This window comes from Chanodichthys erythropterus, chromosome 3 (genome assembly GCF_024489055.1).
Source record: "Chanodichthys erythropterus isolate Z2021 chromosome 3, ASM2448905v1, whole genome shotgun sequence".
Classification (NCBI taxonomy): domain Eukaryota; kingdom Metazoa; phylum Chordata; class Actinopteri; order Cypriniformes; family Xenocyprididae; genus Chanodichthys; species Chanodichthys erythropterus.
The window spans coordinates 16,354,571-16,422,598 of record NC_090223.1 but is presented as its reverse complement, the minus strand read 5'-3'; the positions used below and the strand labels follow the sequence as shown (position 1 = coordinate 16,422,598).

General features: G+C 38.7%; 3 protein-coding genes and 1 pseudogene across 4 annotated transcripts; all 4 read right to left on the bottom strand.

Annotated features, from left to right (window-relative positions):
* Window positions 1-9,495: 9,495 nt before the first annotated feature.
* LOC137008882 (alpha-2-macroglobulin-like protein 1) lies at window positions 9,496-24,676 on the bottom strand. Of its 2 annotated transcripts, none has more exons than XM_067370651.1 (34): window positions 24,636-24,676; window positions 17,932-18,115; window positions 17,708-17,864; window positions 16,874-16,926; window positions 16,732-16,752; window positions 16,468-16,633; window positions 16,307-16,391; window positions 16,120-16,234; window positions 15,923-16,043; window positions 15,725-15,834; window positions 15,493-15,657; window positions 15,191-15,418; window positions 14,891-15,103; window positions 14,667-14,816; window positions 14,094-14,219; window positions 13,933-14,026; window positions 13,662-13,788; window positions 13,353-13,578; window positions 13,149-13,272; window positions 12,960-13,081; window positions 12,831-12,882; window positions 12,662-12,745; window positions 12,397-12,573; window positions 11,873-11,948; window positions 11,639-11,792; window positions 11,481-11,555; window positions 11,240-11,402; window positions 10,678-10,862; window positions 10,383-10,604; window positions 10,182-10,303; window positions 9,999-10,080; window positions 9,833-9,916; window positions 9,643-9,748; window positions 9,496-9,558 (listed from the first exon to the last, which is right to left on the bottom strand). In XM_067370651.1, the coding sequence occupies exons 2-34, from the start codon at window positions 18,106-18,108 to the stop codon at window positions 9,518-9,520; spliced, it is 4,203 nt and encodes a 1,400-aa protein (XP_067226752.1). In that variant the 5' UTR covers window positions 18,109-18,115; window positions 24,636-24,676; the 3' UTR covers window positions 9,496-9,517. The 2 variants fall into 2 exon arrangements, with proteins under 2 accessions (XP_067226752.1, XP_067226743.1); XM_067370642.1 differs by lacking the exon at window positions 24,636-24,676 and adding an exon at window positions 19,379-19,535.
* Window positions 20,229-24,683, bottom strand: LOC137003757 (NAD(P)(+)--arginine ADP-ribosyltransferase 2-like). The gene is made up of 3 exons (XM_067364044.1): window positions 24,636-24,683; window positions 22,724-23,450; window positions 20,229-20,269 (listed from the first exon to the last, which is right to left on the bottom strand). Exons 1-3 carry the CDS (start codon window positions 24,681-24,683, stop codon window positions 20,229-20,231), a joined length of 816 nt encoding a protein of 271 aa, XP_067220145.1.
* An 11,568-nt stretch (window positions 24,684-36,251) lies between these two features.
* Window positions 36,252-50,159, bottom strand: LOC137017187 (alpha-2-macroglobulin-like protein 1). The gene is made up of 34 exons (XM_067381176.1): window positions 50,018-50,159; window positions 48,618-48,801; window positions 48,394-48,550; window positions 43,616-43,668; window positions 43,474-43,494; window positions 43,210-43,375; window positions 43,049-43,133; window positions 42,862-42,976; window positions 42,665-42,785; window positions 42,467-42,576; window positions 42,235-42,399; window positions 41,933-42,160; window positions 41,634-41,846; window positions 41,410-41,559; window positions 40,832-40,957; window positions 40,671-40,764; window positions 40,417-40,543; window positions 40,108-40,333; window positions 39,904-40,027; window positions 39,715-39,836; window positions 39,586-39,637; window positions 39,417-39,500; window positions 39,152-39,328; window positions 38,628-38,703; window positions 38,391-38,547; window positions 38,234-38,308; window positions 37,993-38,155; window positions 37,417-37,601; window positions 37,122-37,343; window positions 36,928-37,049; window positions 36,745-36,826; window positions 36,579-36,662; window positions 36,391-36,496; window positions 36,252-36,306 (listed from the first exon to the last, which is right to left on the bottom strand). Exons 1-34 carry the CDS (start codon window positions 50,098-50,100, stop codon window positions 36,266-36,268), a joined length of 4,296 nt encoding a protein of 1,431 aa, XP_067237277.1. The 5' UTR covers window positions 50,101-50,159; the 3' UTR covers window positions 36,252-36,265.
* A 621-nt stretch (window positions 50,160-50,780) lies between these two features.
* LOC137003746 (NAD(P)(+)--arginine ADP-ribosyltransferase 2-like) lies at window positions 50,781-58,489 on the bottom strand (annotated as a pseudogene).
* Window positions 58,490-68,028: the final 9,539 nt, after the last annotated feature.

Below are 68,028 nucleotides of genomic sequence, written 5' to 3'. Positions count from 1 at the left end.
TGCTTGGGTGAGGGACAGGTTGAAAATGTCTGTAAAGACCCCTGCCAGCTGCTCTGCACAAGCCCTAAGCACACAACCAGGAATACCATCTGGGCCAGCATTATGGACATCTGTGGAGGTGAGTTTAAGAATTTGGTGGTCTGCTGAGAGTGCGATTTTGTTGGCTGTCTCCTTGCTGTTGCTGTTGAAACGAGCATAAAAGTCATTAAGCTCATTAAGAAAGGAGACATCTGTGACCGTTGGAGTACAGTTACCTGTAAAATAATAAATAATAAAATAAAATAATTTATCCTAATTTAAATAAATAACAAAAAATGTTTTACAGAAAACACTGTTATTTTACAGGTATTTCCTGAATTAATTAAAAAAAAAACTGGCAGCAGCACAACATAAAACAGTAACAGATCTTTCAAGATCTCAGCATCTTTACTTATTGCAATCCAGTTTGACATTATTTCTTTCATACAAAAGATGTCTGGAACAATAATAATGGTTGCCTTAGAAAAACTCACTCTGGGGGTTCAGATAGAATATTTCACAAGTGAAAGGGTTAAGATTCATACATTGCTTCTTGATTTCCTTGTGAGTCTATGATTCTGGCTAAATATTTTCTCCATAATGACTTCATAAAATCTTTCAAAGTATCACAGCACTGCAGGAAATTCTGCAGTAGTATTTGCAGGAAAAATTAACAACTAATATTAAACAATTTAATCAGAAATTAGACTCTGGTATCAATGAATCAGTCCACTACATGACAACTATAACATCACTAAAAAGTGACCAACAATATCTGATCAGAGGTTTCCTTGCAGTTTTTGCAATAACAAACAGGTATTGGAGACACATAGTAAAACAGAAAAACTTAAATAAAAAAGAATAAATAAATAAAAAAAAATCTTTAGTAGTTTCAATAAAACATCAACATCTAAACATCTGTTAATTCTCAATAAGAACTTAAGTATGAAAGAAATAAAGTCTGACTTGTAAGTGAAGATTCTGAAAAAAAGAAATTGAAAATTATATAAGTTTTAACCTTAAATGCTCATCTTAAACTAGCTCTCTTCTTCTCCCCTATTACAGGTCAAAGTTTGAACTAAATAGTCATATTCAATATGCTAGTGCAAGTATATAACAATTAGTTCAAACTTTGACCTGTGGAGGGCAGTATTATGCTAAGCAGTGTCTACACTGCTGAAAATCTAATAGAGAAGAAGAAGAAGAAGAGAGCTTGTTTAAGATGAGCATTTAAGGTTAAAACATATAATTTTCAAAAAAAAAAATTTCAGAAAATGAGCGATGGTTTCTCTAGATAAGACCCTTATTTCTCATCTGGGATCGTGTTGAACAATTTGAAGCTGCAGTGAAACTGTAATTTTGACCTTCAAACGTTTGGGCTCCACTGAAGTCCACTAAAGGAGAAAAATCCTGGAATGTTTTCATCAAAAACCTTAATTTCTTTTCAAAGAAAGAAAGACATGAACATCTTGGATGACATGGGGGTGAGTAAATTATCAGGAAAAGTTTATTTAAAAGTGGACTAATCCTTTAATTTAACTTGAAATAATAAAATTGATTAAAACTACTCAAAATTGAAAGAAAGGAGACATTTAAAACTTAATCAAAAACATTGTTTCTATTAGTATTTCTTTCAAATGAGTAAAATTCATCCATGTAAAAATGTTGCTACCCATTTCAACCAGTGTTGAACACAACATCATTACAAGTTCAAAATTGATAATTAAAGTAATCATAGTAATATATATATATATATATATATATATATATATATATATATATATATATATATATATATATATATATATATATATATATATATATATATATATATATTACTTACTTGAATCTTGATTTATCCAGTCCAGTAAAACATGAAGGTGTGCTTCAAGGCAGGTTCGCAGGTTGAGTTCATGACAGACCTATTCACAAAATATTCCATCCAATAGCATTATGAGGCTTAATTGATAGTGAAGTGTGTGTGTGTGTGTGTGTGTGTGTGTGTGTGTGTGTGTCGCTCATTCTCAATTACCATAAATCCCGCCCATTAAATCCGACTGACAACTATATATGGGCATCATATTATGACACCAAACTAAGGATTTTGGACATTTTAACAATTTCCATAACAAATAAGGGGCAATTAGTTTGCCCAGCCGTATTGAAATCTATCCATTATTTGATTAAAGTGCTCCGTTTGCAGATTATTCATCTTATACCTCATCTTAAAAAAAAACAAAAAAAAACTTATTCCTATCCTTTCACTTCCCCTAATCCCTCTCTATTGTATCTTAGGATAATCTGAGCACTGCCTATAACTTGTATTATGAGCACTTGTCTATTTGCCTCGTCATGACGACTCGCTTGTTGTTTTCCTCACTTGTAATGAATAAATGAATAAATGTAAATGTATTACTGGCTCTCACAATAAAAGTAAAAAGAAAAAACGTATGTAATTACTATATATAATATTTTTTCAAAATGCTGTGTAAATATGTACCTTATAAGGTGAATTAAAATGCAGCCTTATTACAGTTTTTCTCAGTCGCTTTGGTAAATTTCTCAGATCAGAATTGAAATTCTCAAAACTACCTGTTCAATTCTCACATCATTGTGTCAATTGTGCACATCAAAAAAGCAGTTTCTCATTTCTTTGAACAAGTTGCAAATGCTTTGGTACATCCATGCAAATGATTATGTACAATTCTCTGTTGTTTCCTACATTATCAGTTGCTTATGTCATGTTGATCAAAATGTATTATATTGGGTCTCTGTTGAATAGTCTCACCCCCCACAACATTTAGGCACAAGCTCATAGCATAAGTCTTTACATGCAAATTGGTTGAACAAGTTATCATAATATGTCAAGCATATTTCTATACTTTCTATATTTCCATTAGACTTTTTTTCTAAATCTGTCCTGAATTGGTAAATTGCTCCCAGGTGAATCTTGATGACATGACATGACTCAATAACGACATGACTCAATGACTCAATGACATGTTCTGTCAATAAAATACAGTACAAACAGTAAGAGAGTAAATTTGAATCTTTTCCATTCTCTTGCAATTACACTCACACATACACTAAGATGTAACTTATAATTGACAATAATTGTCATCAAAACTTTAGCCATAGTTTCCATCAGAACGTCCCTCCAGAGTAAATGGTTATATTGAGAACATGACTAAACAATTTGACTGTCTTATCCGTACACAATGACACAAGGACTTGTCATTCTGATGGCACTAACATGTTCATTGACACAGATATTTACTTTTGAGAGATGAACTAAGGATTTTGAGTAAGAGAGTGGCTTTTGCAGGCTATCCATGGTGTTTTGCTATTTGTACAAATTGTTTTGAGAAATGCACTTACTGTTTTGCAAATTGTGAGTTTGATTCGAGAAATGTACCAAAGCGACTGAGAAAAACTGTAATGAGCAAAACGTTCGGATGTTAAACGCACTATTTACGCGTGGCTGGGAGCAGGTGTAGATTTCTTTCGTACCAACTAACATTTGGAAAATACGAACATTTTAATGAATCCGAAAATTTACGCCAGAACCACTTTACACACGATTTACACAAAAATTAGTTCTGCTCGTGTTTCATGAATGAGACCCACTGAGAGAAAAAAACATCTGCAGATTTATTTTAGAAGACCTAAAATTGATGTTATAATATTACAACAGTGGGCCTTATTGTAAATTTACAACATTTGACAGCGATTCAGCCCAAAATATTGCCCCTCAAAAACAGTTGCAGTGCTTTACAACTATAGGACAAGAAGAGCTAAATAAACTTATCATTGCGTCAAAACCAACAACATGTTTATCCAATACACACTAAACTACTGAAAGAGTCGCTATAGGTCATCATGTCCTAAGACCGTTCAAGCTAGCAGTTAAGACTCTCATTAAGAAACCACAATTAGATCCAAATGTCTAAAATACAAGAAAAATTGTGTCTGCTTAATTGTGCCTTTTCTTGCAAAAAAAAAAAAAAGATATCTATGTAAAATTTCAGTAAGGATTCAGAAATATGTAAAGCCTTTTACATGATGATTGAAGAATGCATGAGTTCAAAAACAGAAACCACATAAATTACATGGATCATGATGAGGAACAATAGTGATGAAATAGACTGAACTGATTCAAGTCCATAAGAAGGAAAGAAATCTTTTAGCTAAATATCCAGTTGCTGATTGTAAAGCTATAAACACAGGTGTAGATTGTAATGCCAGAGATCTGGATGCTTTGAAGCTTGACAGAAATGACATGAGAAAACACAATGTAAACTAATGACATATTCAGGCCACCAGATATCGCCATTAGGTCAGCAATGCCCTTCTTGAATATCAAGTCATAGAGGTATATCTTAGAGATAATTACAAGGACACCACCACAGACTTTCTGAGTAAATTTGAAGATTTATGAAATAATATAGTCAAAAAAACATGCACAGGCAAACTGTTCGGTTTCTCGCACAAACCAGTTGTTTCGTGTCTTAGGACATCAATGTGTCTTCTCGAGCCGCAGGGTTTATCTCTTATAGATAGAGTTCCCGTTGACATGCATTATACGACTGACAGACCGCAACGGTTGGAGTTAAAAATCATCATTTGTGTTCTACTGAAGAAACAAAGTCACCTACATCTTGGATGAGCTGGGGGTAAGCAGATAAACATCATCAGTCACAGACCCTGCATATTATCACCCTAAATAGTATTGGATATTACTAATGTCACAAACTATTTAGGGTGGATAGAATGCACATTGAGACGCAGACACAGAGTCTTAATAGTGTTGCTGTAGTGCTGGATATCAGTCATGTGATCAGCCAAGAGTCATGTGATCAGATGCAGCCCAGTCACAGCTGTACTGATATTCAGATCAACAGCACTCTTACTCATGTGCTGTGGATTAAATACATGAGTGTAAAAGATGAAAGCAGCTCGATCCAGATCTATTGGTGTAACAATTACTGACTATTGACCGGTAAGATCCTCAGAGAGGAAAAACACTCAATCACTAAATCATCATGTTACATTTAACAGTGTGTAGTGTGCACACTGTGCAGTGTTCATTTCATCTGGGCTAACCTATGTGGGGCCTACATGGAAACTGAGGGCAAAACTGGCGGGGACCCAGTTAGGCAGCCCAGGTGACACCGTTCTGGGCCCCACATGGCTATGCTGGCTGGGTCATTCACTGAAACATAAGTTTAGCTGCAGTGAATTTACTTCATGTGACAAACCTTTTCCCAATCTGTGACCCACAAATGGGTCGTGACCCACAATTTGAAAACTCCTGTGTCTACCAATATTAGTCAATGGAAACTCTGAAAAACAAAAAACCTCTGTTTTAAATAAGCTGAAAAACACTGTTATTGTACAGGTATTTCCTGAATTATTATGACAACTATTATGATCAAGCACAAGGTGCCAAACAAAAACCTTGAAATGAAAGTAAAATCTCTAAAAATTAATTTAAAATGACTGGCAACAACAGAACATTAATCACTCTCTTAAGATCTCAGCATCTTCACTTATTACAGTCCCATTTCTTTCTTTCGAATCTTAATGAGAATTAATTGAGGTTTAGATGTTGATTTTTTATTGAAAAGAATAAAGTTTGACATTACCATTATTGTAATCAGTGTTTGCTTTAGTTGGGCTCTTGACCCTTGACTTCATATTATTAGTTTTTATCATTTTACTGTAACAGGCTCCTGAAGCACATTTGTTATTGGAAAAATTGCAAGAGAAGCTCTGGTCAGATGAAATTGGTTACTTATTGATGATGATTCAGTCATTATATGGCTTGATTTTCTGATCTAATCCAGAGTCTATTACAGTAGTTGTGCATTAGATAAAAATCACATATTCAGATTGTTTTTTACTCATTATATAGAAAGTGTTCAGCTGTGTATTTTAGACTCACACAAACATCAAGAATCAGCAAGAATTTGAAGACGTGTCAGTACAAGTTGCTTTCAGTTAAAACAGCTCAAACAAGCATTTTAGTCTAGGACTAGCTATACTAGAAACTGGGGGAAATTCTCTCACGCGTAGAAGGTACAATTAAAAGCCAGAATCAGAAGGAGGAAGACTGCATCTGTATGCAGTTAAAAGTTCAGACAGATATTGTGGCACTAAACCATTCAAGGCCTTGTCGGTGAGCATGAGAATTTTAAAATCGATGCGAAACCTGACCGGGAGCCAGTGCAATGACTCCAAGATGGGAGTGATATGCTCACTTGTCCTGGACCTTGTCAGGATTCTGGCCGCTGAGTTTTGGACATACTGTAATTTGTTTATGGTAGATTTAGAAACCCCAGCAAGCAGCGCGTTACAATAGTCGATGTGAGAAAAGACAAATGAATTGATCAGTTTATCAGCCACCGAGAAAGATAACATGGGGTGCAATTGTGCAATATTTCTAAGATGAAAAAATGAAGTTTTGACCATATTTTGGACATGAGGATCAAATGTTAGATTTGCATCAAATATCACCCCCAAATTTTTTAATTTAGTTTGAAACTCCAAAGCAGAGCCATTCACCAGGTTACAGCATCAGCTTTGCGAATTTGTTGGGTGAACCGATGAGCATAACCGCAGTCTTGTCGCTGTTGAGACAGAGAAAATTATGAGACATCCAAATTTTTATCTCAGAGATACAATGTTCTAGAAAGCCAACATTCGCCAGGTTTTGAATGAATATAAATGTGGGTGTCGTCTGCATAAAAAAAAATGGAACTTAAGACCCAAGAATTTGAGAAGTTGGCCCAGGGGGAAAAAAATGTACATACTAAAAAGCAAGGGACTCAAAACAGATCCCTGGGGAACTCCAAATTGCACTGCCCCAACTTTGGATCTGCATCCACCCAGGGACACAAACTGCCTTTCATCTGAGAGGAAAGACTTGAACTAATTTAATACTTTGTCAGTAACACCACAATTTACGGAAACCAGATTGGAGAGGCTCAAAAAGATTATTGACAGAGAGGTTAGCGTATAATTGAGAACTCACAGTTCTCTCAAGCAATTTAGCGAGAAAGGGGAGATTTGAGATGGGACGAAAATGATTGAGGTTGTCCCAGTCTGTTTTGGTCTTTTTTGGTATAGGTGTTACAGCAGCAATTTTAAGTGCAGCAGGTACAACACCCATGCGCAGTGAGTCATTTACTATACTCAGGACAACAGGGCATAAAGAGGCAAAACATGATTTGAACAATTCACAAGGTATGGGATCAACTATGGAAGTGGTAGATTTCAATTTTGAAACCTTTCCAAGGGAAACAAAATCATGTGAAGAAAAAAATTGAGAAATAGGAGCCATAAAAATGTGTGATCATAAAAGCCGAATCAAACGATGCAGGATTAATAATGCATTTGCGAGCATTGGCAATCTTTGAACTGAAATGATCAAGACATCTATTACAAAGATACACTAGAGGAGCTGTTTCCTTTGAGAAGTTTGTTAATGGTATGAAACCAAGCTTTGTGATGCACATTCAGGCCAGAAAGACGCCACCCTCGCTCCATCTTACAAGCTGCCTTCATAAAGCACAGTTCATTATACCAGAGAGCAGAATGCACAAAAGCCACAGACCAGGATTTCATAGGTGCAAATGAGTCCAGACCAGATGTAAGAACTGTGGGATTTTGATCCACTCTTTACAGATCCTCTCTAAATCTTTAAGGTTTCTTGGCTGTCTTTTGGCAACTCGAAGTTTCAGCTCCCTCCACAGATTTTCTATAGGATTAAGGTCCGGAGACTGGCTTGGCCACTCCATGACCTTAATTTGTTTCTTGAACCACTCCTTTGTTGCCTTGGCAGTATGTTTCAGGTCGTTGTCATCATGCTGGAAGACCCATCATCAGTGTTCTGGCTGAGGGAAGGAGGTTCTCGTCCAAGATTTTATGGTACATGGCCCTGTCCATTTGCTCAATGCAGTGAAGCAGTCCTGTACCCTTAGCAGAAAAACAGGCCCAAAGCATAATGTGTCCTCCAGGCTTGACTGTAGGGATGGTATTCTGGTCTCGACACAGTTGTCCACGTTTCCACCGCCACACCTGACACAGGCATTACATAACATTTCTAAATGGCTTGAGTTGTCTCATTTAACTCTTAAATGTTAAATAAAAAAATAAAATTTCCATATGCTTCTCCATAAGAAATAGACCTGCAAGGGATGCATTTGAGCTGCAAATCAAGAATGAAGTAATTGAAGCAGTGAATGAAGCCCAGTATCTTGGGATCATTCTAGAGAATTTAAAAATTTGATAAACGTTAGTTTTTGTTTGTCCTTCTTACAGATGTACTCAACATGACTTATTAGAAGGGATTTCTCATGTGATTAATACCATTGGAAACTATAGGCTGCTGAATTTAACCCACTAGTGTCATTCGGTCTTTTGTTGTTAAAAAAAATAAAAACAATAAAATATTGCAAAGTTAACTTTTGCAGCAGTCACCAAGTAAACTCAAATGAATGGAATAGGCTAAAACTACTTAAGTCATATCAGTAAAGATTTGACCATCATTTGGACTAATGGATAAAAGAGGTTATAACCTAAACTATTAAACCATACCCATTCTAGAGCATCCTAAAAAAAAAAAAAAAAAAAAATACAAGTGGTAGCTGCAGCTTATCTGCATTTAAAAGGGATACGCACCAAAACTATTTTTTATTTTAAGTCTTGTAAAAACAGGTATAATTGGCGCCCTTTAAAAGTAACAAAATGGACATAAAATAGGCCTGTATTAATGTTAAATATCAGTATGAATTTCAATTATATGCAACAGAACCAGATTTAAGGTTTTTTTTTTTTTTTTTTTTTTTTTAAATCAACACTATATTAGTCAGCTCTACATTAGCTATTGCACGAGAAATTTCATGTCAGTATGTTATTGAGCAGACTTTTCCAGTGAGTCAGAGGTACATTGAGCATTTGGGCCATGGTGCAGTTGTAGCCAGGACTGAGCAAAAAGCACAGACCAGAACATTGAGCAGATGTCTAATGCCAACCAGTGTTTAACAAGCATATTCATTAAAATTCAGTACTACAATGTTTATATAGACATGCTTGATCTCAGGCATCACCAATATATAGTTAATCTACGTAATCTAGACCCAAATGCCCACAAGTTACCAAAAAAAAAAAAAAAAAAACCCCACTAAATTAGCACCATTGATGGAAAAGTTTGGCTTAATTTATATAATGCCTATAAAATTCACCTGCATTTAATGCACAAGTATTTTTAAAATGCTAGTGGAAGTTAAAAGGCTCCTACAACTTAGTCCATTAAGTTAAATGGACTTCATCCCCCTAAAGTCAATAGCATAGGATCCAGTAAAGTAAGCCTTTTTGGAAGTGTATACTTACTGGTGTTAAGACCTGCAACACTTTGCAAATGTCCAACAAAAAAGGCAAACTACTGATTGCATAAAAGGGACTTTATTACCATTTAAATTTTTGTCCTATAGCATAATCATTGACAGGGGGATGTGTAGGTAGTCTCAAACGCATCACCTGAAAGAGCAACATGAAATGAGCTTGATCATGTTCAACAAGGAAATCAGCAAGAGCAAAGCATGATTAGGATGAAAATTGTACTTGTCTGATAGTAGTCATAAACATTGATGACCGCTGGCTTGAGATTTTTCACTGCAAGAACCTGTTTTAGCTGCAGAGTGTAAGTCATGGGGACGCCTTTGGGAACCTGAAAGACAGAGGATGAACAGCAGCACATACACTAGCACTCAAGATAGCAGCTCCTGAATACATCCAGTATACACAGTCTCACCTCTTTCAGATACACTAGGACACGATCATCTTCAGAATCGACCCGCTCCACCAGCGGGGCGAATGACTGGGGTGGAGATCCAAGCTGAGTGAAAGACCATCATTTAAATGAACAATTACAACTGAAGTAGCTTCAAGCATCTTAGGACTTTCCAAATCTTACGAACCAGTGACGTATCAGCTGTGAAGCCTGACAGGAGTTTAACATCCACTAGAACCATGTTAGTAGTTGCTTTGGCTCCATTGTATCTGAAGATAAATAGGAAGTTCAGTCAAGAGGATCAAGAAAGCAGTTGCCCTTTGTAAGAATCATAAGAGTTGGTTTCAGGACACAAGTCAAATCTTCTTACGTCACTGTGAAGTTCAACATGAGATTGGCTCCAAGCGGTCGGCAGTCTGCCTTCACCTTTGCGTCGACGCTCAGCGTCCTGGCAACTTTAACGGGTGTCGGAATGTTGTAGAAACACGCAACCTATAGTACGAGAAGCACAGTAAGATTTTGATGTGCACAAACAGAAATAGAGGGGGGGGGGGGGGGTGAAGATACAGACCTGCACAGACACACAAGTGGAACCTGATGCTTTAACAGTGTAATTGCCGGTAAGGTTCTTCAACGGCTTCTCCTGATACAGCAGCCTGTTGTCCCGATTCACTTTGAAGCTATAAGACTCTCCTCCTGCCACTGAGGACTGTACAGTAACAGTGCTGGAGCCCTCCACGCTGAACACTTTAGCAGCATACACAGACAAGGCATGAAGAGCCACCACAGTGTCCTAAAAACCAGCATCACATTAAAGATTTGACCCGTATAAAGAGTGACTGAACTGGTTTGGTGGTCAGAGGTACCTGGGTGGAGGAGAAGCCTCCAAAGGGATTCTGCTGGGTCACGAGCCAGTTGACAATGCGGTTAGCATAGCCCAGGGTTGCCGTCGTGAGAGGCTGTTCAGTGAGAACCGCTAGCAGCACGTAAGAGCTGATCTCCACCGCCAGAGTATCACCAGATGAAGTCTGAGACCAATGCAGCTTAGTGCCTAAAGACGAGAAGGTGGGGGAAAAATTGACGACAAACAGCCTCAAGTATAAGCCCACTCAGGTGCACCAATCTTTTCACATTGGAGCTTGGGCCAAGGTGCAAACATACAAAATACAAGAGTTTGGGCCAACGAGAATTAAAATCAACTCAATGTTTTTGAAAGATTCTAGTGCAGTCACAGTATTACCGTTTTAACCATTTAAATCATTTTCAAACGTAACGGATACAAAGCTCATTTTCATTGGCCATTATTCCAGTCTTCAAGTGTGGAAACTGCCATAGTGTTTTGCATTTTTGAAAATGCACGTCTAAAAATGAACAAGTCAAGACTTCATTAGAAAAGCCTCAGCTCAAGATGAGGATTGTTATTCTCACTTTCAGAAATGGCAAGGTTGTTTAAGGAGGTTAGAAGTTGTGATCGAGTGCTCATCTCTCCAGCAAGGCTGAAGGTGTAGGCCAGCAGAGCAGTGGCGTAAGTGTTTCTCAGGTTCCCAACGACAGGCCTCAAGCATGACAGAGCATTGGTGATGACAGGATCCTGAAAGCAAAGCAGATTAGACAAAAGCCACAACAGGAAGGTCATCTGCAAGCAACTCAACTACTGGAGATATTTTACCGTGACAGGGACACCTAGTTCGAGCAGAGATGCAACAATGTAGGCGGTCATGGTCACATTATCCCCAACTCCACCCTTTAAAAAAAATTAAAATAAAAAAGCACCTGGATTAGAGACAGTCTGAGTCTATGGGTTACAGTCCATTTGATAACACGTACCTTCATTTCATTGTGGTACAGAGTTCCCTGTTGTATGAAACAGCCATTTGAACCCTGCTGGCTTATCCAGTCCTTCGCACTCTGAAGGACATTCGGGTCAATGAAGACAAAGCGCTTCGCTAGACCAAAAGACCTCAGGACAAAGGCAGTCAACCTGGTCATGGAGGAAGTTTCATTAAACTAAAATCACTGGTGATAAAGGATAAACACTAGAATGTGCAGCATTAAATTCACCATGTATTGGATGCATCATAACCAAATGTGCTGAATGATCCATCACTGTGCCTGTAGTTCAGTTGTCCTTGGTATCCTGTTCAGGGCAAACAAACATGGAAATTCATCAGGATGTACAAGCAATGATGGATAATTTGGTAAGCAAGGTCCCTTGAATCACTAAGGTTTTGGAAAACCTGGATAAGAGAATATAGGTGTGATTTCTACACCTATAGAGTTGTGCAGTTTAATTAGGAACAACAAATTATCAGGTTTCTATGCCCTTGACTCAAAGCACCAAAACATTTTAGTCAGTTAGAAATGGGAGTGGGAGAGACTTGATATTTCATACACTTTAAAGAGCAAGCAATCTCACTACAGCAGAAGTACCAGAAAGGGTCTTGTCCAAATCATTATTTGAAGGCCCTCAGTGTAAACCAATAGTCCATATGATTTAATGTAGTGAAACCTGAATTATGGCTAAGTCCTGTGCCTTCACTGTAGTTTGTCAGACTGTTTAGTCTCGCCAACACTCAAATCCATACCGCTCTGAAGGTAGCCTATGGCGGTCTCTCGGATGGCTGCGGTGAGTTGCCCCGTGACTTCCAGGTATAGCAAGATGTAAATATTGGGAGCAAGAATAATCATATTCTGCTCTCCACAGCCAGATGGCATCTTTAATAACCCATCCAGATTCTTCAGCGCACGACCCATTATGTCTCCTATGAGAGGTCAAACATAAAAACACATGAGAAACAAGTTATTCTGGCAAACATCACATGTCAGTTTCTACTAAATTAAATGCTTTACCAAGGACTGAAACAGAGCATCTGGCTGATCCCTGAACCACATTTGTTGGAAACGTCACAGTCACGTTTTCTGAAAGAACGCTTCCTGCAGACCGAACAGAAGCGAGCGTTAGGCTAATGTTTAGCTGTACAGGGAGAACTTATTTGGGAATCATTGATTGCAAACAAACCCTTTGGACACAGTAACCAACTCTGGGTGTTGGTCCTCTCAACTCCTTCAGGCTAAAAAGCAGTAAAACACCCCATCAGTAAAGCAGCATGAGCTCCATGATCAAGCTCCAGAAGGCTGGTTAACTCACCAGGACAAGTAGACTTCGAGTGACTACATCAACGCGTCCTCTTGTCGGCACGGTCACGGCTTCAGTGCCACATAGAGTCTGGGACGGTTCAGCTGAAGCATTGACCGTCACATTGACAGCTCCTGCAGAGACAGACCGTGAGTAACACCTAATACACTCAATTTAAGAGGGAGACAGCACAAGACTAACCAAGAATAGAAGCAGTAAAAACCCATTTAAAGGTCTTTCTCCCATTAGCACAGAGACAGGATGAATACGGCTCATTAAATGCTCCAAGAGTGAAGGCTGCAGATGAAGCTGGAGTTACTTTAACCTGCCAATGAGAGCACATGGAGCAAAGACACATGACCTTCTATACAGATTTGTATAAGAGGAAAATAAACCATGACAGACCATGATGCACTTGGACAGATAGTTGAAGACAGTGGCCTTCAGCTCAAAAGACTCTCCACGGACGATGGAGTATGGCAGGGAGAGCTCCAAGAAGAAGGGCTGGAAGACTGTCAGCAGAGCAGGAGGAGCCAGACCAAGACCTTTGGAAGACAGACAGAACGCCTCCGTCTCCCATGTGGTGATTGTGTCAGGAACCGTGAGAGGAACTTGTGTGGATCCAGTAGCTCTGAAGGACAGAAGAGAGAAAGAGGGAATAAGTAAACACTGTGTGCAAGTAGCTTTAAAAATGGAACAAAGTGTATTACTAACCCCACTTCAGAAAGCTGCCAGATCCATGTTTCTGGAAAGTAAGTCCTGATGGTCACATCAAAAGAGGAAGAGTCACCCTCTGGACCAGCCGCCATTGCCATGGCTCCAGGATGACGGAAAAACATCACTGAAAGAGAGTTTGCAACTCTAGTCTTGTCTCTGAGGTCTGTCAGTTCTCATCGGTCTATCAATCAGGTCTGTGCAAGTCAAATACTCCTGCATAAACCATACAAAATTCATCTGCCAATTTGTAGAGCAAGAACAGACATACCATCACGGAAGTTGCGGTAATAATTCTGGCCTCTGTACATCAGACACTGAGGTACTCTGATAGGCAAATTTGATGAGACCTTCAACCCCATGCTCTGTCAGAACAAGACAAGACATTTGAAAATGAAGTTGTGTTTAACAGGATAATGAACCGTTTTCTACCTTGAAGGTGTCGTAGGCATAGTCTACAGAAACAGCTCGACGGGGTCGAACATTCAGACACTCCTGTTCATCATCAACTTCATATGGATAATTTGATAGTGATAGAACTGGGAGCAAGTTGAACACCTAAAAACATGGGGAGTGAGGGAAAAAAGAGCCACATTAATCTAGTACATAAGTCCAGCTGAACACAGTAAACTGAAGTGGCATGCTAGTCGAAATGCAACAGATTTGACATGCCGCAGAAAGTCAAAAGTAATATGAAGTCTAAGTAAAAGCTCAAGACATGGTAACAGCCAGTGAATACCTCATTTTCAGGTCAACCTGAGCTAAAAATGGCTCACACAGTGTATTCTGGGTATAACATTTATGAATTTGGCAGATGCTTTGATCCTAAGTGACTCAATGCATTTAACATCTGATCACTTCATTAAATTAGTCTAGTTCATTTAAAAAAAAAAAGTAACTGTCACCACTCATTTAAAATGGTCCGTTTGTCTTCATTGATGCCTTCAAGGATACTAAGGAAAAACGGCACATGAAGGCACCCTTTTTAAAAAGGCACATGAATACCATTTCAGCACTCAGACGTCTTCCTGACTCCAAGATCCGGACACTCTGATCTACAGCGCTGAGGCCACACAGAGATCCTGCTTGAGCAGAGACAGTCAGAACATTTCCCTCAGCAGGAACAGCTGTAGCTGGAGAGAACTGCAAAGACACCTGGAACAAGGACAAATAATGCTGTAGGACACGTCACCATTCCCCACTTGTAGCCAAAAGAGTGCACATCATACCTTGTTTTGGAAACATGCTTCTGTGTCAAATGATGCACTACCAACAACTACATTCTCACTGGGCAGAACACAATAGACCAGAATCTGCACTGCTGGAGCCATGTCAACACTGACAGACAGCTGGAACGACACTGAGCCGCTTGTGACTTTATTAGAAACACTTGCTGTGACCGTCTGAAATCCATGGAGGACGATCACTCCTCTGGACAAGACCTGACCGAAGACAGTTGAATAAGGTGCTGAAAAAAAAAAAAAAAAAAAAAAACCCAAACACGCCACCACCACACAGTGTTTTCTCACCATATAGACAATGTCAGCACTGTAGCCACCAGACTCTCCAACAAAAGAATATTTCACAGTCACTGGAAATGTAGCACCACATTTGAGCGGCTGCTCGAGCTTCACTATAGTCAGTTCACTAAATGATGGGTTATCAGGAGAAGCAGGTTGGAGAAGCTGAACAACCCTCATATCTGTAGTGAAGTATGGCGATTTGTAACTATAAACCACCTCTGGAGTCACACTTGCCTGGGGAGCAATGAATGAAATCAGTGAGAGCACAAGAAGTCTTCATGTCACAATATATAAAGAGCAAATCGTACCACCAGATTCAGATCCGCTTTAGGAAGATTAACGGTGTTGAGAGAGAACGTGACCAGTCCGTTCTGGTTTGTGGTCAGATTTAGCAGCAGCTTGTTATTGTTACCATCAAGGAGATACACAGCTTTGTTCAAAATTGGAGTCCCATTGAAACGAGACACTGTTATCTGTTGGGAAAGATCAGTTAGGAAACAGCCAATAAGGCTTCTGAGAAAGGGATGAGCTTTTACTTGCCTTTCCATTAATCGCTGACCCAGGTTCAAAATAATCCAGGAGGTCCAAAAATGTGACCTTGCCAACTTCAAATGTAATGGACACAGTTGCAGACTTTGACATAACTACATCTGAGGTAAAAGAAACAAAAGTGCACAGAATGAGCAAGTCAACTTCCTCCAGACACATGCTGTTGATTCAGATCAGCCAATTGCTCACCTGTTCCCTCCTCCGTGACGTTCACATTTACAAGAAATGAGTCTTGCATATTATTTTCAAATTTGGTGTTGAAAAACACTGCCGTATCGATAATAAGGGAGGCACAGCCTGTGGCATTCATCTGGTAGCAGGACAGAGTCACATTTAAGTCAAGCACAAACAGAAGGAAAACCCTCCACAAGGCAACGGTCACAGACCTTCATGGTTTTACGCAGGCACTGGCGGGTCACGTCTGGAACCTCAATATATGGAAATGGATCACGGCACACCTCCACCAATGCTTGACCAGGTACAGGTTGGCCATAAGTGTATCTAAGAAACATCACAAGGAACAAGATCAGGAACAGACCAACCACAAGACAAGAAAATAAGAGCCTCACTCACTTGGCACAAGCCTCAACTTTCAGTCCCACATCTGCAACACTGTATGTCTGTGGTGCGTTTATGGTCACTTCAAACTTGGGCAAAACTAAACCAGAAACACCACACACCAGATTAAGACCTTGGTTCCGTTATTGTATGTGCACATTTTATGCACTACTTACCATATTTTTTCACCTCAAAAACCTGGGAGATCATTCGGTCACCAATAAAAGCACTTAGTGTGTACATCCCTATCTGAGCCTCTGGGTTTAACTCATGAGAAAGCTGCAAAATCCACCTTGTTGAAGAAACGTTTGTCCACTGACCAATCCGGTTATTATTATTGTCCTATTAAAACAGTTAACAGCTCAGAAACTGCAAACAAAGCAAAACTACAAAAAGCTGTGTCGGCTCAATTTAAAAGACTTGCACCAGAGCAAACTCACCTCCACCACGACCAGATTGTACTGCAAGACACAAAGACAGGCAATTAGAAGCACAAAAGTCACTTTCTTCAAGAGTGAGAAACTCAAGTTTGGAAAGTGAAACCACATTTAAATTTCTAATGTGTTCATGGTGAGACCTTACCATCTGATCAAGAGGCACAAATTTGGCATCCATGGTGACAACTCTGAAATTCACTGCAAAGGCAATTAACACATTCATTGCATAATGCACTTTTCAAGACATCAGAACTTGTAGAGCAGGAGTGTCCAACCCTGTTCCTAGAGAGCCAAGCTGCACCCAGACACCTAGGTAGCGGACTTGCTGCCTTATCAAGCAATGACTTGTAAGGCAGCGTTTGTGCATGAAGGCACCTCAGACTTCTGAGGCAGCATAAGAGTTTAATGATCTACAGCAATATTGCGTGAGCATTGGTGAAAACTAAACAATTACTACAGTTGTCATTTATCGCTAGAAATGACATCAAGTGGAAAATGTTGGTCAAAAATGTACATGTACTCAAACTGGCCAGTAAACGCAACCTTTAATTTTCTAGCTCAACTGACAGAATGGAAAGCACAGGATTGTGGGACATCAAAGGCAGTGAAGGATACATCTATGCTGCCTTCTAAAGTCGGTCAGATGAAGGCATCTCGGGAAACCGGAAGAGAAGCCAACAATGAATTTGGACGTACCTTTATGCCTTCTTACCTTGAAATGTGTCCTCCGAAGACCGTATTTTCCAGTTTTCGGACACAGCCTTACTGTCCTGCAGACTTCAGTTCCAACCCTGCTCCAACACCTGTCTGTAATCAAGCAACCCTGAACACCTCGATTAGCTGCTTCATGAGAGTTTGAATGGGGTTGGAGCTGAAGTCTGCAGGATGGTAGCTCTCCCGGAGCAGGGTTGGACACCCCTGTTGTAGAGTAATGGACTTGAGACACCCAATATTCAACCTAGGGTCATTCACAGCTCACCCATTTGTCCTGGATTGTAGATGGGTTTGTCTGTTTGGATGAAGGTCAAAGGTAGGTAACGTCTGAGCATGACTTTCCTCTCTTCGGTCACTCTGAAGACCCTCCCTTGAACTTCAACCTTCATCTTCTGCACAGACTCAACATCTACTCGAGGAGCCTGTGGAGAAACTTATTTAACAGACCAGACAAAGAATAAAACAGCCACATGAATCTAAACGACAGACCTGGAAACTAAAGCTGCGGTGAAATGGCGTTGAAGAAACCTGCTGCACAAGTTTAGTTGTCCTGTTTTTGTCATCAAGCAGAGAAACCGTCAGTGTGAGACTCTCTTGGGGCTTCAGAAGAGAAATACATAATTTGGCTTCAGATCCAGACTCAATCACTGCAGGGAACGTCACCATGAAGAACCTGAAGAAATATGATTAAAGAAACCAATGTCTGCTTAACATGCAAGAGTCACTAAATTTTGAAATTACATAATTGTGCACTTTGCCAACAAAATGTTTAATATACCCTGCACAGATTCATAGTAACATGAACTTGCACATGGTTTAGTGCAGGGGCTCCAAACCACACTGATTCAGTTCAGACTCCAAGAAGAAATGGTTGGGAACCCCTGGTTTAGTGGTAAACTGCTGCCATCTACTGGAAAACAAATTACCTGAATTTTCAGATACCTGCAGAGGATTACATTGGCTCATAATTATATACATTTTACTCACACACACACACCTCCCAAGTTTATTCATTTAGAGGTTTAAACATTCAAGTACAAAAAAAAGTGAATTCTATAAATACGTTGTTTTTGGGGGGCAGTTATGTAAAGATTAAACCGGAGCATGGTGGATAACCTTGTTTCACAAAGTTCTTTTTGGAAATCATAAAAGCAATTTCATCAGCCTATGAGTAGAAAGCATGAGGGTCCGTGTACGTTTTGATATTTCATTTCAAATTGGATAACTACGCATAAACGAGTAAACGGTCGTTTCCCGTTTTTTCGTTTGTTAAAAAAAAAAAAAAAAAAAAAAAAAAAACGATTTTGACTCGATTTTCGTTTTTTCGTGTCACTGATAGAAAACTGAAACACGACTTGTGGGCGATCATTACACGCCCCTTTCAGCCGAATGGTCAATCAAATCTGAGCCAGTGATGTCATCTTCAATTCATTCAACAAAATAACAGTCCTCTACCGCTATATCAGTAGAGATCATAAATCGGCTCTCTTCTGTGCAACCTAACGCTTATTTCACAGAAATATGTATGCACAGATAAAAACAATGGTTAAAAAACCTACAGTAAATTTAATTAAATCTGTTTTTAAGCTGTCATTGTAAATGACTCTACATCTGTTATCAAGTGTGACATACTAACGATCAATAATGACTATTCTCTATTATAGATCAGTGGCTACTCCACTCATTTTTTTTCTTATTATTCAGGTTGTTTATTCATTTTCAACCCCTGAACGAAAATGAGAAAAAAAAAAAAAAAAAAAAAGCTGAATTCTTGTTTTTCGTTTTGTTTGAAAAAAAAATGAAACGAAAAAGGTGCCGTTTTTCATTTTCCGATTTCATTAAATAAAAAAAAAAAAAAAAACGAATGACCAAAAGATACACGGACCCATGAACAATCTGTTCACTTCAAATCCTATTTAACATTAATGCTACTTACGGTCCTGATGGCTGTCCGCCAACGGCAAAGAGAAAAAGAGCTAAAATGAGCCCTTTCCAAACACAAATCTCCCCCACAGCCATGAATAGCGATCATCCAACACTAAACGCGAATCAATTGTCTCTTTCAGAAACCCCACAGATACTACCGTGTACTGCTCTACAGTTTCTCTCAATCATCTGCCCCAATGGCAGCGATATATAAAAACGATCTTAATCATCGGAACAGATTGATTTAGCACTTTATCCTCAGGCAATGAGGGCGGACAAAATTAATTCCAGGTGGTGGCCAATCAATTAAATGAATGAGATTCATTCCTCGACACTTAAGAGTGTTAAGACCTCTGTGGTGAAAACCAAGTTTGTAATGTTTTTAGTAACCGTGTGTAAATTCAGTTTTCTCCTTAAAACTCCATTGTATCCAAAAAACCTTAGTAAAAAAGACTGCCCCAACGCAGTTTGAAACCACTTTTACGAGATTTTCAGTGTCTGACATTTTGTTTCAGTGGTCGGAGCATGAATTATTTGAATTATTTCATGAGTTTCTCTGACTGCTCGTGCAACTGCTCACGCTATTGTATCTCAGAATATCTCTGATTATTTCATTGTTTCAGCGCCGCGTGAACTTGTGCCTAAACTTAAAAAAAAAAAAAAAATAAAATAAATATATATATATATATATATATATATATATATATATATATATATATATATATATATATATATATATATATATATATATATATTAAATATTAGGAGGAGCTCAATACAGGACTGAAGTACTTATAAGAGTAACTTCAACACAAAGAAAACATTAAAGGAGAAAATGAGGGTAGGGTACCATTTGGGATTCAGACTTTGAGTTTCTCTCTGTGTAAACTGCAGATCTCCTCTGATGAGAAAACAAAGTTCTTCTACAGATACATTTAGTGAATCCATTTTTACTTTTTGAGTTCCAGCAATCTAAACTTTACTTTATGAATGGCAGACAGAAATGAGAAAGTCAGTCTCTTTCTGGTAAGAACTGCTTTCTGCTTCAAGTCCACCACTGTTTTCACTTTATTAAGAAACATCCTGAGCACCAAACCAGAGTCATTTGACCTACTACAATTTGTGTACAGGACAAACAGATCCACAAAAGATGATATTTTTAATTTATCGTTCACAAAATTCAAACCCACTTGGAAAGTAAGGATAGTTGTACATTATTACTTTTTGTTGACTTGACAGTATATTCAGAATACTTGAGTTGTTATACTTTAAAGCCTTTTCTCCCATAATATTATGTGTTGCACTCAAAAAAAAATACAATGTTGGATTTACCTAAAGAAATGGCTCCACAAAAGTTATATAGATTATGCTTGTTAACAGCAAGTGTTCATCATTAATGCTCAATCATCACTTACATATTCACTTAATTATCTTACTGCAACATGTCAATGTTACTTGTAGTGTGGACATTACATGACTTACCTGTGTTGTTGAAAGGGTTAAAGGTGGAAGATAAAAAATAAAAAAACACACTCACGAAATGTATTTTAATAGTAATAAACTGTGAGAAAAAAAACAATGATATACTGGACACATTTGCTGGTAGTTTAATGTAAAATTTAATTTTTTGGGTCACCCTTGTGCTTCAGTTCAGGAGAAGAGAAGACCCAAAAACATTGATGATGCTGCATGTTGCTTTATTTAACAGGTGGTGACTGCAGTTGCTGATGCAGTGAAAATCTCTTTATTTAAAATATTTTTAGTGGAATCAAATGAAATAAGTTCACAGTAATAATATGGTCTCATTATTAGCATATTATATTAGTTTTTACATTTAAATGCCAGTCTGACAATTTAGGGCAGTCTATCTGTGTGGTACCTTTACAGTACTGCAGATTACAGTTAATAATTAAAAGCCTGGTAAGGTTAACAGTGTCCAAACCATAGCACTTCTTAATTAAAATATACATTACATAGCAAATAATAATAATAGTTATAATAACAGAAAACCCAATGTGGCGACCAGGGCGGGCGAGAGCCGTGAGGGAACGGCGCGAGGCCGGTGACGCAAGTGATAACAAGCATCACCTGGGAGGCGCACCAGCCTTGAGTCTCTCACGGAGGAGCTCCAGGAGCATAAAAGGAGGAGTGACGACCGTGGAGGATGAGAGAGGACCAGGCCTGGACTTTATGTTATGGTTTTGTTATGTTTGTGTGGCCGGCAGACGTCCACGAGGGTCTGCCGGCATTACTTTCGTTTTGTTCTTTGTTTATTTTACAATAAAGTTTGGTTGAATGTTCGCCGGTTCCCGCCTCCTTCTTCCCATTTACGAACTGTGTTACATTGGTGCCGAAACCCGGGAGGAAGGAGGGACATGCTGTCGGAGAGCCCTCGCTGCTGAGGGGGATCGCGGTGCTGCGGAGTTCGGGCAGCGCGGAAGTGAAGACCGCGAGAGGCTGCCCGAGGCGGTGGTGCTGGAGCCTTGTGAAAGGTGGGACGGAGACCCGGATGCCGTGCTCCTGGGACGAGGTGGGGTGGCTGCCGCCCTGGACCTGGAGGGAGCGGAGGAGTTGCCGCCGTCTGCCATGGGCCGGAACCTGCTGCCGTCCGCCATGAAGGGGAGGAGCAGGGGACGGGGGACTCGCTGCCGGCTGCCCTCAGTCGGAGGAGCCATCGCCGGCCGCCAGTAGGCGGTCGAGGATCGGGCCGTCCACCGAGCGTCCAGTGCCACCGCATGGCACCGCGAGAAAGAGCCTCTTGGCAGGCTGAGGACCGAGCGGCAGTGTGTCGGGGAACCGGACCAAGAATTTTTTTTTTTCTCTTTTTCCTCTCTCCCCTCTCTCATCCTGTCGCTCCCCTTGCTTCCGTCTCCTTTCTCTCGTCTCATCTGTCCTTACCCCCAGGTGCTGCGGCCGCCGAGACAGGCCCCGGGGGGGAGTAGAGCACAGTCTCGGAGGTACCCCCCAGCCTGCGAGGGGCGATGGGGGTATGTGGCGACCAGGGCGGGCGAGAGCCGTGAGGGAACGGCGCGAGGCCGGTGACGCAAGTGATAACAAGCATCACCTGGGAGGCACACCGGCCTTGAGTCTCTCACGGAGGAGCTCCGGGAGCATAAAAGGAGGAGCGACGACCGTGGAGGACGAGAGAGGACCAGGCCTGGACTTTATGTTATGGTTTTGTTATGTTTGTGTGGCCGGCAGACGTCCGCGAGGGTCTGCCGGCATTACTTTCGTTTTGTTCTTTGTTTATTTTACATTAAAGTTTGGTTGAATGTTCGCCGGTTCCCGCCTCCTTCTTCCCATTTACGAACTGTGTTACACCCAATAATACAATTAATTGAAGGAGCATTGGTACTGATATCCATGGATGCCACTGCACAGTTCAGGTCACTTCTTGTTCCAGACCTTTGCAATATGAACACAGTGTCACACCAGAGATCCTTCTGACCTTTTCTTGTGTTGACAGCAACAACTTTGAACTTCTCATATGGAGGAATCAGCACCTCTTTCTCAGAAGGAAATATAGAGTAATGTGACACATCAGCACCTTCACAAGTGTAGATTTGAAAACAAGATTTAGTTCCAAAACCTTGTGCTACACTTTGATATAAAGAGGAGGATGTAAATGATCCAAAACGAACCTCTTTGTTCAGAACATTCTTATCAAATTCATCTGTAGTACCACGATACGTGAAATAGCATCTATTTTGTGTTTTCTTCAGAATCTGTATCGCATCTGTTAACAGAAAATTAAATGAATACCATTTAATTGTCTTGTCTTTGTATTTTTGTTTCTGACTACGAACATCATTATTGAAAAATTCATACAGTGGACTTGAATGTGTGTAAACATAAACAGCAACTGAATGATTTTTTGACAAGTTATCTTCTGGTGTTTTGGCTTCACGGACACCCTCTTCCCAAAGTTTTGCAAATTCATGTTCAGACTGAGATTTTTCTTTCTCTAGAAGTTTTGTCTCCACCAGGTGTTTCATGTTCTCTATACAACCCTTATACTGATCATCAACAGAATTTGGTGCCATATCCAATGGAAATATCTGTTCTGCAGATCCTCTGTGATCCTTCAGCAACAGAAATCATAATGATCACATAATCAGTAGTCATGTCTGTACTAATTATAGACCCTTTTACAGCCCACGTGATCAAATAGTTGCGCGCGCATTTTGGCAACGGAAGTGGTGTTGTTGCCTATTGGTTTTAACGTGTTAGCAACTCTGAAAGGTTTTCAGGCCTCTCAAGTGTAACGCACTGAGCGTGACAGTCACTCATTTCGGTCTTTTGTCACGCACTCCCGCCACACGTTGTATTTCTCACGCAGAAAAACTATTTTTCATATATTTAATATTCCGCTGCGCCGGGCAGGAATCAAGCACGTCTCCCCTGGGGTAGCCTGCCACTTATCAGCCAATCAAAAAAAGAAAGAGGCTACACAGTAGCCAATCCGAAAATAGCACTATTGTATCTGGGTAAGATTTAAACCAACAACCAATGAAAAAAAAAAGCATATCCTGGAATTGTTCACCATCATCCTCGTTCACTCACAGAGGAAAACACTGGAGCTCTGAGTATCACTTTGAGCACAGAATAAGTCATGATCTCCTATTTTAATGTTACAACAAATTCAGAGCTTGTTTGACACAAACAATGACAACTTGACTGCTGTTAGAGAATGTTTCCCAGATAATCAGCATCAGTTTTTCATGAGTGTCTGAACTTAATCAACAATTTTACAGCCTGTTCACTGAAAACACCTGCTCAGTAGTCTATACCTAGTTATATTTTCGTTATCACACGATGACTGACATTTTGTCACATTAAACGTCTCTCTCTCCAAAAAGGTTTAATAATTTTATTAGCACTAAATAAATTCAATGGTCACTTTAAAAATCATGTCATGTTGGATATTTGTCATTCTTGCCTGTCTTTAAAACTTGAGAGAACTGGTTTATGTATATATATCTGGCCACTGTATTTGGCCATCTGCTAACATCTTCTATCCATTCGACTACACGGATCTGATAGCCGGATACCATTTGATAAAGTCATCTTTTTAAAATAACTTTATCTGTCTGTGTTGCTTAATCCGCTCGCGAAGCTGTAGATATATATATCACTTTCGGAGTTGCTAACATGTTAGAACCTATGGGGAACAACACCACTTCCGTTGCCAAAATGCGTGCGCATACGTTGCTACGTCATCATTGTGTACAAACAGTTAAAGGGTCTATACTAGAACACAAGCTTACCTGTCCTAAAGCAGCAAAAATGAGAAGAGCTTCAGTAATCAGCAGCATCTTGATTTAGCAAAATTCCCAAATGAAATAGTTGATATAGAAGAACGGATGCTGAAAGAAAACCAGAAGTACAACAGCATTTCATAAAGACTAAATCTATTACTCCAATATGTTGCACAATTAAACTGTTTCCAACATAAAACAGTTTTAAAATGATAGAAGTGGCAGAACTTTTTGAATAATAATCATATTAGTGTAACATTTACTGATATGTTGACTAGGGCTGCACGATTAATCGCATGCTATTCTCACGCGCATTTCGTCAGTAAAGCCGGTTCCCTGATCACCGCTAAATCGCCATCACCTGCTTTCAAATGAAGCGGCATTTAATAGACAGAGCCGTAGATCACTGAAAAGCCACACAATATCGCGTTCATATCGCAGATGAATCGCCTTCGATAATGAACGCGATATTGCGTGGCTTGTCTGTGAACTACGGCTCTGTCTATTAAAAGGCGCTCCGTTTAAAAACAGGTGATGGCGATTTAGCGGTAATCAGGGAACCGGCTTTACTGACGAAATGCGCGTGAGAATAGCATGCGATTAATCGTGCAGCCCTAATGTTGACCTTTGACTTTAACCTCTAACCTTTTACTTTAAGATTATTATTCATGTCGGCACCAATGATGTCCAACTTCACCAGTCAGATATCACTAAAATTAACATTAATGACATGTGGGAACTCGCAAGTACGATGTCAGACCCTGTAATTTGCTCTGGCCCTCTTCCTGTTCGTTGGAGTGATGAAATACTTAGCAGACTGTCATCACTCAATGGTGTCCACAAAATAATATAGGGTTCATAGACTTTTCAATTGGAAAAGTTTTTGGGGCAGACCTGACCTGTTGAAAAGAAATGGTATCCATAGTGCCGCTCTTCTCTCTACACTCTAAAAAATGCTGGGTTAAAAACAACACAATTGTGTTTATATGACAACCAAGCTCTGATGTAAATATTGGACAGAACATATGCTGTGTTTTATAAACTAAACAATTTGCCATTTTTTTATTTTTATTTATTTTTTAAATCAGTGCTGGGTCAGTCAATTTGATATTTTTTTCATTTAAAATAATACAAATTTGTTTGATGGAAACTTCCATGATGGTGCCGGCATGTCTTTCACTCTGAGTGTAGTGGGTGTGTCTATTTTTCCCCCACAGTATGTTTAAAAATGAAATCTCAAAACATCTTATCTGTGGCATAAAGGTACTGTTGGTTATAATAACAATAATGAACAACCACTCTTGGTCAGGGATGAGACTAGACAATTGGTTTTCTTCTTGATGGTGTAAACCATATCACCAAATTGCTCTTGTTTGTGGCCTCTTTTATAACAAATGATGTGCTTCTGTAAACATTGTTACAAAGACCACAAACTTAACATAAAAACCAAGCTACAGTGCCCAACTAAATGAAACACTGATCACCATAATGGTCAGTGTCAATAAAACATCAACATCTAAACCTGTTAATTCTCAAAAAGAACTGTAGACAAATGACAGAAATAAAGTCAGTCTGCTTTGTCTTTTCAGTTGGTTTCATCTAAGGCTGTGGCTAGATATCAGATGTAGTTATTGTTTTTTTCTCTTTTCTTCAGCGATTGTGATCGTTATCATCAGGGGCCCATTTCAGGAGGTTCAACCAACTCTGAGTTAAAACTTGAACTCTGAGTTGACTTACACTGAGATGGGAAACTTTGACCTTTCTGTTTCAGAACAGCTGAATTGAGTTAGTTCAATCAACTCTGATGACTCTGTGTTAAGCTTGTGCACCACGACTATGAAAAGCCACGATCAATGGAGCTCCAATATTATGATTCACCATGGCAACAGCACCCAACAAAAACTGGCAGAATGTCAAGTTCTATTCATGTTAAGTACTATTCATTTTCATTCACTGATTATATTTATTCAAATTATAAATACTTTTATTTTTTATTAAACCTTTGTTAGGCACTTTACTTTCTGAAAAAAAATGCCTATCTGATGTGATATGTGATGGGAAGAGGGAGAAGAGTGAACTCAGCAAAAGGTGGATTCAAACCCAGTCAATCGCGGCACAAGTTAGTTTTCCACACCCAACACGCTACTGCTTACTCCACTGAAGTCATTAATCACGTGTTGTTTTTAACCTTGTGTGACATTGGTGGGCGGAGCTGCTGTAAATTTGCAGTTAGTAATAGACACTCAAAATAATCTTGTTTTCCGTTTACATTAAGATTGTTTTTATTACCACACTGACAGATAATTTTACTTAAGTAAAATACACTTAATTTAGACCACCAGGGAATTTACTGTGTTGCATCCCAGACAGCAACATAGTGTGGCCCAGATCCAGCAAACATGTGGTACATGTGGATTACATGCAGACCAGATGTGGGCTGACACAATGTTGCTCTCAGATATATATTTAAAAAATCTTAAACAATATTCCATGAGAAACTGTTAACCCATTTTAATAAATTACATGTGGATTAAGATTACCATAATTTTTTAAAATGTCAACAGAACTGAACAGTGTCCTTACCTTGTCTATTCTCTAGAAACAGAAAATCATGCAAACGTCAGTATTGCAAAACGTCAGTCCAATGAAATCTGCTGAATTTTCATACTCTTAAAAAAAATATCACTGGATTCTCTGTTGTCACTGTTCAATAAAGAGGATTTCCCAATCTGCTGTCTAGTCAATGATGATGATTGAGGAGTGTTTCAGTTGTGAAACTTTAAAACATAGTAAAGTTTAGGGCGTCAGCATCAGATTCAGCTCCTCCTCCAGCTATTAAAACTAAACTGAGATGTCAGTTTAATTTAGATCTATGTAGTTTTTGTGGGAATGTGTTCATAGGTTTCGCAGATTATTTATTTAAAAAAAAAAGATGTTGAACTAATTATTTTATTATTGTAGAATACAATATTTAATATCATCTTATTGTAATTATGTTCAGAAACATCTTATGTGTTTCATGTTCACAACCATGACTTGCACCATAACCACGTTTTAGGCATAATCATTGCACAGTAAGTCTTTTACAAGTCATTCTGGAAAGTTGAATAACGTTCATTATAACCTATTTATAATTCAGTCTTGCTCTTTATTCTCACAGTTTTGTGTAGGAAAAAGAAGCAATTGAGAAGCTGCGGTTGCAAATGCTGATCTGAATTTGAAACATTTAGGAAACTGTGGTCAGAAATTTCACTTGTACATTTTATGGTGACTTCCGCTACCATTTAACTCGTCCTGTTTTGAAGATGTGTTAATATTTAATGGGTCGTTTAAAACTGACATTAAAGATAATAATTGTTGGAGTGTTTATATCTTCTGCACATTGAGTTTTATATATATATATATATATATATACACACACACATATACAGTACAGTCCAAAAGTTTGGAACCAATAAGATTTTTTGTGTTTTTAAAAGAAGTTTCGTCTGCTCACCAAGGCTACATTTATTTAATTAAAAATACAGTAAAAAACAGTAATATTGTGAAATATTATTACAATTTAAAATAACTGTGAACTATTTAAATATATTTGACAAAGTAATTTATTCCTGTGATGCAAAGCTGAATTTTCAGCATCGTTACTCCAGTCTTCAGTGTCACATGATCCTTCAGAAATCATTGTAATATGCTGATCTGCTGCTCAATAAACATTTATGATTATTCAGTGTTGAAAACAGTTGTGTACTTTTTTTTTCAGGATTCCTTGATGAATAGAAAGTTCAAAAGAACAACATTTATCTGAAATACAAAGCTTCTGTAGCATTATACACTACCGTTCAAAAGTTTGGGATCAGTAAGAATTTTTATTTTTATTTTTTTTGAAAAGAAATTAAAGAAATGAATACTTTTATTCAGCAAGGATGCATTAAATCAATCAAAAGTGGCAGTAAAGACATTTATAATGTTACAAAAGATTAGATTTCAGATAAACACTGTTCTTTTGAACTTTCTATTCCTCAAAAAATCATGAAAAAAAATATTGTACACAAATATTTTGTACAATTGTACACATTAAATGTTTCTTGAGCAGCAGATCAGCATATTAGAATGATTTCTGAAGGATCATGTCACACTGAAGACTGGGGGCTTGGGGGTGTCAGAGGGCAGAGTTCAGTAGGGAAAAAGCTGTTCCTGAATCTGCTGGTCCTTGTCCGGAAGCTTCTGAATCACCTTTGAGAGGGCAGGAGGATAAACAGCCCATGGTCAGGATGAGAGGAGTCCTCAAGAATGCTGCGAGCTCGACGAAGACAGCGTTTTCACTGTATGTCCTCAATAGCTGATAGTGGTGTCCCTGTGATGCGTTGGGCAGTTTTCACCACCCTCTGCAGTGCCTTGAGGTCAGCAACTGAGCAGTTCCCATACCAGACTGTAATACAACTGGTCAGGATGCTTTCGATCGCACACCGGTAAAAGTTCATCAGGATGGCTGGAGACAGCTTATTCTTCTTCAGTGTCCTGAGGAAGAAGAGGCATTGGTGGGCTTTCTTGACCAGGCTAGAGGTGTTTGTGGTCCACGACAGGTCCTCCGAGATGGTGGTTCCCAGGAACATGAAGCTGGAAACACGTTCAACAACCCTCCCGTTAATGTGGATGGGGTCATGCATGCTTTCTTTCTTCTTCCTGAAGTCCACAATGAGCTCCTTTGTCTTGTTGGTGTTAAGGAGCAGGTTATTGTCAGTGCACCATGTGGCCAGGTACTGTACCTCCTCCTGTAGGCAGTCTCATCGTTGTCTCTGATGAGGCCAATCACTGTGGTGTCATCAGCAGACTTAATGATGGAGTTGGATCCATGCACAGGCTTGCAGTCGTGGGTGTAAAGGGAGTAAAGGAATGGGCTCAGCACACAGCCCTGTGGTACGCCAGTGTTGAGTGTGATGGTGGTGAAGCAGGTGTGGCCTGACCTAACATGCTGAGGTCTATTGGTCAGAAAGTCCATAATCCAGTTGCAGAGAGAGGTGTTAATGTCCAGGTCTCTAAGTTTTGTGGACAACTTGGAGGGAATGACAGTGTTGAACGCTGAGCTACATACTAAGTCAACAAACAACATTCATACATATGTGTTGTTATTGTCCAAGTGAGTACAGAGTGCAGCACTGTGCATACTGCATCCTCTGTGCTCCTGTTTTTACGGTAAGCAAATTGGTGTGGGTCCAGTGTGGGTGGGAGACAGTCTTTGAGGTGTGCTAGAACCAAACGCTCAAAGCACTTCATGATAATAGGTGAGAGTGCTACAGGACGGTAGTCATTCAGGCACATTGGGGAGGAGTGTTTTGGCACTGGCACAATGGATGTGGACTTAAAGCATGTTGGCACAGTTGCTTGGGTGAGGGACAGGTTGAAAATGTCTGTAAAGACCCCTGCAAGCTGCTCTGCACAAGCCCTAAGCACACGACCAGGAATACCATCCGGGCCAGCAGCCTTATGTGCGTTGATCCGGCTCAGTGCGTTATGGACATCTGTGGAGGTGAGTTTAAGAGTTTGGTGGTCTGCTGAGAGTGCGATTTTGTTGGATGTCTCCTTGCTGTTGCTGTTGAAACGAGCATAAAAGTCATTAAGCTCGTTAAGAAAGGAGACATCTGTGACCGTTGGAGTACAGTTACCTGTAAAATAATAAATAATAAAATAATAAAATAAAATAATTAATCCTAATTTAAATAAATAACAAAAAAAGTTTTACAGAAAACACTGTTATTTTACAGGTATTTCCTGAATTAATTCAAATGACTGGCAGCAGCACAACATAAAACAGTAACAGATCTTTCAAGATCTCAGCATCTTTACTTATTACAATCCAGTTTGACATTATTTTTTTCATATAAAGATGTCTGGAACAATAATAACGGTTGCCTTAAAAAAACTCACTCTGGGGGTTCAGATAGAATATTTCACACGTGAAAGGGTTAAGATTCTTACACAACTTCTTGATTTCCTTGTGAGTCTATGATTCTGGCTAAATATTTTCTCCATAATGACTTCATAAAATCTTTCAGAGTATCACAACACTTCCGGAAATTCTGCAGTAGTATTTGCAGGAAAAATTAACAACTAATATTAAATAATTTAAGCAGAAATTAGACTCTGGTATCAATGAATCAGGCCACATGGCAACTATAACATCACTAAAAAGTGACCAACAATATCTGATCAGAGTTTTCCTTGCAGTTTTTTATTTTCAATAAAACATCAACATCTAAACATCTGTTAATTCTCAATAAGAACTTAAGTATGAAAGAAATAAAGTCTGGCTTGTAAGTGAAGATGCTGAAAAAAAGAAATTGAAAATTATATAAGTTTTAACCTTAAATGCTCATCTTGAACTAGCTCTCTTCTTCTCCTCTATTACAATTCCAGGTCAAAGTTTGAACTAAATTGTCATATTCAATATGCTAGTGCAAGTATATAACAATTAGTTCAAACTTTGACCTGTGGAGGGCAGTATTATGCTAAGCAGTGTCTACACTGCTGGAAATCTAATAGAGAAGAAGAAGAAGAAGAAGAAGAAGAGAGCTAGTTTAAGATGAGCATTTAAGGTTAAAACTTATATAATCTTTTTTTTTTTTTTTCAGAAAATGAGCGTTGGTTTCTCTAGATAAGACCCTTATTTCTCATCCTCAACATCAGTCACAGACCCTGCATATTATCCACCCTAAATAGTATTGGATATTACTAATGTCACATACTATTTAGGGTGGATAGAATGCACATTGAGACGCAGCCACAGAGTCTTAATAGTGTTGCTGTAGTGCTGGATATCAGTCATGTGATCAGCCAAGAGTCATGTGATCAGATGCAGCCCAGTCACAGCTGTACTGATATTCAGATCAACAGCACTCTTACTCATGTGCTGTGGATTAAATACATGATGAGTGTAAAAGATGAAAGCAGCTCGATCCAGATCTATTGGTGTAACAATTACTGACTATTGACCGGTAAGATCCTCAGAGAGGAAAAACACTCAATCACGAAATCATCATGTTACATTTAACAGTGTGTAGTGTGCACACTGCGCAGTGTTCATTTCATCTGGGCTAACCTATGTGGGGCCTACGTGGAAACTGAGGGCAAAACTGGCGGGGACCCAGTTAGGCAGCCCAGGTGACACCGTTCTGGGCCCCACATGGCTATGCTGGCTGGGTCATTCACTGACACATATGTTTAGCTGCATTAAATTTACTTCATGTGACAAACCTTTTCCCAATCTGTGACCCACAATTTGAAAACCCCTGTGTCTACCAATATTAGTCAATGGAAACTCTGAAAAACAAAAAAACTCTGTTTTAAATAAGCTGAAAAACACTGTTATTGTACAGGTATTTCCTGAATTATTATGACAACTATTATGATCAAACACATTCACTGTAAAAAAAACAAAAAACAAATGACTGGCAGCACAAGGTGCCAAACAAAAACCTTAAAATGAAAGTAAAATCTCTAAAAATTAATTTAAAATGACTGGCAACAACAGAACATTAATCACTCTCTTAAGATCTCAGCATCTTCACTTATTACAGTCCCATTTCTTTCTTTCGAATCTTAATGAGAATTAATTGAGGTTTAGATGTTGATTTTTTATTGAAAAGAATAAAGTTTGACATTACCATTATTGTAATCAGTGTTTGCTTTAGTTGGGCTCTTGACCCTTGACTTCATATTATTAGTTATCATCATTTTACTGTAACAGGCTCCTGAAGCACATTTGTTATTGGAAAAATTGCAAGAGAAGCTCTGGTCAGATGAAATTGGTTACTTATTGATGATGATTCAGTCATTATATGGCTTGATTTTCTGATCTAATCCAGAGTCTATTACAGTAGTTGTGCATTAGATAAAAATCACATATTCAGATTGTTTTTTACTCATTATATAGAAAGTGTTCAGCTGTGTATTTTAGACTCACACAAACATCAAGAATCAGCAAGAATTTGAAGACGTGTCAGTACAAGTTGCTTTCAGTTAAAACAGCTCAAACAAGCATTTTAGTCTAGGACTAGCTATACTAGAAACTGGGGGAAATTCTCTCACGCGTAGAAGGTACAATTAAAAGCCAGAATCAGAAGGAGGAAGACTGCATCTGTATGCAGTTAAAAGTTCAGACAGATATTGTGGCACTAAACCATTCAAGGCCTTGTCGGTGAGCATGAGAATTTTAAAATCGATGCGAAACCTGACCGGGAGCCAGTGCAATGACTCCAAGATGGGAGTGATATGCTCACTTGTCCTGGACCTTGTCAGGATTCTGGCCGCTGAGTTTTGGACATACTGTAATTTGTTTATGGTAGATTTAGAAAGCCCAGCAAGCAGCGCGTTACAATAGTCGATGCGAGAAAAGACAAATGAATTGATCAGTTTATCAGCCACCGAGAAAGATAACATGGGGCACAATCGTGCAATATTTCTAAGATGAAAAAATGAAGTTTTGACCATATTTTGGACATGAGGATCAAATGTTAGATTTGCATCAAATATCACCCCCAAATTTTTTAATTTAGTTTGAAACTCCAAAGCAGAGCCATTCACCATTAAGGTTACAGCATCAGCTTTACGAATTTGTTGGGTGAACCGATGAGCATAACCTCAGTCTTGACGCTGTTGAGACCGAGTAAATTATGAGACATCCAAATTTTTATCTCAGAGATACAATGTTCTAGAAAGCCAACATTCGTATTATCGCCAGATTTTAAATGAATATAAATGTGGGTGTCGTCTGCATAAAAATGGAACTTAAGACCCTAGAATTTGAGAAGTTGGCCCAGGGGGAAAAATGTACATACTAAAAAGCAAGGGACTCAAAACAGATCCCTGGGGAACTCCAAATTGCACTGCCCCAACTTTGGATCTGCATCCACCCAGGGACACAAACTGCCTTTCATCTGAGAGGAAAGACTTGAACTAATTTAATACTTTGTCAGTAACAACAAAAACAGTTTCCAAACGATTAAGTTAAAGAAAATGATCCACTGTGTCAAAAGCTGCGCTGAGATCGAGAAGAATCAGAATTGAAAGACAGCCAGAGTCCGCAGCAATTAACAAGTCATTTGTGACCTTAACTAATGCTGTTTCAGTGCTATGTAATTTACGGAAACCAGATTGGAGAGGCTCAAAAAGATTATTGACAGAGAGGTGAGCGTATAATTGAGAACTCACAGTTCGCTCAAGCAATTTAGCAAGAAAGGGGAGATTTGAGATGGGACGAAAATTATTGAGGTTGTCCCAGTCTGTTTTGGTCTTTTTTGGTATAGGTGTTACAGCAGCAATTAAGAGCAGCAGGCACAACACCCATGCGCAGTGAGTCATTTACTATACTCAGGACAACAGGGCATAAAGAGGCAAAACATGATTTGAACAATTCACAAGGTATGGGATCAACTATGGAAGTGGTAGATTTCAATTTTGAAACCTCCTTTCCAAGGGAAACAAAATCATGTGAAGAAAAATATTGAGAAATAGGAGCCATAAAAATGTGTGATCCTAAAAGCCGAATCAAACGATGCAGGATTAATAATGCATTTGCGAGCATTGGCAATCTTTGAACTGAAATGATCAAGAAATCTATTACAAAGATACACTAGAGGAGCTGTTTCCTTTGAGAAGTTTGTTAATGGTATGAAACCAAGCTTTGTGATGCACATTCAGGCCAGAAAGACGCCACCCTCGCTCCATCTTACAAGCTGCCTTCATAAAGCACAGTTCATTATACCAGAGAGCAGAATGCACAAAAGCCACAGACCAGGATTTCATAGGTGCAAATGAGTCCAGACCAGACGTAAGAACTGTGGGATTTTGATCCACTCTTTACAGATCCTCTAAATCTTTAAGGTTTCTTGGCTGTCTTTTGGCAACTCGAAGTTTCAGCTCCCTCCACAGATTTAAGGTCCGGAGACTGGCTTGGCCACTCCATGACCTTAATTTGTTTCTTGAACCACTCCTTTGTTGCCTTGGCAGTATGTTTCAGGTCGTTGTCATCATGCTGGAAGACCCATCATCAGTGTTCTGGCTGAGGGAAGGAGGTTCTCGTCCAAGATTTTATGGTACATGGCCCTGTCCATTTGCTCAATGCAGTGAAGCAGTCCTGTACCCTTAGCAGAAAAACAGGCCCAGAGCATAATGTGTCCTCCTCCAGGCTTGACTGTAGGGATGGTATTCTGGTCTAGACACAGTTGTCCACGTTTCCACCGCCACACCTGACACAGGCATTACATAACATTTCTAAATGGCTTGAGTTGTCTCATTTAACTCTTAAATGTTAAATAAAAAAATAAAATTTCCATATGCTTCTCCATAAGAAATAGACCTGCAAGGGATGCATTTGAGCTGCAAATCAAGAATGAAGTAATTGAAGCAGTGAATGAATCTTGGGATCATTCTAGAGAATTTAAAAATTTGATAAACATTAGTTTTTGTTTGACCTTCTTACAGATGTACTCAACATGACTTATTAGAAGGGATTTCTCATGTGGTTAATACCATTGGAAACTATAGGCTGCTGAATTTAACCCACTAGTGTCATTGTCTCTTATTGTTAAAAAAAATTAAAAAAAATAAAATATTGCAAAGTTAACTTTTGCAGCAGTCACCAAGTAAACTCAAATGAATGGAATAGGCTAAAACTACTCAAGTCATCAGTAAAGATTTGACCATCATTTGGACTAATAATGGATAAAAGCGGTTATAACCTAAACTATTAAACCATACCCATTCTAGAGCATCCTAAAAAAAAAAATCCAAGTGGTAGCTGCAGCTTATCTGCATTTAAAAGGGATACGCACCAAAACTATTTTTTATTTTAAGTCTTGTAAAAACGGGTATAATTGGTGCCCTTTAAAAGTAACAAAATGGACATAAAATAGGCCTGTATTAATGTTAAATATCAGTATGAATTTCAATTATATGCAACAGAACCAGATTTAAGGTTTTTTTTTTTTTTTTTAAATCAATACACTATATTAGTCAGCTCTACATTAGCTATTGCACGAGAAATTTCATGTCAGTATGTTATTGAGCAGACTTTTCCAGTGAGTCAGAGGTACATTGAGCATTTGGGCCATGGTGCAGTTGTAGCCAGGACTGAGCAAAAAGCACACAGACCAGAACATTGAGCAGATGTCTAATGCCAACCAGTGTTTAACAAGCATGTTCATTAAAATTCAGTACTACAATGTTTATATAGACATGCTTGATCTCAGGCATCACCAATATATAGTTAATCTACGTAATCTAGACCCAAATGCCCACAAGTTACAAAAAAAAACAAAAAAAAAAACACTAAATTAGCACCATTGATGGAAAACTTTGGCTTAATTTATATAATGCCTATAAAGTTCACCTGCATTTAATGCACAAGTATTTTTAAAATGCTAGTGGAAGTTAAAAGGCTCCAACAACTTGGTCCATTAAGTTAAATGGACTTCATCCCCCTAAAGTCAATAGCATAGGATCCAGTAAAGTAAGCCTTTTTGGAAGTGTATACTTACTGGCGTTAAGACCTGCAACACTTTGCAAATGTCCAACAAAAAAGGCAAACTACTGATTGCATAAAAGGGACTTTATTACCATTTAATTTTTGTCCTATAGCATAATCATTGACAGGGGGATGTGTAGGTCGTCTCAAACGCATCACCTGAAAGAGCAACATGAAATGAGCTTGATCATGTTCAACAAGGAAATCAGCAAGAGCAAAGCATGATTAGGATGAAAAATGTACTTGTCTGATAGTAGTCATAAACATTGATGACCGCTGGCTTGAGATTTTTCACTGCAAGAACCTGTTTTAGCTGCAGAGTGTAAGTCATGGGGACGCCTTTGGGAACCTGAAAGACAGGATGAACAGCAGCACATACACTAGCACTCAAGATAGCAGCTCCTGAATACATCCAGTATACACAGTCTCACCTCTTTCAGATACACTAGGACACGATCATCTTCAGAATCGACCCGCTCCACCAGCGGGGCGAATGACTGGGGTGGAGATCCAAGCTGAGTGAAAGACCATCATTTACATGCACAATTACAACTGAAGGAGCTTCAAGCATCTTAGGACTTTCCAAATCTTACGAACCAGTGACGTATCAGCTTCGAAGCCTGACAGGAGTTTAACATCCACTAGAACCATGTTAGTAGTTGCTTTGGCTCCATTGTATCTGAAGATAAATAGGAAGTTCAGTCAAGAGGATCAAGAAAGCAGTTGCCCTTTGTAAGAATCATAAGAGTTGGTTTCAGGACACAAGTCAAATCTTCTTACGTCACTGTGAAGTTCAACATGAGATTGGCTCTAAGCGGTCGGCAGTCTGCCTTCACCTTTGCGTCGACGCTCAACGTCCTGGCAACTTTAACGGGTGTCGGAATGTTGTAGAAACACGCAACCTGTAGTACGAGAAGCACAGTAAGATTTTGATGTGCACAAATAGAAATAGAGGGGGGGGGAGAGATACAGACCTGCACAGACACACAAGTGGAACCTGATGCTTTAACAGTGTAATTGCCAGTAATGTTCTTCAACGGCTTCTCCTGATACAGCAGCCTGTTGTCCCGATTCACAGTGAAGCTATAAGACTCTCCTCCTGCCACTGAGGACTGTACAGTAACAGTGCTGGAGCCCTCCACGCTGAACACTTTAGCAGCATACACAGACAAGGCATGAAGAGCCACCACAGTGTCCTAAAAACCAGCATCACATTAAAGATTTGACCCGTATAAAGAGTGATGGAACTGGTTTGGTGGTCAGAGGTACCTGGGTGGAGGAGAAGCCTCCAAAGGGATTCTGCTGGGTCACGAGCCAGTTGACAATGCGGTTAGCATAGCCCAGGGTTGCCGTCGTGAGAGGCTGTTCAGTGAGAACCACTAGCAGCACGTAAGAGCTGATCTCCACCGCCAGAGTATCACCAGATGAAGTCTGAGACCAATGCAGCTTAGTGCCTAAAGACGAGAAGGTGGGGGAAAAAAATTGACGACAAACAGCCTCAAGTATAAGCCCACTCAGGTGTAAAACTTAAGGTGTACCAATCTTTTCACATTGGAGCTTGGGCCGAGGTGCAAACATACAAAATACAAAAGTTTGGGCCAACGAGAGAATAGAATCTTTCAAAAACATTGAGTTGGTTAAAACGGTAATACTGTGACTGTATTTAAATCATTTATGTTTGAAAATTTAATGGATACAAAGCTCATTTTCATTGGCCATTATTCCAGTCTTCAAGTGTGGAAACTGCCATAGTGTTTTGCATTTTTGAAAATGCACGTCTAAAAATGAACAAGTCAAGACTTCATTAGAAAAGCCTCAGCTCAAGATGAGGATTGTTATTCTCACTTTCAGAAATGGCAAGGTTGTTTAAGGAGGTTAGAAGTTGTGATCGAGTGCTCCTCTCTCCAGCAAGGCTGAAGGTGTAGGCCAGCAGAGCAGTGGCGTAAGTGTTTCTCAGGTTCCCAACGACAGGCCTCAAGCATGACAGAGCATTGGTGATGACAGGATCCTGAAAGCAAAGCAGATTAGACAAAAGCCACAACAGGAAGGTCATCTGCAAGCAACTCAACTACTGGAGATATTTTACCGTGACAGGGACACCTAGTTCGAGCAGAGATGCAACAATGTAGGCGGTCATGGTCACATTATCCCCAACTCCACCCTTTAAAAAAAAATTAAAATAAAAGCACCTGGATTAGAGACAGTCTGAGTCTATGGGTTACAGTCCATTTGATAACACGTACCTTCATTTCATTGTGGTACAGAGTTCCCTGTTGTATGAAACAGCCATTTGAACCCTGCTGGCTTATTATCCAGTCCTTCGCACTCTGAAGGACATTCGGGTCAATGAAGACAAAGCGCTTCGCTAGACCAAAAGACCTCAGGACAAAGGCAGTCAACCTGGTCATGGAGGAAGTTTCATTAAACTAAAATCACTGGTGATAAAGGATAAACACTAGAATGTGCAGCATTAAATTCACCATGTATTGGATGCATCATAACCAAATGTGCTGAATGATCCATCACTGTGCCTGTAGTTCAGTTGTCCTTGGTATCCTGTTCAGGGCAAACAAACATGGAAATTCATCAGGATGTACAAGCAATGATGGATAATTTGGTAATCAAGGTCCCTTGAATCACTAAGGTTTTGGAAAACCTGGATAAGAGGATATAGGTGTGATTTCTACACCTATAGAGTTGTGCAGTTTAATTAGGAACAACAAATTATCAGGTTTCTATGCCCTTGACTCAAAGCACCAAAACATTTTAGTCAGTTAGAAATGGGAGTGGGAGAGACTTGATATTTCATACACTTTAAAGAGCAAGCAATCTCACTACAGCAGAAGTACCAGAAAGGGTCTTGTCCAAATCATTATTTGAAGGCCCTCAGTGTAAACCAATAGTCCATATGATTTAATGTAGTGAAACCTGAATTATGGCTAAGTCCTGTGCCTTCACTGTAGTTTGTCAGACTGTTTAGTCTCGCCAACACTCAAATCCATACCGCTCTGAAGGTAGCCTATGGCGGTCTCTCGGATGGCTGCGGTGAGTTGCCCCGTGACTTCCAGGTATAGCAAGATGTAAATATTGGGAGCAAGAATAATCATATTCTGCTCTCCACAGCCAGATGGCATCTTTAATAACCCATCCAGATTCTTCAGCGCACGACCCATTATGTCTCCTATGAGAGGTCAAACATAAAAACACATGAGAAACAAGTTATTCTGGCAAACATCACATGTCAGTTTCTACTAAATTAAATGCTTTACCAAGGACTGAAACAGAGCATCTGGCTGATCCCTGAACCACATTTGTTGGAAACGTCACAGTCACGTTTTCTGAAAGAACGCTTCCTGCAGACCGAACAGAAGCGAGCGTTAGGCTAATGTTTAGCTGTACAGGGAGAACTTGTTTGGGAATCATTGATTGCAAACAAACCCTTTGGACACAGTAACCAACTCTGGGTGTTGGTCCTCTCAACTCCTTCAGGCTAAAAAGCAGTAAAACACCCCATCAGTAAAGCAGCATGAGCTCCATGATCAAGCTCCAGAAGGCTGGTTAACTCACCAGGACAAGTAGACTTCGAGTGACTACATCAACGCGTCCTCTTGTCGGCACGGTCACGGCTTCAGTGCCACATAGAGTCTGGGACGGTTCAGCTGAAGCATTGACCGTCACATTGACAGCTCCTGCAGAGACAGACCGTGAGTAACACCTAATACACTCAATTTAAGAGGGAGACAGCACAAGACTAACCAAGAATAGAAGCAGTAAAAACCCATTTAAAGGTCTTTCTCCCATTAGCACAGAGACAGGATGAATACGGCTCATTAAATGCTCCAAGAGTGAAGGCTGCAGATGAAGCTGGAGTTACTTTAACCTGCCAATGAGAGCACATGGAGCAAAGACACATGACCTTCTATACAGATTTGTATAAGAGGAAAATAAACCATGACAGACCATGATGCACTTGGACAGATAGTTGAAGACAGTGGCCTTCAGCTCAAAAGACTCTCCACGGACGATGGAGTATGGCAGGGAGAGCTCCAAGAAGAAGGGCTGGAAGACTGTCAGCAGAGCAGGAGGAGCCAGACCAAGACCTTTGGAAGACAGACAGAACGCCTCCGTCTCCCATGTGGTGATTGTGTCAGGAACCGTGAGAGGAACTTGTGTGGATCCAGTAGCTCTGAAGGACAGAAGAGAGAAAGAGGGAATAAGTAAACACTGTGTGCAAGTAGCTTTAAAAATGGAACAAAGTGTATTACTAACCCCACTTCAGAAAGCTGCCAGATCCATGTTTCTGGAAAGTAAGTCCTGATGGTCACATCAAAAGAGGAAGAGTCACCCTCTGGACCAGCCGCCATTGCCATGGCTCCAGGATGACGGAAAAACATCACTGAAAGAGAGTTTGCAACTCTAGTCTTGTTCTCATCGGTCTATCAATCAGGTCTGTGCAAGTCAAATACTCCTGCATAAACCATACAAAATTCATCTGCCAATTTGTAGAGCAAGAACAGACATACCATCACGGAAGTTGCGGTAATAATTCTGGCCTCTGTACATCAGACACTGAGGTACTCTGATAGGCAAATTTGATGAGACCTTCAACCCCATGCTCTGTCAGAACAAGACAAGACATTTGAAAATGAAGTTGTGTTTAACAGGATAATGAACCGTTTTCTACCTTGAAGGTGTCGTAGGCATAGTCTACAGAAACAGCTCGACGGGGTCGAACATTCAGACACTCCTGTTCATCATCAACTTCATATGGATAATTTGATAGTGATAGAACTGGGAGCAAGTTGAACACCTAAAAACATGGGGAGTGAGGGAAAAAAGAGCCACATTAATCTAGTACATAAGTCCAGCTGAACACAGTAAACTGAAGTGGCATGCTAGTCGAAATGCAACAGATTTGACATGCCGCAGAAAGTCAAAAGTAATATGAAGTCTAAGTAAAAGCTCAAGACATGGTAACAGCCAGTGCATACCTCATTTTCAGGTCAACCTGAGCTAAAATGGCTCACACAGTGTATTCTGGGTATAACATTTATGAATTTGGCTGATGCTTTGATCCTAAGTGACTCATTGCATTTAACTAACATCTTATCATTTCATTAAATTAACTAGTCTAGTTCATTTAAAAAAGTAACTTTGTCACCACTCATTTAAAATGGTCCGTTTGTCTTCATTGATGCCTTCAAGGATACTAAGGAAAAAACGGCACATGAAGGCACCCTTTTTAAAAAGGCACATGAATACCATTTCAGCACTCAGACGTCTTCCTGACTCCAAGATCCGGACACTCTGATCTACAGCGCTGAGGCCACACAGAGATCCTGCTTGAGCAGAGACAGTCAGAACATTTCCCTCAGCAGGAACAGCTGTAGCTGGAGAGAACTGCAAAGACACCTGGAACAAGGACAAATAATGCTGTAGGACACGTCACCATTCCCCACTTGTAGCCAAAAGAGTGCACATCATACCTTGTTTTGGAAACATGCTTCTGTGTCAAATGATGCACTACCAACAACTACATTCTCACTGGGCAGAACACAATAGACCAGAATCTGCACTGCTGGAGCCATGTCAACACTGACAGACAGCTGGAACGACACTGAGCCGCTTGTGACTTTATTAGAAACACTTGCTGTGACCGTCTGAAATCCATGGAGGACGATCACTCCTCTGGACAAGACCTGACCGAAGACAGTTGAATAAGGTGCTGAAAAAAAAAAAAAAAAAAAAAACCCAAACACGCCACCACCACACAGTGTTTTCTCACCATATAGACAATGTCAGCACTGTAGCCACCAGACTCTCCAACAAAAGAATATTTCACAGTCACTGGAAATGTAGCACCACATTTGAGCGGCTGCTCGAGCTTCACTATAGTCAGTTCACTAAATGATGGGTTATCAGGAGAAGCAGGTTGGAGAAGCTGAACAACCCTCATATCTGTAGTGAAGTATGGCGATTTGTAACTATAAACCACCTCTGGAGTCACACTTGCCTGGGGAGCAATGAATGAAATCAGTGAGAGCACAAGAAGTCTTCATGTCACAATATATAAAGAGCAAATCGTACCACCAGATTCAGATCCGCTTTAGGAAGATTAACAGTGTTGAGAGAGAACGTGACCAGTCCGTTCTGGTTTGTGGTCAGATTTAGCAGCAGCTTGTTATTGTTACCATCAAGGAGATACACAGCTTTGTTCAAAATTGGAGTCCCATTGAAACGAGACACTGTTATCTGTTGGGAAAGATCAGTTAGGAAACAGCCAATAAGGCTTCTGAGAAAGGGATGAGCTTTTACTTGCCTTTCCATTAATCGCTGACCCAGGTTCAAAATAATCCAGGAGGTCCAAAAATGTGACCTTGCCAACTTCAAATGTAATGGACACAGTTGCAGACTTTGACATAACTACATCTGAGGTAAAAGAAACAAAAGTGCACAGAATGAGCAAGTCAACTTCCTCCAGACACATGCTGTTGATTCAGATCAGCCAATTGCTCACCTGTTCCCTCCTCCGTGACGTTCACATTTACAAGAAATGAGTCTTGCATATTATTTTCAAATTTGGTGTTGAAAAACACTGCCGTATCGATAATAAGGGAGGCACAGCCTGTGGCATTCATCTGGTAGCAGGACAGAGTCACATTTAAGTCAAGCACAAACAGAAGGAAAACCCTCCACAAGGCAACGGTCACAGACCTTCATGGTTTTACGCAGGCACTGGCGGGTCACGTCTGGAACCTCAATATATGGAAATGGATCACGGCACACCTCCACCAATGCTTGACCAGGTACAGGTTGGCCATAAGTGTATCTAAGAAACATCACAAGGAACAAGATCAGGAACAGACCAACCACAAGACAAGAAAATAAGAGCCTCACTCACTTGGCACAAGCCTCAACTTTCAGTCCCACATCTGCAACACTGTATGTCTGTGGTGCGTTTATGGTCACTTCAAACTTGGGCAAAACTAAACCAGAAACACCACACACCAGATTAAGACCTTGGTTCCGTTATTGTATGTGCACATTTTATGCACTACTTACCATATTTTTTCACCTCAAAAACCTGGGAGATCATTCGGTCACCAATAAAAGCACTTAGTGTGTACATCCCTATCTGAGCCTCTGGGTTTAACTCATGAGAAAGCTGCAAAATCCACCTTGTTGAAGAAACGTTTGTCCACTGACCAATCCGGTTATTATTATTGTCCTATTAAAACAGTTAACAGCTCAGAAACTGCAAACAAAGCAAAACTACAAAAAGCTGTGTCGGCTCAATTTAAAAGACTTGCACCAGAGCAAACTCACCTCCACCACGACCAGATTGTACTGCAAGACACAAAGACAGGCAATTAGAAGCACAAAAGTCACTTTCTTCAAGAGTGAGAAACTCAAGTTTGGAAAGTGAAACCACATTTAAATTTCTAATGTGTTCATGGTGAGACCTTACCATCTGATCAAGAGGCACAAATTTGGCATCCATGGTGACAACTCTGAAATTCACTGCAAAGGCAATTAACACATTCATTGCATAATGCACTTTTCAAGACATCAGAACTTGTAGAGCAGGAGTGTCCAACCCTGTTCCTAGAGAGCCAAGCTGCACCCAGACACCTAGGTAGCGGACTTGCTGCCTTATCAAGCAATGACTTGTAAGGCAGCGTTTGTGCATGAAGGCACCTCAGACTTCTGAGGCAGCATAAGAGTTTAATGATCTACAGCAATATTGCGTGAGCATTGGTGAAAACTAAACAATTACTACAGTTGTCATTTATCGCTAGAAATGACATCAAGTGGAAAATGTTGGTCAAAAATGTACATGTACTCAAACTGGCCAGTAAACGCAACCTTTAATTTTCTAGCTCAACTGATGTCCCACAATCCTGTGCTTTCCATTCTGTCAAAGGCAGTGAAGGATACATCTATGCTGCCTTCTAAAGTCGGTCAGATGAAGGCATCTCGGGAAACCGGAAGAGAAGCCAACAGTGAATTTGGACGTACCTTTATCTCGTATGAATTTGGACGTACCTTTAACTATCTCATCACTTCCTGTTCGTCGGAGTGATGAGATAGTTAGCAGGTTATCATCACTCAATGGCTGGCTGTCTAAGTGGTGTGCGCAGAATAATATAGGTTTCATAGACAATTGGAAAAGCTTTTGGGGCAGACCTGATCTGTTGAAAAGAGATGGTATTCATCCCTCCCGGGATGGTGCTGCTCTTCTCTCTAGAAATTTGGCAAATAGTCTTAGAGCTGAAACATGACAAACCAGGGCCCAGATCAGGACGCAGACAAACTGGCTAAACCGACCGTCTGCTAGCCGCCTCACGTCACAGAACTCAGATAATTCACAGCACATAGAAACACTTTCACCTAGATATTATCACATAGAGACTGTGTCTGTACCTCGAACTAATAAATACAAAAAACTTCCAAAACCTTTTAAGGGTAAAAATTTAATTGATGTTCAAAAAATGAAAATCACAGATAAATCAGATAAACAAATGATAAAGCTTGGGTTACTGAATATTAGATCTATTTCTTCAAAAGCACTTATTGTAAATGAAATTATCACAGACAATAAACTAGACTTGCTGTGTTTGACAGAAACCTGGCTAAAACCAGACGATTACATTACTTTAAATGAATCTAGTCCTCAAGGTTATGATTATCGACACAATCCTCGACAGAAAGGCAAAGGGGGAGGTGTTGCTGTAATTTATAGTAATATATTCAGAATCATTCAAAAGAATTTCAAATATAATTCCTTTGAAGTGATGGTGCTTTATGTAACATTATGTAAGTTGACATTTGTGCTGGCTACTGTATACAGGCCACCAGGGCACCATACTGACTTTATCAAAGAATTTGCTGAGTTTCTATCAGAGTTAGTACTGGCTGCGGATAAAGTCCTTGTTGTTGGTGATTTTAATATCCATGTAGATAATAATAAAGACGCATTTGGATTGGCATTTGCAGATATTTTAAACTCTATTGGAGTTAAACAACACGTGTCAGGACCCACTCATTGTCGCAATCATACCCTAGATCTAATACTGTCGCATGGAATAGATATTGATGCTGTTGAAATTCTACAGCAGAGCGATGATATATCAGATCATTATTTAGTCTCGTGTATAATACAATTAGCCAAGGCTACAAAACCACCACCCAGCCATAAATATTGTAGAACAATCACGTCTGCCACTAAAGATTGCTTTATAAATAATCTCCCAGAGCAGTTTCATCGCCTTAGTATACCTGACAACTTAGAAGAACTCGATGCTGCAACAGAAACTATTGGCTCTCTCTTTTCCAGCACATTAGATGCGGTCGCTCCTTTACGTCTAAAGAAGATTAAGGAAACTAATCCAACGCCGTGGTATGATGAGCACACTCGGGCTCTAAAACGAGCTGTTAGAAAAGCTGAACGTAGTTGGAAGAAAACAAAACTAGAAGTTTTTCGCCTTTCTTGGAAAGAAAAAATGATTGAGTACAGAACAGCCATAAGAAATGCTAGATCTACTTATTTTTCAAATCTCTTAATAGAAAACAAACATAATCCTAGGTATTTATTTGACACAGTGGCTAAATTAACTAGAAACAGAGATTCAACTGCTGACGTTTCCATAGAGCACAGCAGTAATGACTTTATGAACTTCTTTACTTGCAAGATTGATAATATTAGAGAGAAAATTATAAACATGCAACCGTCTACAGTTTCTCTTCAGACAGTGCACTGTAGTGTCCCTGAGGTAAAACTAGAATCATTCGCCGCTATAGGAGGGGAAGAATTATCTAAACTTATCAAATCATCAAAATCAACGACATGTATGTTAGACCCAATGCCGACTAAACTACTGAAAGAAATGCTTCCAGAGGTCGTAGGTCCACTTCTTGATATAATTAATTCATCTTTAACACTAGGACACGTGCCAAAAACCTTTAAGCAGGCTATTATCAAACCTCTTATTAAAAAACCTCAACTAGATCCGAGAGATTTAGTAAATTACAGGCCAATCTCGAATCTACCTTTTCTGTCAAAGATACTAGAAAAGGCAGTTTCAACACAACTGTGTTCCTTTTTAGAAAGAAATGGAATCTGTGAGGATTTCCAGTCAGGATTTAGACCATACCATAGTACTGAGACTGCTCTCGTTAGAGTTACAAACGATCTACTCCTATCATCCGATCATGGCTGTATTTCTCTATTAGTGTTATTAGATCTCAGTGCTGCTTTTGACACTATCGATCATAACATTCTTTTAAAAAGGCTTGAAAACTATATTGGCATTAGTGGAATTGCTTTGGCATGGTTTAAATCATACTTATCTGACCGTTATCAGTCTGTGGTAGTTAATGAAGAGATGTCGTATCGATCACAGGTTAAATATGGGGTACCACAAGGCTCAGTATTAGGACCGTTGCTTTTCACTCTGTACATGCTGCCCTTAGGAGAGATAATTAGGAAGCATGGTGTTAGTTTTCACTGCTACGCTGACGATACTCAGCTCTATATTTCCTCGCGCCCTGACGAAACCTACAAATTCACAAAACTAACAGAATGCATAGCTGACATTAAAAACTGGATGACAAGAAATTTCTTATTATTAAATTCAGAAAAAACTGATTTCCTAATCTTTGGACCAAAAACTTCCTCACGAAAAAACCTTGAATACTCTCTAACACTTGACGGGTGCTCCATTAAACCTTCGTCCTCAGTTAGGAACCTGGGTGTGCTCTTTGATACCAATCTTTCATTTGAAAGTCATGTTTCTAGTATCTGTAAAACCGCCTTCTTCCATCTAAAAAATATATCTAAATTACGACATATGCTCTCAATGACAAATGCGGAACAGTTGGTTCATGCATTCATGACCTCAAGACTAGATTATTGTAACGCTCTACTGGGTGGTTGTTCTGCTCGGCTTTTAAACAAACTACAGTTGGTTCAAAATGCGGCAGCTAGAGTTCTTACTAGAACCAGAAAGTATGACCATATTAGCCCAGTTCTGTCAACATTACATTGGCTCCCTATTAAACATCGTATAGATTTTAAAATCTTGCTACTTACTTATAAAGCTCTAAATGGTTTAGCTCCCCAGTACCTAAGTGAGCTCTTAATGCATTATAGTCCTTCACGTTTATTGTGATCTCAGAATTTAGGCCAGTTGATAATACCCAGAATATCAAAATCAACTGAAGGCGGCAGATCATTTTCCTATTTAGCACCTAAACTCTGGAACAATCTTCCTAGCATTGTTCGGGAAGCAGACACACTCTGTCAGTTTAAATCTAGACTAAAAACACATCTCTTTGCTCTTGCATACACATAACACATTATCAATACATTAACATTTTTCAAATCCGTTAAAGGATTGTTACGCTGCAATAATTAGGTCGGCCGGAACCGAGAACATTTCCTATAACACTAGATATACCTGTACATCAGAATAAGAATGGCATCTCCGCTAATATCTGTCTCTCTGCTTATCCTGAGGTTTGCCGGGTGCTGGATCCAGGCCGTATCCAGGTCAGATGGAGAACCTGCGTCTGGACCTGACTACAACGTAGCCCATGATCCCTGTATCCGCTTACATATATTTATATATAATCGATTTTTAATCTCTATAATAAAAATGTACAATTCAGATTTTGATCTCCATATACATTTACATATATATCTTCCAAGGGGTTTTTTCCCTCCTAGGACTTTTTTCCCAGTGCTAGCACGCTGGGTTTTTCTCCTAGGGGTTTTTTTCCACCCCTGGAAGTCAGCCGACATTGGCTTAATGTAGCACCATCTTGTATATGTTACATATTACCACGCTTGTTTGTACAGTTTTAACCACTTCCCTTTTTTTCTGTGCTTCTAATATGTAAAGCTGCTTTGAAACAATTACCAATTGTAAAAGCGCTATATAAATAAATTTGACTTGACTTGACTTTATGCCTTCTTACCTTGAAATGTGTCCTCCGAAGACCGTATTTTCCAGTTTTCGGACACAGCCTTACTGTCCTGCAGACTTCAGTTCCAACCCTGCTCCAACACCTGTCTGTAATCAAGCAACCCTGAACACCTCGATTAGCTGCTTCATGAGAGTTTGAATGGGGTTGGAGCTGAAGTCTGCAGGATGGTAGCTCTCCCGGAGCAGGGTTGGACACCCCTGTTGTAGAGTAATGGACTTGAGACACCCAATATTCAACCTAGGGTCATTCACAGCTCACCCATTTGTCCTGGATTGTAGATGGGTTTGTCTGTTTGGATGAAGGTCAAAGGTAGGTAACGTCTGAGCATGACTTTCCTCTCTTCGGTCACTCTGAAGACCCTCCCTTGAACTTCAACCTTCATCTTCTGCACAGACTCAACATCTACTCGAGGAGCCTGTGGAGAAACTTATTTAACAAACCAGACAAAGAATAAAACAGCCACATGAGTCTAAACGACAGACCTGGAAACTAAAGCTGCGGTGAAATGGTGTTGAAGAAACCTGCTGCACAAGTTTAGTTGTCCTGTTTTTGTCATCAAGCAGAGAAACCGTCAGTGTGAGACTCTCTTGGGGTTTCAGAAGAGAAATACATAATTTGGCTTCAGATCCAGACTCAATCACTGCAGGGAACGTCACCATGAAGAACCTGAGGAAATACGATTAAAGAAACCAATGTCTGCCTAACATGCAAGAGTCACTAAATTTTGAAATTACATAATTGTGCACTTTGCCAACAAAATGTTTAATATACCCTGCACAGATTCATAGTAACATGAACTTGCACATGGTTTAGTGCAGGGGCTCCAAACCACACTGATTCAGTTCAGACTCCAAGACCTAAAATAAGGTTTAAGAAGAAATGGTTGGGAACCCCTGGTTTAGTGGTAAACTGCTGCCATCTACTGGAAAACAAATTACCTGAATTTTCAGATACCTGCAGAGGATTACATTGGCTCATTATAATTATATAATATTTATATACATTACACACACACACACACACATCCCAAGTTTATTCATTTAGAGGTTTAAACATTCAAGTACAAAAAAAAGTGAATTCTATAAATACGTTGTTTTTGGGGGGCAGTTATGTAAAGATTAAACCGGAGCATGGTGGATAACCTTGTTTCACAAAGTTCTTTTTGGAAATCATAAAAGCAATTTCATCAGCCTATGAGTAGAAAGCATGAGGGTCCGTGTACGTTTTGATATTTCATTTCAAATTGGATAACTACGCATAAACGAGTAAATGGTCGTTTCCCGTTTTTTCGTTTGTTAAAAAAAAAAAAAAGAAAAAAAAAAACGATTTTGACTCGATTTTCGTTTTTTCGTGTCACTGATAGAAAACTGAAACACGACTTGTGGGCGATCATTACACGCCCCTTTCAGCCGATTGGTCAATCAAATCTGAGCCAGTGATGTCATCTTCAATTCATTCAACAAAATAACAGTCCTCTACCGCTATATCAGTAGAGATCATAAATCGGCTCTCTTCTGTGCATTCTGTACCTAACGCTTATTTCACAGAAATATGTATGCACAGATAAAAACAATGGTTAAAAAACCTGCAGTAAATTTAATTAAATCTGTTTTTAAGCTGTCATTGTAAATGCATCTACATCTGTTATCAAGTGTGACATCTGGGCTACTAACGATCAATAATGATAGACTATTCTCTATTATAGATCAGTGGCTACTCCACTCATTTTTTTTCTTATTATTCAGGTTGTTTATTCATCTTCTACCCCTGAACGAAAATGCGAAAATGCAGAAAAAAAAACAAAAAACGAATGACCAAAAGATACACGGACCCATGAACGATCTGTTCACTTCAAATCCTATTTAACATTAATGCTACTTACGGTCCTGATGGCTGTCCGCCAACAGCAAAGAGAAAAAGAGCTAAAATGAGCCCTTTCCAAACACAAATCTCCCCCACAGCCATGAATAGCGATCATCCAACACTAAACGCGAATCAATTGTCTCTTTCAGAAACCCCACAGATACTACCGTTTACTGCTCTACAGTTTCTCTCAATCATCTGCCCCAATGGCAGCGATATATAAAAACGATCTTAATCATCGGAACAGGTTGATTTAGCACTTTATCCTCAGGCAATGAGGGCGGACAAAATTAATTCCAGGTGGTGGCCAATCAATTAAATGAATGAGATTCATTCCCCGACACTTAAGAGTGTTAAGACCTCTGTGGTGAAAACCAAGTTTGTAATGTTTTTAGTAACCGTGTGTAAATTCAGTTTTCTCCTTAAAACTCCATTGTATCCAAAAAACCTTAGTAAAAAAGACTGCCCCAACGCAGTTTGAAACCACTTTTACGAGATTTTCAGTGTCTGACATTTTGTTTCAGTGGTCGGAGCATACATGAATTATTTCATGAGTTTCTCAGACTGCTCGTGCAACTGCTCACGCTATTGTATCTCAGAATATCTCTGATTATTTCATTGTTTCAGCGCCGCGTGAACTTGTGCCTAAACTTAAAATATATGGGGTGGAAATGGGGGGTAACGCGGGGGGACGGCGTCCGGGGAGTTAATTGTATAAATCGCGTGTTCGGAGCTTTTATAAGCATGAGTGGCGCACCGCGCGCGAATCACTGCAGGCGCGTTCAACAGCGCTCTCCAAAAGTGTGATAAGATTTGCGCGAGCCGCTCCTATGATAAAATGTGGAACCCATTTGAATTCTTTTGAGAATATAGTAAAACGCTGTGGAGAAAGTCAAACATGATCTAAAGACAGACAATAAAAAGACTGATGAAAAGAGGGGAAAACATGATGATCCTGCAAGCTTTTTAAACTCATGACCACCTTTCCTAGAATTTATCACGTTCTATTGTATTTATTGTGGTACATTTTAACTAACGTGTTAAATAATTCATAATATATAATCTATTAAGGCAATAGATTTAAAAAAGGGAGGAAAAAAAAGTTAACATTGCCCTAAGCATGCAATGAGGTGCCATCAATGATCTAGCTTTGATTATATCCTTATTGTAACAAATGCTATGGTTAAACAATTACAAGAACTACTTTTTCATGAGGCCAAGTACAAGCTAGAGTCATGGATCTTCTTGAATTATTGACTATACATTAGTCATGTGTAAAATGTGTTCTGCTAATATGACAGATATGCCCATTAGGAAAATTCTGGCTGTATCCCAAGAATTAACATGTTCAGTATAAGAGCATATTAAGTAAAAATAGTTTGACTTCCCATTGGCACTTTGTAAACAAGTAATTGTTAACTATAGGCTGTTACTTTATTGCAGTTGTGTTATCAACTAACTTTGCATGTGTGGATCATTTTGCAAAAATAAAGCTACAAACAAATAAATAAACCTCACGAGGGAGCAAACCCAAACTCCTCGTAACCGAGGGAGACAACCAGTCCCCCATCCCAAACGGAAGTGAACAAAATAGAGTAAATCACCCTTTGAAAGTAACTTGATACTTAAAATAAAGATTGTGTCAGTTACATCGTTACACCAGTAGTAGTGTTTTAACATATGATTGTTAAAAATGTATTTGTCATTGAATCATTTCATTACAAAAGAATTGTTCAAAAATGTTGATTCAGCTGAATAAATGATTCAATGACTCAATTATAAAGATGTCACTTGTTCATAAATCAATTGAGTCATTGAATCAACAACAACAAAAAAAAATAATTCATTTAAAATAATTAATGTTTTTTGTAAACAGAAAATAGTAACAGTAACAAAAAACAAAAAACAGTAAACACAAAAATCAAACAGGTAATTTTCTCCAAGCAGAGATTCTGTTGATTTGAACATGTTTGTGCCACACACAATTCATAAATGTTGTTCATTGACCTTTCATGTGTCTGCTTGATAATTAAGAAAATACTGTTAGGAGGAAACATGAAATAGGCCTATTTAATGTTAGCCTATTATATAATTATATAATATTTTATATTTAAATACATCTGAAAAGTTTGAAAAGTTTTACATTGAAAGTAAAAAAAAAATAAAAATAAAATTCTTCCCATATAGAGTCCCCCCAGTGAATCTCAGCCATTTCCAGCCCTGTATATATATATATATATATATATTAAATATTAGGAGGAGCTCAATACAGGACTGAAGTACTTATAAGAGTAACTTCAACACAAAGAAAACATTAAAGGAGAAAATGAGGATTCAGGGATTCAGACTTTGAGTTTCTCACTGTGTAAACTGCAGATCTCCTCAGATGAGAAAACAAAGTTCTTCTACAGATACATTTAGTGAATCCATTTTTACTTTTTGAGTTCCAGCAATCTAAACTTTACTTTATGAATGGCAGACAGAAATGAGAAAGTCAGTCTCTTTCTGGTAGAACTGCTTTCTGCTTCAAGTCCACTACTATTTTCACTTTATTAAGAAACATCCTGAGCACCAAACCAGAGTCATTTGACCTACTACAATTTGTGTACAGGACAAACAGATCCACAAAAGATGATATTTTTAATTTATCGTTCATAAAAATTAAAACCCACTTGGAAAGTAAGGATAGTTGTACATTATTACTTTTTGTTGACTTGACAGTATATTCAGAATACTTGAGTTGTTATACTTTAAAGCCTTTTCTCCCATAATATTATGTGTTGCACTCAAAAAAATACAATGTTGGATTTACGTAAAGAAATGGCTCCACAAAAGTTATATAGATTATGCTTGTTAACAGCAAGTGTTCATCATTAATGCTCAATCATCACTTACATATTCACTTAATTATCTTACTGCAACATGTCAATGTTACTTGTAGTGTGGACATTACATGACTTACCTGTGTTGTTGAAAGGGTTAAAGGTGGAAGATAAAAAATAAAAAAACACACTCACGAAATGTATTTTAATAGTAATAAACTGTGAGAAAAAAAACAATGGTATACTGGACACATTTGCTGGTAGTTTAATGTAAAATTTAATTTTTTGGGTCACCCTTGTGCTTCAGTTCAGGAGAAGAGAAGACCCAAAAACATTGATGATGCTGCATGTTGCTTTATTTAACAGGTGGTGACTGCAGTTGCTGATGCAGTGAAAATCCCTTTATTTAAAATATTTTTAGTGGAATCAAATGAAATAAGTTCACAGTAATAATATGGTCTCATTATTAGCATATTATATTAGTTTATACATTTAAATGCCAGTCTGACAATTTAGGGCAGTCTATCTGTGTGGTACCTTTACAGTACTGCAGATTACAGTTGAATGAATGAATGAAACAATCTTTATTTCGGTTACATATAATGTATAATTTACCCACATAAGCATAAAAATATAAACCGAACCAACCGAAAAGGTGTAGGCTGAAGCCATAGCTTATTACACCTACCCTTATTACAGCGTCACATACCCTCCAACTGATATCAGGTGTGCAATTCCATCATCACAATTTACAACATTTTACACATTACAATACACAACTTAAGCTTCCATCTTATAATTCATATATATTTTGGATTTGATTTTTTTTTTTAACTGAAATATAGAGTTGCTTCTCTTAAATTCGTCAGTTAGACCGTTCCACAAATTGACCCCTTGAACCGAAATACAATTCTTTTTTACATTAGTTTTGACCACTGGTTTTTTAAACATATCCTTTCCTCTTAAATCATATTTACCTTCCTTAATTTCAAACAAACACAATATATTGGCTGGCATAATTTGTTTTTTAACTTTGTACATAAACAAAGCTGTATTAAGACTAACTAAATCGTAAAATTTTAGTGCTTTAAATTTAGGAAATATTAATGTAGTTGATTCATTGAATGAGGAATAATTAACAATCCTAATAGCTTTTTTTTGCAAAATAAATATAGATTTTGTATTTGACTTATAGCTATGCCCCCAAATTTCACTGCAATAAGTCATATATGGTACTAATAGAGAACAATACAAAATATACAATGTAAATTTGTTTATGAAATACTTGATTTTATGTAATATAGCAATGGTTCTTGACATTTTTGACAATACATGTGTTATGTGTGGTTTCCAGGATAATTTGTGATCTATTATTACTCCTAGAAATTTTATTTCCATTACTCTTTCCAAAACCACATCACTAATTTTTAAGTTTGTACGATTATGTATTTGTCGATTACCAAATATAATATATTTGGTTTTAGTAATATTTAAAGATAATTTATTAGCATCAAACCACAGTTTAATTTGAAGTAGTTCTCTCGAAACATTTGTAAGAAGCTGGTGTAAATTCTCACCAGAACAATATAAAGTTGTATCGTCCGCATATAAGACACACTTTATCAAATCAGACACTTTACAAAAGTCATTTATATATAAAATAAACAATTTAGGACCCAGCAGAGACCCCTGGGGCACCCCACATGTCACCCTACATATTTCAGAGTTTTCATCATTAAAGTGTACATACTGGTACCGATTGTCAAGATAACTCTCTAACCAAGAATAAGCGGGCCCTCTAAAGCCATACTTTTCCAACTTATTCAATAATATTTTAGGATTAATAGTGTCGAAAGCTTTTTTTAAATCAACAAAAACACCCACCGCATATTTTTATTGTCTATTGAAGACGCAATATCCTCTACTAATTGCGTTACTGCCATTGAGGTAGATCTACCTGCCCTAAAACCATATTGTTCCTCTTGCAGTAAATTATATTTTTCTATAAAATTATCCATTCTCTTAACAAAAAGTTTTTCTAATATCTTAGAAAACTGAGATAGCAGTGAGATAGGCCTATAGTTGCAAAATAAATGACGGTCTCCACTTTTGAAAATTGGTATAATTTTTGCCATTTTCATATTATTAGGGAATACACCCATTTTAAAAGATTGGTTGAATATATAAGTTAATGGTTCGGCAATACACTCAATATTGTTTTTAACTAATAACATGTCAATATCTGTCCAATCTTTTGACCTTTTATTTCTAAAACCATTCACAATTTGCAGAATTTCTTTTTTATTCACTTCCGATACAAACATTGAAAACATATTTGTATTAACTCCATTAATCTTGTAATTTGACTCTTTTATATCATTTGCTATTTTATTACCCACATTAGCAAAGTATTCATTGAATTCATTCGCTATATCTTTTGAATTTCTGAAAAAAATGTCATCCCTTTTGAAATAACTTGAACAATCTTGTTTGACATTTGTATTTTTAATTAAATTGTTTAACACTTTCCATATCTTTAACATATTTTGTCTTGATTGATCTAATAACTTATGATAATATTCCTTTTTACTATTTCTGATTATACTAATTTATTTTTGTATTTCTTATATTTATTTTCTGTTTCTTTTGTCCTATTTTTTATAAATTGTTTATATAATATATTTTTCTTTTTACACGCATTTTCTATTCCTTTAGTAATCCATGGCTTTGTCTTATAATTTTCCTTTACCCTGACTTTTTGCATGGGACAGTTAATATTATACAACTCAATATATCTCTGCAGGAAGACATCATATGCTACATTGACATCTGTTGTCGAGTAAATTTCACTCCATGCTTGGATCCAGAGATCCTTTTTAAATGCTTCTATATTTTCTACAGTGCAGCATCTTATAAATTTATATTGGGTCTGTGTCTGTATTCTTTTCCTAAATACATTTTTAAACACTGCGAATACAGGCAGGTGATCACTTATATCACAAATAAACAGACCCCCCAAAATGGTTTCCTCAATTCTATTTGTAAAAATATTATCTATTAGTGTCGCACTTTCTGTTGTTATTCGGCTTGGCTTAATGATGACTGGGCATAAACAATTACTGTACATTGAATTAATGAACTCTGTAGTTGTTTTAAGTCCAAGTGGATTGACTAAATCCACATTGAAGTCTCCACACACTATTTTCAACCAAGTTAATACCAGTTATTAACCAGTTAATAATTAAAAGCCTGGTAAGGTTAACAGTGTCCAAACCATAGCACTTCTTAATTAAAATATACATTACATAACAAATAATAATAATAGTTATAATAACAGAAAACCCAATGTGGCGACCAGGGCGGGCGAGAGCCGTGAGGGAACGGCGCGAGGCAGGTGACGCAAGTGATAACAAGCATCACCTGGGAGGCGCACCAGCCTTGAGTCTCTCACGGAGGAGCTCCAGGAGCATAAAAGGAGGAGCGACGACCGTGGAGGACGAGAGAGGACCAGGCCTGGACTTTATGTTATGGTTTTGTTATGCTTGTGTGGCCGGCAGACGTCCGCGAGGGTCTGCCGGCATTACTTTCGTTTTGTTCTTTGTTTATTTTACATTAAAGTTTGGTTGAATGTTCGCCGGTTCCCGCCTCCTTCTTCCCATTTACGAACTGTGTTACACCCAATAATACAATTAATTGAAGGAGCATTGGTACTGATATCCATGGATGCCACTGCACAGTTCAGGTCACTTCTTGTTCCAGACCTTTGCAATATGAACACAGTGTCACACCAGAGATCCTTCTGACCTTTTCTTGTGTTGACAGCAACAACTTTGAACTTCTCATATGGAGGAATCAGCACCTCTTTCTCAGAAGGAAATATAGAGTAATGTGACACATCAGCACCTTCACAAGTGTAGATTTGAAAACAAGATTCAGTTCCAAAACCTTGTGCTACACTTTGATATAAAGAGGAGGATGTAAATGATCCAAAACGAACCTCTTTGTTCAGAACATTCTTATCAAATTCATCTGTAGTACCACGATACGTGAAATAGCATCTATTTTGTGTTTTCTTCAGAATCTGTATCGCATCTGTTAACAGAAAATGAAATGAATACCATTTAAATGTCTTGTCTTTGTATTTTTGTTTCTGACTACGAACATCATTATTGAAAAATTCATACAGTGGACTTGAATGTGTGTATACATAAACAGCAACTGAATGATTTTTTGACAAGTTATCTTCTGGTGTTTTGGCTTCACGGACACCCTCTTCCCAAAGTTTTGCAAATTCATGTTCAGACTGAGATTTTTCTCTAGAAGTTTTGTCTCCACCAGGTGTTTCATGTTCTCTATACAACCCTTATACTGATCATCAACAGAATTTGGTGCCATATCCAATGGAAATATCTGTCCTGCAGATCCTCTGTGATCCTTCAGCAACAGAAATCATAATGATCACATAATCAGTAGTCATGTCTGTACTAATTATAGACCCTTTTACAGCCCACGTGATCAAATAGTTGCGCGCGCATTTTGGCAACGGAAGTGGTGTTGTTGCCTATTGGTTTTAACGTGTTAGCAACTCTGAAAGGTTTTCAGGCCTCTCAAGTGTAACGCACTGAGCGTGACAGTCACTCATTTCGGTCTTTTGTCACGCACTCCCGCCACACGTTGTATTTCTCACGCAGAAAAACTATTTTTCATATATTTAATATGCCGCTGCGCCGGGCAGGAATCAAGCACGTCTCCCCTGGGGTAGCCTGCCACTTATCAGCCAATCAAAAAAAGAAAGAGGCTACACAGTAGCCAATCCGAAAATAGCACTATTGTATCTGGGTAAGATTTAAACCAACAACCAATGAAAAAAAAAAGCATATCCTGGAATTGTTCACCATCATCCTCGTTCACCCACAGAGGAAAACACTGGAGCTCTGAGCATCACTTCAAGCACAGAATAAGTCATGATCTCCTATTTTAATGTTACAACAAATTCAGAGCTTGTTTGACACAAACAATGACAACTTGACTGCTGTTAGAGAATGTTTCCCAGATAATCAGCATCAGTTTTTCATGAGTGTCTGAACTTAATCAACAATTTTACAGCCTGTTCACTGAAAACACCTGCTCAGTAGTCTAAACCTAGTTATATTTCCGTTATCACACGATGACTGACATTTTGTCACATTAAACATCTCTCTCTCCAAAAAGGTTTAATAATTTTATTAGCACTAAATAAATTCAATGGTCACTTTAAAAATCATGTCATGTTGGATATTTGTCATTCTTGCCTGTCTTTAAAACTTCAGAGAACTGGTTTATGTATATATCTGGCCACTGTATTTGGCCATCTGCTAACATCTTCTATCCACTCGACTACACGGATCTGATAGCCGGATACCATTTGATAAAGTCATCTTTTTAAAATAACTTTATCTGTCTGTGTTGCTTAATCCGCTCGCGAAGCTGTAGATATATATATATATCACTTTCGGAGTTGCTAACATGTTAGAACCTATGGGGAACAACACCACTTCCGTTGCCAAAATGCGTGCGCATACGTTGCTACGTCATCATTGTGTACAAACAGTTAAAGGGTCTATACTAGAACACAAGCTTACCTGTCCTAAAGCAGCAAAAATGAGAAGAGCTTCAGTAATCAGCAGCATCTTGATTTAACAAAATTCCCAAATGAAATAGTTGATATAGAAGAACAGATGCTGAAAGAAAACCAGAAGTACAACAGCATTTCATAAAGACTAAATCTATTACTCCAATATGTTGCACAATTAAACTGTTTCCAACATAAAACAGTTTTAAAATGATAGAAGTGGCAGAACTTTTTGAATAATAATCATATTAGTGTAACATTTACTGATATGTTGACTAGGGCTGCACGATTAATCGCATGCTATTCTCACGCGCATTTCGTCAGTAAAGCCGGTTCCCTGATCACCGCTAAATCGCCATCACCTGCTTTCAAATGAAGCGGCATTTAATAGACAGAGCCGTAGATCACTGAAAAGCCACGCAATATCGCGTTCATATCGCAGATGAATCGCCTTCGATAATGAACGCGATATTGCGTGGCTTGTCTGTGAACTACGGCTCTGTCTATTAAAAGGCGCTCCGTTTAAAAACAGGTAATGGCGATTTAGCGGTAATCAGGGAACCGGCTTTACTGACGAAATGCGCGTGAGAATAGCATGCGATTAATCGTGCAGCCCTAATGTTGACCTTTGACTTTAACCTCTAACCTTTTACTTTAAGATTATTATTCATGTCGGCACCAATGATGTCCAACTTCACCAGTCAGATATCACTAAAATTAACATTAATGACATGTGGGAACTCGCAAGTACGATGTCAGACCCTGTAATTTGCTCTGGCCCTCTTCCTGTTCGTTGGAGTGATGAAATACTTAGCAGACTGTCATCACTCAATGGCTGTATGTCTAAATGGTGTCCACAAAATAATATAGGGTTCATAGACTTTTCAATTGGAAAAGTTTTTGGGGCAGACCTGACCTGTTGAAAAGAAATGGTATCCATAGTGCCGCTCTTCTCTCTACACTCTAAAAAATGCTGGGTTAAAAACAACACAATTGTGTTTATATGACAACCAAGCTGTGGATTAAGATTACCATAATTTTTTAAAATGTCAACAGAACTGAACAGTGTCCTTACCTTGTCTATTCTTTAGAAACACAGAAAATCATGCAAACGTCAGTATTGCAAAACGTCAGTCCAATGAAATCTGCTGAATTTTCATACTCTTAAAAAAAATATCACTGGATTCTCTGTTGTCACTGTTCAACAAAGAGGATTTCCCAATCTGCTGTCTAGTCAATTATGATGATTGAGGAGTGTTTCAGTTGTGAAACTTTAAAACATAGTAAAGTTTAGGGCGTCAGCATCAGATTCAGCTCCTCCTCCAGCTATTTAAACTAAACTGAGATGTCAGTTTAATTTAGATCTATGTAGTTTTTGTGGGAATGTGTTCATAGGTTTCGCAGATTATTTATTTAAAAAAAAAAAGATGTTGAACTAATTATTTTATTATTGTAGAATACAATATTTAATATCATCTTATTGTAATTATGTTCAGAAACATCTTATGTGTTTCATGTTCACAACCATGACTTGCACCATAACCAAGTTTTAGGCATAATCATTGCACAGTAAGTCTTTTACAAGTCATTCTGGAAAGTTGAATAACGTTCATTATAACCTATTTATAATTCAGTCTTGCTCTTTATTCTCACAGTTTTGTGTAGGAAAAAGAAGCATTTGAGAAGCTGCAGGGTTGCAAATGCTGATCTGAATTTGAAACATTTAGGAAACTGTGGTCAGAAATTTCACTTGTACATTTTATGGTGACTTCCGCTACCATTTAACTCGTCCTGTTTTGAAGATGTGTTAATATTTAATGGGTCGTTTAAAACTGACATTAAAGACTATAATTGTTGGAGTGTTGTTGCACATTGAGTTTTATCTCTCTCTCTCTCTCTCTATATATAAATATATATATATATATATATATATATATATATATATATATATATATATATATATATATATATATATATATATATACACGCACACATATATAGTACAGTCCAAAAGTTTGGAACCACTAAGATTTTTAATGTTTTTAAAAGAAGTTTCGTCTGCTCACCAAGGATACATTTATTTAATTAAAAATACAGTAAAAAACAGTAATATTGTGAAATATTATTACAATTTAAAATAACTGTGAACCATTTAAATATATTTGACAAAGTAATTTATTCCTGTGATGCAAAGCTGAATTTTCAGCATCGTTACTCCAGTCTTCAGTGTCACATGATCCTTCAGAAATCATTGTAATATGCTGATCTGCTGCTCAATAAACATTTATGATTATTCAGTGTTGAAAACAGTTGTGTACTTTTTTTTTCAGGATTCCTTGATGAATAGAAAGTTCAAAAGAACAACATTTATCTGAAATACAAAGCTTCTGTAGCATTATACACTACCGTTCAAAAGTTTGGGATCAGTAAGAATTTTTATTTTTATTTTTTTTGAAAAGAAATTAAAGAAATGAATACTTTTATTCAGCAAGGATGCATTAAATCAATCAAAAGTGGCAGTAAAGACATTTATAATGTTACAAAAGATTAGATTTCAGATAAACACTGTTCTTTTGAACTTTCTATTCCTCAAAAAATCATGAAAAAAAATATTGTACACAAATATTTTGTACAATTGTACACATTAAATGTTTCTTGAGCAGCAGATCAGCATATTAGAATGATTTCTGAAGGATCATGTCACACTGAAGACTGGGGGCTTGGGGGGTGTCAGAGGGCAGAGTTCAGTAGGGAAAAAGCTGTTCCTGAATCTGCTGGTCCTTGTCCGGAAGCTTCTGAATCACCTTTGAGAGGGCAGGAGGATAAACAGCCCATGGTCAGGATGAGAGGAGTCCTCAAGAATGCTGTGAGCTCGACGAAGACAGCGTTTTCACTGTATGTCCTCAATAGCTGATAGTGGTGTCCCTGTGATGCGTTGGGCAGTTTTCACCACCCTCTGCAGTGCCTTGAGGTCAGCAACTGAGCAGTTCCCATACCAGACTGTAATACAACTGGTCAGGATGCTTTCGATCGCACACCGGTAAAAGTTCATCAGGATGGCTGGAGACAGCTTATTCTTCTTCAGTGTCCTGAGGAAGAAGAGGCATTGGTGGGCTTTCTTGACCAGGCTAGAGGTGTTTGTGGTCCACGACAGGTCCTCCGAGATGGTGGTTCCCAGGAACATGAAGCTGGAAACACGTTCAACAACCCTCCCGTTAATGTGGATGGGGTCATGCATGCTTTCTTTCTTCTTCCTGAAGTCCACAATGAGCTCCTTTGTCTTGTTGGTGTTAAGGAGCAGGTTATTGTCAGTGCACCATGTGGCCAGGTACTGTACCTCCTCCTGTAGGCAGTCTCATCGTTGTCTCTGATGAGGCCAATCACTGTGGTGTCATCAGCAGACTTAATGATGGAGTTGGATCCATGCACAGGCTTGCAGTCGTGGGTGTAAAGGGAGTAAAGGAATGGGCTCAGCACACAGCCCTGTGGTACGCCAGTGTTGAGTGTGATGGTGGTGAAGCCATAAAGTCCATAATCCAGTTGCAGAGGGAGGTGTTAATGTCCAGGTCTCTAAGTTTTGTGGACAACTTGGAGGGAATGACAGTGTTGAACGCTGAGCTACATACTAAGTCAACAAACAACATTCGTACATATGTGTTGTTATTGTCCAAGTGAGTACAGAGTGCAGCACTGTGCATACTGCATCCTCTGTGCTCCTGTTTTTACGGTAAGCAAATTGGTGTGGGTCCAGTGTGGGTGGGAGACAGTCTTTGAGGTGTGCTAGAACCAAACGCTCAAAGCACTTCATGATAATAGGTGTGAGTGCTACAGGACGGTAGTCATTCAGGCACATTGGGGAGGAGTGTTTTGGCACTGGCACAATGGATGTGGACTTAAAGCATGTTGGCACAGTTGCTTGGGTGAGGGACAGGTTGAAAATGTCTGTAAAGACCCCTGCCAGCTGCTCTGCACAAGCCCTAAGCACACGACCAGGAATACCATCCGGGCCAGCAGCCTTATGTGCGTTGATCCGGCTCAGTGCGTTATGGACATCTGTGGAGGTGAGTTTAAGAGTTTGGTGGTCTGCTGAGAGTGCGATTTTGTTGGCTGTCTCCTTGCTGTTGCTGTTGAAACGAGCATAAAAGTCATTAAGCTCGTTAAGAAAGGAGACATCTGTGCCCGTTGGAGTACAGTTACCTGTGAAATAATAAATAATAAAATAATAAAATAAAATAATTAATCCTAATTTAAATAAATAACAAAAAAAGTTTTACAGAAAACACTGTTATTTTACAGGTATTTCCTGAATTAATTCAAATGACTGGCAGCAGCACAACATAAAACAGTAACAGATCTTTCAAGATCTCAGCATCTTTACTTTTTACAATCCAGTTTGATATTATTTCTTTCATATAAAGATGTCTGGAACAATAATAACGGTTGCCTTAAAAAAAACTCACTCTGGGGGTTCAGATAGAATATCAGGGTTTATGCAGGTTTCAGTAAGTCAAATTTAAGACCTTTTTAAGACATTTTAAGACCATAAGACTGAAATTTAAGACCTACACGACGCATTACCAAAAAATATTCAAATCAAAGAAATTCTGAAAAAATCACTTTATTTCAATGAATTCAGTCATTGAAAAAGCATTAATTTAATTTACAGATAAAGCAATCATATTAGTAACCTTCCACACACATCAATGTGCCAAATGCCCAAAACCTTAGGCCCAAAATGATAATAGGCTAAAACAAACTTGCCCTCAAATAGAATAGATTTCATCTCATTATTTATTTACATTACAAAACAGCATATTAATAGCCTAATAGAGATTGAACAGGCTACTCCAACCCATGTAACAACCAATGTAGCACACACACACACACACACACAAACACACACACACTCACACCAGATAATCCATTTTAGATAGATAGATACTTACCTCGGGATAATTAGAGTATCTATCTAACATGGATTATCTGATATATGTATGTGTATGTGTGTGTGTGTGTGTGTGTGTGTGTATGTCCCGCACTGTCCCATGAACTTTGAGCCCAGGTACCTCGACTTAACAATTTCATTGTTCCAGAACAATGGTCTTGTTGGTCTGATTTTGGCTTTCATTGAACGTTACGACATACGGCCCGGTAAGAGTACGAATCAATTCCCTCTTTATAAACTCCCCCAATCCAAATCTTGCCATAAGCGATCTTGTTGGGCCCACAAGAGAACTGCTTCGCGATTACTGAATCAGGGAACATCACTTGGAAGAGATCGCTAATCTCACTGTTGCTATTAAATGAGTGGTGTTTGTATAGTCACCGTGTGTAGTATACAAATCACCTCGGCTTTCGATGTGTCAGTCGCTCCAAAAGTACCTCGAAGGTTGTTCGACGGAGCTGTGATGATATTGCGCTGGAGACCGGAGGGACCAGGCATTGAGGAGGACGACGGCAGTGGTGAGGCTAATTTGTAATAACTTTCAGCAGGTAGCGTTTCTGGAAATGGGTAAAAAAAATTTAAGACCTGACTAAATGAAATTTAAGACCTCGGATGAAAATCTGGCCATTTTTAAAACTTTTTAAGGCCTTAAATTTAAAGTTCAGAATTTTAGACTTTTTAAGACCCCGCGGAAACCCTGAATATTTCACACGTGAAAGGGTTAAGATTCTTAAGCCGAGTTCAGACTGCACGATTTTAGCCCCGATTTTGGCTCGCCGACAGGTTTTGAGAAATCGCCGACAAATGCCCGAAATCACAGGCAAATCGGTGCTCGTTCACGCGAGTGACAATCACGCAGTGTGAATGAGCAAAGACGCGATCTGAGAGAATCGCCGACGAGTCGCCTACACCCGTGAGATATTTGGCATGCTAAATATCTGGACCTTTCGGCGATTCAAAATCCTGCAGTGTGAAAGTGACTGAAAACTACATCGGCGATGACTGACAGCCAATGAGAGAGCAAGATACAGAGCAGCGGGGAGCTCGGGGAGGAGTTATAGACCACGATATCAGCAAGCATGGCTTCATTCACATAAACATTACAATTCTATCAAACAGAAACAAAGCACAAACATTTGCTTGACCATCCGCAACAGCAGCACATTGAAAAGTTATGTATTTAGCTCCAACTGTCATTGCAGAACACACAATCCTTGTACTTTGCGTCTCCCCAAACATTTCCTCCATATTCTTCTATTCTTTGTATTGTTTTCACTGCAAATCAGCGCACAGGCAATTCGTATTTCAAGCTTCATGCGGGCTACTATTTTTAATAATAATCCCACCGTGTGTCTCAATCAGCTCCCTAGTTCAGTAGTCAGGGCACTGATCAGGGTATCAGCCACATTCACTTTCATTATGTACTGATTCACTACCTAGGGAGCTAGGGAGCTGATTGAGACGCAGGGCCAGTCTCACGTGAGAACTCTGGTCTTGCGCGCGTTGTTTCCTTATCAGGTCTCGCGTGTGTTTGGTTGTGAAACGTAGTTTGTGTGCCAGACAGAGTTGTCGGCGATTCTTCCTATTGTAAAGTCATGCAGTGTGAAACCTTCTGTCGCCGATCCATCGTGCAGTATGAGCGCAGCAGCGACTGAATGCTGGCCAAGATAGTCATGCAGTGTGAAAAGAACAGTGACCCGACTACTTTGAAAATCGTGCAGTCTGACTCGGCTTTACACAACTTCTTGATTTCCTTGTGAGTCTATGATTCTGGCTAAATATTTTCTCCATAATGACTTCATAAAATCTTTCAGAGTATCACAACACTGCCGGAAATTCTGCAGTAGTATTTGCAGGAAACATTAACAACTCATATTAAACAATTTAATCAGAAATTAGACTCTGGTATCAATGAATCAGGCCACATGGCAACTATAACATCACTAAAAAGTGACCAACAATATCTGATCAGAGTTTTCCTTGCAGTTTTTTTTTTTTTTCAATAAAACATCAACATCTAAACATCTGTTAATTCTCAATAAGAACTTAAGTATGAAAGAAATAAAGTCTGGCTTGTAAGTGAAGATGCTGAAAAAAAGAAATTGAAAATTATATAAGTTTTAACCTTAAATGCTCATCTTGAACTAGCTCTCTTCTTCTCCTCTATTACAATTCCAGCAGTGTAGACACTGCTAAGCATAATACTGCCCTCCACAGGTCAAAGTTTGAACTAAATTGTCATATTCAATATGCTAGTGCAAGTATATAACAATTAGTTCAAACTTTGACCTGTGGAGGGCAGTATTATGCTAAGCAGTATCTACACTGCTGAAAATCTAATAGAGGAGAAGAAGAAGAAGAAGAAGAAGAGAGCTAGTTTAAGATGAGCATTTAAGGTTAAAACTTATATAATCTTTTTTTTTTTTTTTTTTTTTTTTTTTTTAAGAAAATGAGCATTGGTTTCTCTAGATAAGACCCTTATTTCTCATCTGGGATTGTGTTGAACAATTTGAAGCTGCAGTGAAACTGTTATTTTGACCTTCAACCGTTTGGACTCCATTGAAGTCCACTATAAGGAGAATAATCCTGGAATGTTTTCATTAAAAACTTTCATTTCTTTTCAAAGAAAGAAAGACATGAACATCTTGAATGACATGGGGGTGAGTAAATTATCAGGAAAAGTTTATTTAAAAGTGGACTAATCCTTTAATTTAACTTGAAATAATAAAATTTTGATTAAAACTACTCAAAATTGAAAGAAAGGAGACATTTAAAACTTAATCAAAAACATTGTTTCTATTCACATGAGTAAAATTCATCCATGTAAAAATGTTGCTACCCATTTCAACCAGTGTTGAACACCACATCATTACAAGTTCAAAATTGATGATTAAAGTAATCATAGTAATATATATATATATAATTATAATTGGCCATTTTACTTGAATCTTGATTTATCCAGTCCAGTAAAACATGAAGGTGTGCTTCAAGGCAGGTTCGCCGGTTGAGTTCATGACAGACCTATTCACAATATATTCCATCCAATAGCATTATGAGGCTGAACAATAGAACCTATTAGTTGTGTAAATGTGTTCTTTGAGAGAAAAAAACATCTGCAGATTTATTTTAGAAGAGCTAAAATTGATATTATAATATTACAACAGTGGGCCTTATTGTAAATTTACAACATTTGACAGTGATTCAGCCCAAGATATTGCCCCTCAAAAACAGTTTCAGTGCTTTACAACTATAGGACAGGAAGAGCTAAATAAACTTATCATTGCGTCAAAACCAACATCTTTATCCAGTACACACTAAACTACTGAAAGAGCCTCTTCTCGCTATAGGTCATCATGTCCTAAGATCGTTCAAGCTGGCAGTTATTAAGACTCTCATTAAGAAACCACAATTAGATCCAAATGTCTAAAATACTAGAAAAATTGTGTCTGCTTAATTGTGCCTTTTCTTGCAAAAAAAAAAGAGATATCTATGTAAAATTTCAGTAAGGATTCAGAAATATGTAAAGCCTTTTACATGATGATTGAAGAATGCATGAGTTCAAAAACAGAAACCACATAAATTACATGGATCATGATGAGGAACAATAGTGATGAAATAGACTGAACTGATTCAAGTCCATAAGGAGGAAAGAAATCTTTTAGCTAAATATCCAGATGCTGATTGTAAAGCTATAAACGCAGGTGTAGATTGTAATGCCAGAGATCTGGATGCTTTGAAGCTTGACAGAAATGACATGAGAAAACACAATGTAAACTAATGACATATTCAGGCCACCAGATATCGCCATTAGGTCAGCAATGCCCTTCTTGAATTTCAAGTCATAGAGGTATATCTTAGAGATAATTACAAGGACACCACCACAGACGTGTGTGTCGTCACGAGCCACAGGGTTTATCTCTTATAGATGCAGTTCCCGTTGACATGCATTATACGACTGACAGACTGCAACGGTTGGAGTTAAAAATCATCATTTGTGTTCTACTGAAGAAACAAAGTCACCTACATCTTGGATGAGCTGGGGGTAAGCAGATAAACATCAGTCACAGACCCTGCATATTATCACCCTAAATAGTATTGGATATTACTAATGTCACTGTCACGGCACACACGAAGACAAACAGGGTAGGTCCAATTGCAGGTATTTATTGGTGTAATCCAAAGCGTAAATCCAGAAACAGGCAAGGGTCAAAATCCATGATAACAGTCCGTACACAAAACAAGAAAAACACAACGAAAACCAAAACAGAGAAACCAGGAACGTTCGTGAAGACACCATAACAAGGGCAGAGACAAACCAGGTATAAATAGACAGACACTAATGAATAAACACAAAACAGCTGTGTGCAATGAGTGGGATAATGAGTCCAGGAGTGAGTATGGGTAATGTAGTCCAAGGGGTGAAAACAAGAGTCCGGAATGGAGTGCCCTCTAGTGGCTGACTAGGGCACTCTCACTAGTGATCATGACATTACCCCTCCTCAAAGGAGCGGCTACCAGACGCTCCACCAGACAACAAAAACAAAAAACACAAAAACTCAGGAGGGAGGTGGACAGGAGGAGGATCAGGGGGAGGGATGGTGGGCCAGGACCAGAGCCCCCAACCAAAGACCAGGGGGGAGCCGGTGGAACAG

Bases quoted from the DNA above. Each gene is read 5' to 3' on its own strand.
- LOC137008882 (XM_067370642.1), bottom strand. From the start codon at position 19,461: ATGGCTGTGGGGGAGATTTGTGTTTGGAAAGGGCTCATTTTAGCTCTT. The intron at 17,865-17,931 runs GTCTGTCGTTTA...GTTTCTCCACAG, and splicing joins ACCGCAGCTTTAGTTTCCAG to GCTCCTCGAGTAGATGTTGA. The intron at 13,273-13,352 runs GTCTGTCATGGT...TCTCATTGGCAG, and splicing joins ATCTGTCCAAGTGCATCATG to GTTAAAGTAACTCCAGCTTC.
- LOC137003757 (XM_067364044.1), bottom strand. From the start codon at position 24,683: ATGCTGCTGATTACTGAAGCTCTTCTCATTTTTGCTGCTTTAGGACAG. The intron at 23,451-24,635 runs GTAAGCTTGTGT...CTGTTGCTGAAG, and splicing joins TTTTTGCTGCTTTAGGACAG to GATCACAGAGGATCTGCAGA. The intron at 20,270-22,723 runs GTACCAATGCTC...TTTTCTCATCAG, and splicing joins AGTGGCATCCATGGATATCA to AGGAGATCTGCAGTTTACAC.
- LOC137017187 (XM_067381176.1), bottom strand. From the start codon at position 50,100: ATGGCTGTGGGGGAGATTTGTGTTTGGAAAGGGCTCATTTTAGCTCTT. The intron at 37,602-37,992 runs GTGAGAATAACA...TCTCGTCTTTAG, and splicing joins CAACCTTGCCATTTCTGAAA to GCACTAAGCTGCATTGGTCT. The intron at 37,050-37,121 runs GTCTGTATCTCT...CTCGTACTACAG, and splicing joins CCACTTGTGTGTCTGTGCAG to GTTGCGTGTTTCTACAACAT.